The 60948-nt window shown below is 39.8% G+C and overlaps 1 protein-coding gene across 2 annotated transcripts; it reads left to right on the top strand.

Moving 5' to 3' along the window:
• The first annotated feature begins 3820 nt into the window (after positions 1-3820).
• On the top strand, positions 3821-48680 carry LVRN (laeverin). 2 transcript variants are annotated; one of them, XM_067464489.1, is made up of 20 exons: positions 3821-4580; positions 11572-11714; positions 16153-16328; positions 17752-17878; positions 19137-19291; positions 21719-21832; positions 23270-23410; positions 25299-25364; positions 25520-25546; positions 28062-28222; positions 28741-28817; positions 30620-30759; positions 31740-31795; positions 36883-37036; positions 38272-38366; positions 40057-40164; positions 41672-41842; positions 43678-43818; positions 45751-45814; positions 47091-48680. In XM_067464489.1, the coding sequence occupies exons 1-20, from the start codon at positions 3952-3954 to the stop codon at positions 47235-47237; spliced, it is 2892 nt and encodes a 963-aa protein (XP_067320590.1). In that variant the 5' UTR covers positions 3821-3951; the 3' UTR covers positions 47238-48680. The 2 variants fall into 2 exon arrangements, with proteins under 2 accessions (XP_067320590.1, XP_060615660.2); XM_060759677.2 differs by having other exon boundaries at positions 25481-25546.
• The last annotated feature ends 12268 nt before the right edge of the window (positions 48681-60948 follow it).

The raw sequence follows: 60948 nt of genomic DNA, 5'->3' as shown, positions 1-60948 counted from the left end.
AATAATGTAGGTAGGAAGAGATCCACATATATTTAGATTAAAATAGATGTAAGTAACACACACAAGCACAAACATGTAATAAATTAACAGAAGTACTGCTTACACCTCAGAAAGAAAAAGTACAACTGTTTTGCAACAGGAAAAAGGGAATGCAAGAGAATCAAATGGCCTGACAAGCAGGAATGATGTCAATGTTTGCTTGTGCTCTGCCTTTCTGCATAAACTTCTTTCCAGGTGCCAGGACAGCATGGTAAAGCACACAAGTGGAATAAGTTGCAAAGAAAGGGTTAAGTGATTCAGTGGTGGATTACACTTCAGAGCTCTCATAAAGACCAGTTCCTTGCTGTTTCATCTGGGCACCACATTGTACATACTTCTCTTGTTTATCTAATTCCTTGCTCTTCTCTCTTTCCTGACTGTTGACTTGTTGTATATTTAAGAGCTCCACACAAAAAATTGCATTCTTGGATTTATATGATAACTAAATAAATGACTATTGGACTGCTAGTCATTTTAGGGGTGTCCTATCTAACAAAGTTCAACGCTAGCTAGGGAACCCTGGGAGTGGCAGTGGGGACCACAAGAGAAGGCCGGAAACCTGGCAACAGGATTACAGAGCATGGAGCAACGGCAGCTGAAGCGGGGTCAAGTTCCAGAGAGGTGAAACCTCAGGGTGAGCTCCCGATTTGTCCAGAGAGGAAGCAATAAGGCAGTGATTCTCAGCCTGTGGGTTGGGATACCTGGGGGGGGGGGGGTCAGGAGAAGGTTTCAGAGGGGTTTTGGCAGCTCAGGTGGTGCCAAACTACATCCGAACTCAAGAACAGAAAATGGAAAGTTGGTGGGCAGGAAAAGAGATTTAAAGATGGGCTCAAAGCCAACCTTAAAAACTTTGGCACAGAAACCAAGAACTGGGAAGCCCTGGCCCTTGAGCGCTCTAGCTGGAGGTCAGCTGTAACCAGCAGTACTGTAGAACTAGAAGAGGCACGAATGGAGGGTGAAAGAGAGAAATGTGCCAAGAGGAAGGCGTGTCAAGCCAACCCTGACTGGGACCGTTTTCCACCTGGGAACTGATGCCCTCACTGCGGAAGAACATGCAGGTCAAGAATAGGGCTCCAGAGTCACCGGCGGACCCACCACCAGTACACCGACCTTGGAGGATAATCTTACTCAGACAACGAGGGATCACCTAAGTAACTAAGTAAGTAATATTACATGCAATATAAAATATATAATTATTATATTGTATTATAAGTATTATATTGTATTACATCATACTATTATTATCAATATTATTTGTGTATACAATATATTATAACATTAGCACAGCACAATATTAGTATTATATGTTACTATATTGTTGCTGGGGGGAGGGGCTCCCAACTGATGACCCAGGAGACATGGTGGAACTCTGTCTTCCTGGCTCCCCTTCTTCATTCTGAAGACTGTTCGGAAACTCCAACTACTCCCAATGGGCAGCAGCCAGATTACTAACTGGAGTGACATACAGGGAGCATACCACCCCTTTGCTCTGTCAGCTCCACTGGTTTCCGGTCCATTTCCCAACTCAATTCAAAGTGCTGGTCATAACCTATAAAGCTATATATGGTTCTGGCCCAGCTTACCTCTCCAAACGCATCTCCCTCTATGTCCCACCTCGTAGTTTAAGATCATCGGGGGAGGCCTGCTTTCGCTCCCGCCACCATCACAAATGCATCTGCCGGGGATGAGAGACAGGACCTTCTCAGCTGTGGCCCTCCCCCACCTGTGGAACTCACTTCCCAATGAGATATGATTGGCCTCATCCTTCCTGTCTTTTAGGAAGAAATTACAATTGTAGTTCTGGGTCCAGCAGGCATAATAGCACTTTGGATGCGGAATGCGACTGGAATGGTGATACAGCTGACACATAAAAACAGCTGGAATGGTGATACAGCTGATACAGCTGGAATGGTGATACAGCTGTTTTTATGGTTTTAATTAATGCTTTATTTATTGTCTTAATTGGTGTTTTATTGTATTATTATATGTAATGGCATCCGCTTGTTGCCATGTGTAAGCCGTCCTGAGTCCCCCTTCGGGGGTTGAGAAGGACGAGGTAGAAATGCTAGAAATAAATAAATAGATACAATCATAGAATCATAGAATTGGAAGAGACCTCATGGGCTATCCAGTCCAATCCCCTGCCAAGAAGCAGGAAAATTGCATTCAAAGCACCCCCGACAGATGGCCATCCAGCTTCTGTTTAAAAGCTTCCAAAGAAGGAGCCTCCACTACACTCCAGGGCAGAGAGTTCCACTGTTGAACAGCTCTCACAGTTAGGAAGTTCTTATTTATTTATTTACTTTGCTTATATACCGCTGTATCTCAAGCCCGAAGGTGACTCACGGCGGTTCACAAACAGTAAAAACAGTAGAAACAGCAGTGGTTCCATACAACATATAACAATTGACTTAACACATTATCCATAAATTACCAATAAGCAATTACAATGCACAATTATTACAAAAAACAACCGTACCCAATCTTCTCATCATCCAAGCGTAGTCCAGGTTCGTCGTCCATTGTTCCATTCCTATGTTCCATTACCAGATTGCACTAAATTACTCAAACGCCTGCACAAACATCCAGGTCTTCACCTTTTTGCGGAATACCATTAGAGATGGTGCTAGTCTAATGTCCGTAGGAAGGGCGTTCCACAGCAGAGGAGCCACCACCGAGAAGGCCCTATCTCTCGTCCCCGCCAGCCGAGCTTGAGAAGCAGGCAGGATCGAGAGCAGGGTCTCCCCGGAAGATCTCAAAGTCCTGGTGGGTTCATACGCAGAGATGCGGTCAGATAGGTAGCTTGGGCCGGAACCGTTTAGGGCTTTAAAGGCCAACCCCAGCACTTTGAATTCAGCCCGGTAGCAGATCGGTAGCCAGTGGAGTTGGCGCAACAGGGGGGTTTTATGCTCCCTGCGCTCCGCTCCTGTTAAAATCATGGCTGCCGAGCGTTGGACTAGTTGGAGCTTCCGAGCTGTCTTCAAAGGCAACCCCACGTAGAGAGCGTTGCAGTAGCCTAAACGGGAAGTAACCAGAGCGTGGACTACCGTGGCCAAGTCAGACTTCCCAAGGTACGGGCGCAGCTGGCGCACAAGCTTTAGCTGTGCAAATGCTCCCCTGGTCACCGCCGAAACCTGGGGTTCCAGGCTCAGCGATGAGTCCAGGGTCACACCCAAGCTGCGAACCTGCATATTCAGGTGGAATCTCCTTTCTTGTAGTTTGAAGCCATTGTTCCATTGTGTCCTAGTCTCCAGGGAGGCAGAAAGGAAGCCTGCTCCCTCCTACCTATGACTTCCTCTCACATATTTATACATGGCTATCATGTCTCCTCTCGCCTTCTCTTCTTCAGGCTAAACATGCCCAGCTCTTTAAGCCGCTCCTCATAGGGGTTGTTCTCCAGACCCTTGATCATTTTAGTCGCCCTCCTCTGGACACATTCCGGCTTGTCAACACCTCCCTTCAATTGTGATGCCCAGGGTTGGACACAATATTCCAGGTGTGATCTATAAATCGGTGCTGGTAATAATATAATGTTGACATTACAATTCATAATTGTTGCAAAATTACACTTACGAAGGAGCAACGAGAATAATGTTATGGTTGGGGGCGGGGGGGTCACGACAACATGAGGAACTGTATGAAGGGGTCGCAGCATGAGGGAGGTTGAGAACCACTGCGATGATAAGGCGTTGCCTTCTGAAGAGGAGGAGGAGGAGGGGGGGGCGGGAGAGGCGGGGAGGAAGGATGCCTGTGGGTGCGCCCCATCCAGTCCGGGCCAAGCCTTGCTGCGGCCAGACGGCGCTTCCCTCAGTCCTTTTTCCGACCCTTCCCGTTCCGCGCGCCTGTCCGAGGAGAGGATGAGTTGAGCGCGCGGCTGTGCGCGTGGGCCGGGCTCTGGCTGCGGGGCGCAGGATGGGCGCGCGCCTGCGCTCGGGCTGCTACCTGGGGCGCAAGTCGGGCCTCTTCCTGGCGCTGCTCCTGGCGGCGCTGCTGCTGGCCCTGCTGGTGCTGGGCATCCTCCTGGGGCGCTGCTCCCGGGCGCTGAGCCAGGCTTGGAGGGAGCCCGGCCCGGCCACGGCCACTCCGCCCGCCGCCAACGCCAGCCAGGGCCCCCCCGAGAGACCCCCGGGGCCCTGGGACCTGGCCCGCCTCCCGCCCCACCTGGCGCCGCTCCACTACCAGCTCCGGCTCTGGCCCCACCTGGCGCCCGGCCTGCCCCACCCGCCGCGCAGCCACAGCGGGCAGGTCAACATCACCGTCCGCTGCCTCCGGGACACCGGCGCCGTCCTGCTCCACGGAGAAGGGCTCGCCTACCAGGAGGTCTCCGTCTGGCAGGACTCTGGCAACGGGAGCGGGCAGCCCGTCCCGGTGGAGGAGCGCTGGGAGGCGCCGGCCAGGCAGTACCTGGTGCTCCAGCTGCGCCGCAACCTCAGCACCGGCGCCCACTACACGCTCCGCCTCGCCTTCACGGGAAAGGTCCACGCGGGGACCCATCTCCACGGGCTCTTCCTCAACACCTACCGCGACCAAGGGCAGAACAGGTAGGGCTCAGGGGACCCCGCCCGGGCCTGCCCCCGCTCCCCCCTCTCCGCTCCTTCCTCCCACCTGGCTCCCTCCCGGAACTCTGACTGCTTTGGAGGTATCTAGGGAAGGTTGGATGTGCCTCATGGGACAACCTGGAGGTGGGATTTGCAGAATCTTGGGATAGTTTGATATAGATACCAGCGCACCATGGAGATGGAGCTGAGGTATCTTGAAGATGAGCTATCTTGGGCTAGTTGGATAAGTAAATACCTTGGAGATGGGATTTGGAGTATCTTGGGATAGTTGGATATGGATAACAGGTCACCTTGGAAATGGATTTGGGGTATCTTAGAGATGAGATATCTTGTGCCAGTAGGATATACATAACGAAATAAATTGGAGATGGGATTTGGAATTTCAGGGGATAATTGGATATAGATAACAGGACACCTTGGAAATGGGATTTAAAGCTGAGGTATCTTGGAGATGATATATCTTGGGCTAGTTGGATATACATAAGGAGATACCTTGGAGATGGGATATGGAGCATCGTGCAATAGTTGAATATAGATAATAGGACACCTTGGTGATGGAGCTGAGGTATCTTGGAGATGAGATATTTTGTGCTAGTTGGATATACATAACAAGATACCTTGCAGATGGGATTTGGAGTATCTTGGGATAGTTGGATATAAGGACATGTTGGAGATGGAACTGGGGTATCTTGGAGATGAGATATCTTGTGCTAGTTGGATATACATAGATATCTTGGAGATGGGATTTGGAGTATCTTGGGATAGTTGGATATAGATAATAGGACACTTTGGAGATGGAGTTGAGGTATCTTGGAGATGAGCTATCTTGGGCTAGTTGAATAAGTAAATACCTTAGAGATGGTATTTGGAGTATCTTGGGATGGTTGGATATGGACACCTTGGAGATGGAATTGAGAAATCTTGGAGATGAGCTATCCTGTGCTAGTTGGATATACATAATGAGATACCTTGGAGATGGGATTTGGAGTATCTTGGGATAGTTGGATATAGATAATAGGACACCTTGGAGATGGAGATAAGATATCTTGGAGATGAGATATCTTGTGCTAGTTGGATATACATAATGAGATACCTTGGAGATGGAATTTGGAGTATCTTGGGATAGTTGGATATAGATAATGGGACACCTTGGATATGGAGCTGAGGTATCTTGGAGATGAGATATCTTGGGTATATAATTGGATAATTGGATATATAGCAAGGCACCTTGGAGGTGGGATTGGGAGATTAGTTATCTTAGGATAGTTGGATCTGCATCATGGGATATCTTGAAGATGGGATTTGGAGTAGAGGTATTTTGGGATAGTTGGATATACATCATAAAATAAACACAAATATTCATGTCTCTGTAGACACATAGCCTGAAGGTTATTTTGTACACAATGTTAAAGACAAAGAATAGCATTAATTGCAGTATAATGAAAAGATAAAAAAAGACAAAGGATGAAGAATAGGCAAAATATAGCAAATTATACAAGGAAGCTCTGTATTAAACGCAATGTGCCTATTGATGTGAGGAACACATCATATATTTTTCCCATTCACGAAGAACTGGCATTGTATGTGTCCATTGATCGATCTTTCTTTCTTTCTTTCTTTCTTTCTTTCTTTCTTTCTTTCTTAGCTTTTGGCTTTGAATATGTTTGTCTTCCAACCCCTACATTGATGGCATAACTTCTTTTTTTTTAATTCAGCAAAACACAATTCTCTTTTGCTAAATTTTGCAAAGAGGGTGTTTCCTCACCAAGCTGCTGTGTTGATGTTACAGCTGGCCCAAAAAAATAACCAAACATGCTTGCAGTTTACAAAATGGGGAGGGGGTTAACAGATATGTTCATACCATTCATTCCTGCCTTCCAGTCCTTCTTGCCTTTGGTTTGTACTGTTCTCCCTCCTTTTACCTATCTGTTAGGGATCAACTGTGGAACTCAGCAGGAAGATGACTTTTGGAAAAGTGGCAGGAAGCAGAGGAGATTTGTTTTTACTATGAAGTCCTTATTTTTCTTTTCTCATTTGTTACATATGTGCTTCATTCCTCTCCTCCCACCCCACCTTTTAAGGAATTCAGCCTGCTTGGACTCTGCAAATGGTCTCAGTCAAATAGCATTGATTCTTCATCAGTATATGCATAATAACATACTGACACTGGCAACTTTGAAATAGGAAATATAAAAATCCTTCCAAATTTATGTGTACAAGCAATACTAGTACAATTCTTATTTGGCTTTTCTCTTTAAAAATATTTTTAGATCATTGTTTGGTATTTCTTAGGTCATACCAGTATATACACAACCCCCAAGTTATGAACAAGGTAGATTCTGTAAGTTTATTCTTCAGTTGAGTTTATATGTAAGTCAGAACAGGTACATTTTTAAAGTGTAACTCCAGCCTCTCTCCCTCCCTCCCTTATCCTCTCTCTCTCTATATATATATCTTTGGATAGTATAGGGAAGAGTTCATACCCCTGTGATGTTTGTTTTGCTGTCTGTGTCCCTGTTCAGAAGATTTCACCTCACTTTATGTCCCTGATAGTTGGATTTCGAAAAATTTGGCTTCTTGTGAAAACAAGGATTAGTGATAAAGCTTCACCTTTCCCCCTGTTAGCTCCTTCAGGAGTGAACTTCCCTTTCAAGGGTTCATTCTCTCACTTCCTGTTGTCTCACCCCTATGCTTAACTATTAGGGCTGGGCGGTTTCGTTCGTTAATTTCGTAATTCGTTATTAATTCGTTATTTTTTTTATAACGAAGTGATATTGAACCATTCAGGAGCAACTAAAAAACGAAACGAATTTTTTAAATTTGTTTCGTATTTGTTTCGAAATCGATTCGTAATTGATTTGAAATCATTTCGTTATTATTTCCGCATGTCTGGTGCAAGTTTTATAGTCATTGTTTGTTTTCTCAGTGAAAAAAAAATAAATTATCACACCAACAGTCAACAACAGAGGGAGAGGGAAGCTTCCTGTCCCATTTAGAGGTTTTTTTAGTGTATTGCGCGATCGCGCCCGCCATTAACGAATCGATTAGCAATTGTTTCGAAATCGATTCGTAATCGATTCGTAATTTACAAAATTTCGTAAATATTGAAATTTTTTAAAGGAAAATTTCGGAATTAATTTAAAAATCGAAACGCAAAAACCCCCTAAAAACGAATCGAGTTTAGAAACAAATTTTTCCGTGGTTACCCAGCCCTATTAACTATGGGTCATTTGTAAGTCAGATGTTTGAAACTTGGGGACTGCCTGTATATATCTTTTTTAGACGCTGTCTTGGAAATTGTACCAATGAATTAGAACAGAATGTTTTATCAGAATTTCCTTTCATTTGTGCAATTATCAATTAGCCCTGAGAGCCACAAAGGCCAGTGCTGATATCAAGAGCTAACATTTCTGGGCAATTTCTAAGGTCCACAAGCAGTTGAGATGTCATTGGAGACTGTCAGAATAATCTGGCTCAAACATATCATGGCTCCATTGGGTCAAACTGGACTAATCGTTCAAAAATTGGAAAGGAAAGAGCTCAGGGGAAAGAGAACCAATGAAATTTGAAAATATAATATTAAAAGGCTAAAGAAGAGAATGAGTATCAAAAAGGAATAACAAGTAAGATATACAAAATATTAATAGAGATTAAAGGGGGAGGAAAGGGATGCATACAAGGGAACTATGGGAGGAAGAATTGGGAATGAAAATAGGAGAAATAAATTGGGAAAAATTATGGAAAGCAAGACACCTTAGGAATTTATCAGTTAGAATAAAAGAAAACTACTTCAAGATGGTATGGAAATGGTATTTGACCCTGACAAAGTTACACAATATGGATAAGAGTCATTCAGAAAAATGTTGGAGAGGTTGCCAAGAATGGGGTATGTATATCCATATGTGGTGGCAATGAAAATATTTACAGAGGTTCTGGGGGAAAGTTATACCAGAAAGAAAAAGTATTATGAAGAAAAAAATAATATAAATCGGGTGACTATACTGTTATCTATTTATAATACAGATGAATGAAAGGAAAATGAAAATAATCTGATAACAATGTTGTTAATGTCTGCAAGGCTACTAATAGCAAAATCTTGGAAAGGAGAGGTGGAAATTGGTACAAGGACATTTGGAAATTAGCAATAAATGATAAAATAACATGCAATCTAAAGGTTAAAAAGACCTAAGGAAAGATAATAATTTTGAAAATATATGGAAAATATTTATTGAAGAAACATTAAGGAAAGAAGATGGGAACCAACCCCTACCAGAAGAAATGAGGTTCTGGTGGGAGCATAAAAAAAAAAGAACTTCGGAGATGGGGAGCTCAAAGGGTAGCACAACAGGGGAAATGAGAAGAAGTAATTATATGAATTGTAGAGATTGTTTTTGTAATGAAATGAATAGAAAGGCAATAAAACTATTATTATTATTTTAAAAAGAATCATCTGGCTCTGCTGTCCTTTGTTGGTGCTGCCACTTGGAGAAGGAGCTACATTAACTTTTGCCTGCTTTTCCTTCTCTTAGTGGGACAGGTTGCACTCTCAAATCATTGCTGACAATGGCAATGAGGAGAGCTCACTCAGGGAAGGGCACTCACCAAGAGTTACATGCTCAAAGTCTTCTCAAAATCTGACATGCAGGAGGATTGGTGGGACATGCTGAAGAATGGATAGTGGAAAAGACTGGCTGTAGTGCATTTTATCTATTTTTTCTGTCTGTAAGTGAAAATGGGAGAACAGAGGTGTTAGGCAGAGTCAGGTTGTCTGTACTGGGAGAAACAACATAGGTGGGGAACCTCAGACTGTGGGACAAATCTGGCCAGTGAGACTGGCTCAACTGGCATATAGGATCTCAGATGGGGCTCTGAGTGTTGCAGACTGATGACATCTGGAATATCAAGAGTTAGTCAGGCTGTTCTCAATCAAATGTTTGAAGCATCATTTTGCTACAATTTTTCTTTCAGTCTAAATTAAGCCTTTACCCAAGTTTTATTGAGTGTTTCCAATAGGGCTGTGCATGTATTCATTTTCAAAAATGGGATTCGTTTGATTCGGTTTTTTCATTTACCGTTTCAGCTATAATGGTAAATGAAAAGGGCAGCATGAGTTTTTTCTCCCCAGCCACTACAAATAATGTGGTGCCGGAATCCGTGTGATTTCACCTGTATTTAGATTTCCAAAGGGAACCTCATGGGGTGCAGAGAAGCAGCTATTGTGCGCACGGAGTTTCCCGTTACCTCTGCTGTCTGAGCCAATCTCAAGAAGGAACTGCCTTGCGTGTCTTCTTTTCAAGCTGGGTCTATAAATACCCGGGAGTGCTCTTCCATTTTCCAATCACATCCTGGCTGTGTAAGAGAGAGGTTGGGTTGTTTTTTTTCCCAGTGCTCTGCTGCTCTCTCTGCTTTGCTTTTGTTTTTTGCTTGGCTTGCACTCATCTTCATTGCCTTAGCTGCTTTGGATTGCTTTTTGCCATCATTTCAGTCCTCCATTTCCCCTTATTTTGCTAGGAAGTTTAGGGTGGGCGCATTGTTTGGGCTGTTTTAAAAGGTTTTTTGTTATTGTTTCTTTAAGGCTTAACTATGCATTTTATATGTTTTTAACTTTGTTATTAATCAATGTATTTATTTGCTTTACTGTTTTAATCATTTAATTGATGGAATATATTTTATGGCTGCATTTTAAGTGGCATTGAATTTTTCCAGAGCTATGAGTTGCCTTGAGTTCCCCAATGGGGTGAGAAGCGAATAAATAAACAAATAACTTTGCATTGGTGGGTGGTAAAGGGAAGGGAGTCCAGCAGTAGCAGCCTTCCTCATCTCAAACACTTAAAAAAAATAAACAAGGCCCTTGGAAGTTGTTTGTAATATCCACGTCTTTGACTTACTCTTTCTCTCTACCTTGTTGCTGATCCTCTCTGTGTAGACATTCCAGGGGATAGGAAGATGAACTTTGCAGTTTTCTTCTTTTAAAGGACATTTTATTTCATGAAACTTTTAAAAAATCACTAAAAATGGTAGGGTGATCCAAACGTTCTGAAACTTGGGCAATTTGCAGTGGTAAATGTGTCCTCCTAGCACGACCACTTTCATCCCAATAGCCTTAAAATTACAGAAAGGGTAGCCAGTGCAGCCTCCCCATTACTGCCTATGGCTGGATCGCTCCCAAAATCCAGTTGCCATCCCAAAAAATGGTGTATTGTCCATTCTGAAAAATGAAAGTTCCCAGAAAATGGATGGGTATGTGTGTGTTAGAAAACAGCACAAAATTCGGGAAGTATTTTTCCTGAAATACAGACTCTTATTCTCAATATGCAGAGGCAGAAGTTTCAGTCCTAATTTCACTTACTTGAAAGCATTCTTCACTAAAATTAACTTGAGTGCATATCCCCCCATAATTTTGTTCTCCGTTGACTGTAGAAGATGCTAATTCCTGATACTGTCTCCTTAAAACAGACAGGTAAAATAATTAGATCTTCTCCCAGGATTTGCCCAGGCAGCAATCAGTCAGGTTTTGAAGCTGCAAGGCCATTAAATGCTAATCAAGGTGTCAATTTGCAACATTCACACTTGCCTCAAGCAGACAAGAGATTTTTTTCTCCCACCCTGGACATTCCACAGATATAGAAACCTCAGTTGCCTAGTTTCCAACAGACCCCTCAACCTCTGAGGATGCCTGCCATAGATGTGAGCGAAATGTCAGGAGAAAATGCTTCTGGCACATGGCCATACAGGCCAGAAAACTCACAACCACTCAATTAGATCTTAGTCTGTCTAAAGGTGCATTCTTTTCCCTGATTGAGGTTGATATCACAGTCGACTGGCACATTAATACCTTATTTTAAAGGTTTGGGAGAAAGTTGGGATGCAAATAAATAAGTTTCTGGGGAACTGCACACAAGGTACTGTCTTTGGGGTATGCAGCGATGGAAGAAGATTACTAAATTGAACCTTATTCACCTTGTTAATTTAGAACACTGATTGCATCACAACTAGAACCATTAGATGCAAGGAGAGTTTATCCATGCTTTGATGAACCTGCTCTGAAAGCTACCTTTAACATAAGCATTGTCCATCATCCAAGTTATGTAGCACTTTCCAACATGCCAGCTATAGGTAAGTCAAGAGATGTGGATCATAGATCCAGTAGGATGGTAACAGTATATTCTTATTAGTATTGTGGTTACTATTATGTTGCTAGAGTCAGGATGATAAAAATTCAAGGTGCCTGGTCACCTAGGTTCCTAAAATTTGAAGTTGGTATCTAGAAATGTGAACAATTTTGTTTATACTACTATAGATGTTGTTGTCATAGTCTTCCTCTGCTTGTCTTGCCAGGTGTTTTATCTATTTATTCTTTATTTATATGTAAATATTTATATACCTATCCTATAAAAACAGTGTGTCAAACATCACTCTTACAAGGGATGGAACAGTCATTTCACCTCCCTATTTCTCAATTCACTTGGTTTTCTACAAGTGTTAGTACAACTTTGCTGCCTATTAGTCAGACAGTCAGTGCGGAAAACTGGGAAGCCTCTTCCCTTGGCAGAACTCTCAATTTAATCAGCCAGGAATTGCTGTCTCAGATTTGATGGCTATTGAGAATGGGAATTTATGAGGAAACTCATCTTTTGTTTATTCTCACAATAGCTTGAAGTGGGAATTGAAATCTACACAAATAAAGATGCTTCAATGGGATCTTGAACATCACTTGACATTTCTGGAGTTGTTCTTATTATCCCAACAGCTTGATACTCTGAATAGCACATTTAAGTGGTCCTGAAGGAACAAGTGATTCTGAAAGTCTTTTTAAATCTGGCATCCAACTTTGGATGGAAGGGAAAGAGTCCCAGGAATTCAGTATTTGTAGATTACCAACAGGGTCTAATTAAATTCACAACTCTCTGCCAGTAATACTGTTTGAAGATGCAAATTACAGCTTCTGACATCTAGAGAGAGAGAAAGACTGAGAGTTTGAGTCATTTGTTCAGATTTTTTTGGAAGTTTAATTCAGTAAACAAGCAAATGCATTCAATTAATTTTTCTTTTTACATCCAGTCACTATGCAATATGCTGTGATTTGTACCCCTTTATAGGAGATAGATAGATACCAAAAACACTTTAGAGCAGTGGTTCCCAACTTTTTCCAAGTCGCAACCTCATTTTATAGAGGCAAAGTGACCTGCAAACCCAATACAGGCTTTTTATAGGGTAAATGAAAACATATTGAAAATAGATTTTTCGGTATAGTATAATACAAAATAGGAGCCCCCAGTGGCACAGTGGGTCAAAGCACTGAGCTGCTGATCTTGTTGACCTAAAGGTCGCAGGTTCGAATCTGGGGAGCGGCATGAGCTCCCGCTGTCAGCCCCAGCTTCTGCCAACCTAGCAGTTCGAAAACATGCAAATGTGAGTAGATCAGTAGGTACTGCTCTGGCAGGAAGGTAACGGCACTCCATGCAGTAATGCCAGCCACATGACCTTGGAGGTGTCTATGGACAATGCCGGCTATTTGGTTTAGAAATGGAGATGAGCACCATGGAGAAATGGAGATAAACCTTTACCTTTATCTTATAATACAAAAGAATGTTAATGTATGACATATTTCATATGATCATTGAAATTGTAACTCATTAAGAAGCTCGAAAATTTGCAGTTGAGTTTTTGTTAATGCCAGTGTTGCACTCCAGTCCTGGAAAGACCTATGACCACCACACCACACTGTTTCACCTCAGCAGGAGTTCACAGCACTTACCAAAAAACCAAATGTGGTAATAAACAGTTTATTGATAAAAACCCACATAAAAAGAGCCAAAGGCACCTTAAGCAAATAGAAGGGTAAAAATCCAAGAGTTAATCAAGGAAGAATGTCCCAAAGGCAATAGGTAAATCCAGGAAACAATGGTTAAAACATGAACATTAATCAAGGAAAAAAAGAGCAAAACATGGGCATGAATCCAAAGGTAAATCCATAAAACGAAGGAGCCAGACTTGATAATGAATCTTGGGTCTTGAAATAAGGCATGAACTAGGAACAAGACAGGAATTCCTCACACCAGTAGTGACGTTGCTTGACCTAAAATCCTAACAGCTGTCTCACTAATTTAAGGACTGCAAAACATGAATGCATTCCTTTGACCTTGAAAGGCCTGCTTCTGCTTCTCTTTCTCATGGATTTTCCTGCACCTGAATCTCAGCCTCCTCAGAAGCAGACTGGTATCTCTGTCTAAGCCAGTTGCTTCCTCAGATCAGCTAATGTTATTCTCCCCCTCCCTACCTGTTGAATCCCAAAGCAGTTCCACTTTCATACTTTGTCTCAGCAACAGCACCTTGCTCCAAAACCGCCTCCATTTCCTCAGCATCAGAACCATCTTGCTCTAAAACCCTCTCTATTTGCTCACCTACAGAACCATCAGGCCCTGGACCTCAAAATCCCTCATTTTCATCTGGCTGAACCACAACACACACTAGAATCCAATAATATAAGCAAACAGTTTATTTTATTTATTTATCGTGTCATCAGCAACCATACCATTGTATTACATTTCTAACAGAACAAAACAAACAAACAGATAAAAAAAAACACAGATTTTGCAAACTTGGTAGTTGATTAAATGTCCTTTGACCAGTATCTGGTCACTTGGAGTGCCTCTGGTGTTGCCGCAAGGAGGTCTTCCATTGTGCATGTGGCAGGGCTCAGGGTGCATTGCAGCAGGTGGTCTGTGGTTTGCTCTTCTCTGCACTTGCATGTTGTGGATTCAACTTTGTAGCCTCATTTCTTAAGATTGGCTCTGCATCTCGTGGTGCCAGAGCGCAGTCTGTTCAGCGCCTTCCAAGTCGCCCAGTCTTCTGTGTGCCCAGGGGGGAGTCTCTCATCTGGTATCACCCACGGATTGAGGTGCTGGGTTTGAGCCTGCCAGTTTTGGACTCTTGCTTGCTGAGGTGTTCCAGCGAATGTCTCTGTAGATCTAAGAAAACTATTTCTTGATTTAAGTTGTTGACGTGCTGGCTGATACCCAAACAGGGGATGAGCTGGAGATGTCTCTGCTTTGGTCTTTCACTATTGATTGCTACTTCCCGGTGGATATCAGGTGGTGCAATACCGGCTAAGCAGTGTAATTTCTCCAGTGGTGTAGGGCACAGACACCCTGTGATAATGCGGCATGTCTCATTAAGAGCCACATCTACTGTTTTAGTGTGGTGAGATGTGTTCCACACTGGGCATGCGTACCCAGCAGCAGAGTAGCATAGCGCAAGGGCAGATGTCTTCACTGTGTCTGGTTGTGATCCCCAGGTTGTGCCAGTCAGCTTTCGTATGATATTGTTTCTAGTGCCCACTTTTTGCTTGATGTTCAGGCAGTGCTTCTTGTAGGTCAGAGCACAGTCCAGAGTGACTCCCAGGTATTTGGGTGTGCTACAATGCTCCAGTGGGATACCTTCCCAGGTAATCCTCAGAGCTCGGGATTACAGTTTATTGTAAAACATATAAAAAGCATATAAAATGAGGAATAAGAGAGGAAGATATATAATCCAAAAAGGTTTAGCAACAGGTGATAACCAGACGATAATCCAGGAACAGCCAGAAATCACAGTTATAACGTAAGTCCACAATCCAGTATATATAACTAGTAAAAAGTGAACAGGAATACATGAACAGGAACAAGAGAACTCAGACTTAGCTTCTCACTCTAACACAGCATTGCCTGAACTGACCTGAAGGTAAAAAAAAAAGTCATTTAATAGACACCCATGAAATCATTTAATTTCTTGTGAATTTCTTTCACGAGTTTCCCACATAATCTCTCTGAACAACGTAATCTAGTATTTTCAACTCTGTTTTGTAAACAAAGACTTTTGTTGATCTCCGTAGCTCCAGATGGGTTCTCCTGGGAACCTTCCTTATCACTCAGCTCTTCACTTGGAACCCCTGTGCCGGTAGGACTGAAGACCGACAGGTCGCAGGTTCGAATCCGGGGAGAGGCGGATGAGCTCCCTCTATCAGCTTCAGCTCCTCATGCGGGGACATGAGAGAAGCCTCCCACAAGGATGATAAAAACATCAAAATCATCCAAGCGTCCCCTGGGCAATGTCCTTGCAGACGGTCAATTCTCTCACACCAGAAGCGACTTGCTTCTGACATGACAAAAAAAAGCTCTTCACTTGATTCGTTATCTGCTGTTGCTACTTCTGACTCCCCTGAATGCACTTGAGGCCCTGCATTTTCCGAGCCAGTTTTCTTACACAGAGAACCATCATTTCCCAGACTTGAGAGCCCATCACTTTGTGCCACAGGAAAGCTCACAATCTTCTCTAAATCATCAGTTAAACCACCAGTCTCTGGTTGATCTACAACAGCCAGCCTCATGTCATTCTCAACATCTAATCTGTTTCTTCTTTTGGATTTCAATTGATGAAGTGACCCATGGGTTAGGAACCACTGCTTTAGACATTTTAAATGGGGAAAGCATGATTTATACATATCGAGCCAAACCTATCATTTAGACAGAAGGCATAAACTTGATATTAATATCTCCTGTATTCTTTTTTATAGATGTGTCTGAATATAAGGATGTGAATGACAGCACACTGAGTTCATTGGTAAATGAGACTACGTCAATTAATTGGACAGTCACAACATTTGCAATGACACCAAAAATGTCCACATACATCACTGCTTTTGTGATCTGTCAGTTTGATCATGTCACCACAACTGAGAGGGGCAAGGAGGTGAATATGTCTGTTGAACTTACGATAGACGCTTTTGTGCTTGGGTTTTGTTATGTGTCGTTTATTTTTACTTATTTTGGAAGGTTTAAGGATCAATTCAGGGAGTGATGTGGTTTTTAACTTTGAATTTGTTTTAAGGATTTTTAACTGGGAATTTTTAATGATTGTTTATACTTAAACCTGTTTTAATGTTCCCATGTATGTATATTTTAAATTGTTATGCTGATATTTTTTATGTTAAGCTGTTTTGCGTCAACTTCAGGGGAAATATAGCAGGGTATAAATAATGATGATGATGATAATGATGATAGTTATTATTATTATTTGTGTTGTCGAAGGCTTTCATGGACAGAATCACTGGGTTGCTGTAAGTTTTCCGGGCTGTGTGGCCATATTGCAGAATCATTCTCTCCTGACATTTCACTCAAATCAATGGCAGGCATCCTCAGAGGTTGTGAGGTCTTTTGGAAACTAGGCAAGTGGGATTTATATATCTGTGAAATGTCCATGGTGGGAGAAAGAAGTCTTGTCTGCATGAGGCTAGTGTGAAATTTGCAATTGGCCACCTTGATTAGCATTGAATAGCCTTGCAGCTCCAAAGCCTGACTTCTTCCAACCTCTGAGGATGCCTGCCATAGTTGTGGGCAAAATGTCAGGAGAGAATGCTTCTGGAACATGGCCATAAAACCTAAAAAATTCACAAATAATAATAATTTTAGCCACTCAGAAGACTTTAAATTGATGACGCAGGATACTCATATTGTAAAGGTATGCAAGTACAAATGGTATAAAGTTATTATACTTTTAAAGGTTTTTCTTTGTGCTTTATGTGTGAGTGTATGTGTACATACATATGCAAACATACAGCCATCTATTTCCTGTCTATAATTTAAAGATTTTTTGGATGCGGTGTAAGCTATTTCTGATTTGGACTGAAATGGAGAAGAATGAGGTGGGTGGAGTTGTACCTTAATCTTCATTAATTGTGTTTATAATAATGTAATTCTTGAAAATTAATTTCCTCAGTATGTTTCCCTCCACTTGACACCAAATCAGAAATAGTTTACATAATATCTGGACTTGCTTAAGTCCAACATCAGCTGGAATATGAAGCAAGATTTTGTACACACAGAAAACAATTTTTTCTGTATCTTGGTAAACCACACATTTTTTTTAAAAAAAATAAGCCATTTAAATTATAAATTTGCAGACTATAAAGGAGGAAAATATGGTTACCCATGAAGAACAAAGCAGTTGGATCTGTTGTCTAAAGTATAACAAAGTTGAAAAAAGTCTATACACGAGAAATATTTCAAAGCAGAAAATGCATGTAAAAATCCGTAGTCTTCTGTTTAGAATAGCGTTAATATAGAATAGATTTTTGTTTGTTGCCCAAAATAACAATTTCTGTGCATTTTGGTAGATTCGCATTTGGGCTGCAAAAGATTCAATTCAGAAGGGATTAGCTGACTATGCTTTAAATATCACTGGACCAATATTTTCATTTATGGAAGATTTATTTAACATCAGTTATCCTCTTCCAAAAACAGGTATGTGTGTGCTTAGATGTATATGTATGTGTGTGCACGCACGTGTTGCGTATCGATATCTGTGGCCATCTGTCGGGGGTGCTTTGAATTAGATTTTCCTGCTTCTTGGCAGGGGTTGGACTGGATGGCCCATGAGGTCTCTTCCAAATCTATGATTCCATGGGCCCTTCCACACAGCCATATAACCCAGAATATCAAGGCAGAAAATCCCACAATATCTGCTTTGAACTGGGTTATCTGAGTCCACACTGCCATATATTCCAGTTCAAAGCAGATAATGTGGGATTTTCATTCTACTGTGTGGAAGGGGCCTTTGATTCTCTGACATATGGTGATTCCATCAATTTCACAAGATTTCTGTTGGCAACAAATACTCAGACGTGTTTTTGACGATTCCTTCCTCTGAACAATGGCCTACACAACTGATATTTGGTAATGCTCTCCCCACCAAGTACTAACCCTGCTTTGCTTCCAAGATGAGATAGGATCTAGGATATTTAGTACCACGCACACACACGCACCCCCGCACACACACGCACCCCCGCACACACACGCACCACACACACACTTCCAAAGATCTTAAAATGTTTGGAAGCTTCTAAAAATGATTGGATCTTGTAATCATGTAGTATTTATATGAAAACTAATGAGACATAGTAGAGATGTCTGGAGCCCCCAGTGGCGCAGTGGGTTAAACTGCTAAGCTGCTGAACTTGCTGACCAAAAGTCACAGGTTTGAATCCAGAGTTGGAGATGACTGGACTTAATGTCAGGAGAAGACCTTTACCTTTACATTAGAGATGTCTAAAATTATCAGTCTCAAACTTAGAAATTTGGAAAGTTTCTTAGGTTCCTTCCACACAGCCATATAACCCAGAATATCTAGGCAGATAATCCACAATATCTGCTTTGAACTGGGTTATCTTATACTTCCATATAATCCAATTCAATGTGGATTTTATATAGCTGTGTGGAAGGGGCCTAAGAAGGAAAGTAGATGTACCCCTTTAACTTGAACTAGCTGGAGTTTTTTCTGTTTTTATATGAGTTTCTGATGTCATGTGTCTGATGAGAATATAGAAGGAATTAGAAAAACACATTTATTTGCAGGAAAAAAACACAGTGAAATTTCCCAATAGTCGTCTTAATGTTGTGTTACTGCCAATCACTGAAAATCTTAGTAGATTGCATGGCAAATGGAGAAAGTGAAATATGCAATGATCAAATCCTTTTCCCCTCTCTGTTTAAACTAATTTAGATTTAATTGCACTACCTGACATGGATGCTGGTGCAATGGAAAACTGGGGACTAATGACTTTCCGGGATACATCTTTACTGTACAACCCCAAAGATAAAAACACCAGATGGAAAAGAAGGGTGACTCAGATTGTTTCCCATGAGATAGGACACCAGGCATGTGGTAAAATGTTCTGTACTTTTATTCATCTTTAAAATAAAGTGAGCATTTTCTAATTTACTGTAGCTGTTCCATTGCAATTTAACATTAATCACAACATCAATCCTATATTCCTGGATCTGATCCAGATTTTTTTGCTTTGAACTGGATTATATGAATTTACACTGCCAGATAATCTGGGATAAGCAGATAATCAGGGATCAGATCCTGGGATATAGGGAAATGTAGATCTAGCCATAGATTGGAAAACTAACAAAATCAATTTCAACAGAGAGAAATGTGAGGTATTGCAGCTAAGTAGGGAAAAAAATGAAATGCACAAATATAGAATGGGTGATAAATGGCTTAGGAGCTGGCTAAGTGAAAAGGATCTAGGGTCTTGGGCCCCTTCTACACTGCCATATAATCCAAATTATCAAAGCAGAAAATCCACATTCTCTACTTTGAACTGAATCATCTGAGTCTACACTGCCATCAGGCCCGTAGCCAGGATTTCGTTTCGGGGGGGGGGGGGGGGGGGGCTAAAAAATTTCAGGGGGGGGGGTTTCGGGGGGGGGAGTTTTTTTTTGGGGGGGGGGCTGAGTCTGAGTGAAAGAGGGTCTAGCCTAGCAAACCTTTTGTATCATTACCCGAATACCCCCAAGCATATGGGATATATTGAGTATGGTGATCAGATCATGATATGAATAAACATAACAGTTTAAATAATGCACCAGTAAGGCCTTTTCATGAACCACCATGAGAATTTCGGGGGGGGGGCTGAAGCCCCCCGAGCCCCCCCCCCTGGCTACATGACTGACTGCCATATAATCCAGTTCAAAGCAGATAATCTGGATTTTATGCAGCTCTGTAGAAGGGGCCTTAGTGGATCACAAAGTAATCATCGGTCAGTATTATGGTACAGCAGCCAAACCCCTAGTGCAATTCTGGGCTTCATCGGGATTGCACTAGGTATAGTATCAAGATTGAGGAAAGTAGTGGTGCCTCTCTATTCTGCTTGGATCTGGCTTCATCTAGAATCCTGTGTCCAGTTCTGGGTCCCACATTTCAAGAAGGATCAACAAGCTGGTTTGTGTCCCAAGAAGGATGACCAAGATGATCTTAGATCTGGAAACTTAGGGCCCTTCCATACAGCCATATAACCCAGAATATCAAGGCAGATAATCCACAATATCTGCTTTGAACTGGATTATCTGAGTCCACACTGCCATATAGCCCAGTTCAATATGGATTTTATAAAGCTGTGTGCAAGGGGCCTTAGCCTTATGAAGACTGATTTAGGGAACTGTATACAGTTTAGAGCAGTGGTTCTCAACCTGGGGTCCCCAGATGTTTTTGGCCTACAACTCCCAGAAATCCTAACAGCTGGTATACTGCCTGGGATTTCTGGGAGTTGTAGGTCAAAAACATCTGGGAACCCCAGGTTGAGAACCACTGGTTTAGAGTAATAACATGATTTCTATCTGTCATAAAAGAATATGAATTAGAGTAATAATCAATAGATTCAAATTCTAAGGAAAGAGATTCTACCTAAATATCTAGGAAAAACATGTTGTTGTTTTTTTTTTTACTGTAAACACTGTTTGCTTGGAAGGTGCTGGATTCTCCATAGCTGGATGTCTTTAAACAGAGGCTGGATGAGCATCTTTCAGAGTGCTTTGGTTGTGTATTCCTGATTGGTGGGTGTTGGACTATGTGGCCCTCATGGTTACTTCCAACACTAAGATTCTATGGTGCTATAATCTATTTAATACATAATCAAGTCTGAGAATAAGAATAAGATAAGATGGAAACCATCAAGTCTGATGGAAATCCAGACCTCGTATTTCTGTCTTGAATTGCCTGAATAATGTTTTATCGATTTTCTAAAGCTTTGATTGTGCATTTCCCGCATGATAGGGGGTTGAACTGAATGGCTTGTATGGTCTCTTCTAACTCTATGATTCTATGATTCCATGAAATTCCTGACAATCGATAGATATTACAGCAATGTATGTGTAATCACAAAGTATGTATGTGTCAGCACATTGTAGCTGCTCCCAAATGAAGACACAGGACGCTTCTGGTATCACTGGAAACTTTACTACAGGAATCATTGACATATGAAAAGCCTAGAGTGCCAGGCGGTGGTTAACAGTCTCTTATATATCCTCCCCCACATTCAAAGATACAATTCCCGCCAAGGGAAAACCCCGCCAAATCCACCCGCCAAATCCATCGGCCGTTTCCTCTCAGTCGTTGCAGGTGCCTTATCAGTGTTCAATGTCAGTGGCCCTGATTTCTGGTGCCAGAATCCAGGCCCTGAAAACTGGGTTCTGACATGTATGTATGTATGCATGTAAAGCTAATCTGCCTTACCAAAAGAATGAGAAAAATATTTTGAAATAATTTATTTAAATACTTTTTCTGTCCTTATTTTTAAGTGGTTTGGAAACCTAGTTACCATGGAATGGTGGAATGACCTGTGGCTTAATGAGGGATTTGCCACATATTTTGAGCATCTAGGAGCACATCACATTGATTCCTCAGTGTCACTGGTAGGTATGAACTAAGTCAACATTTTTTTTTACATATGTACAATACACATCTATAATAGAAATGTTTTGTTTTCAGTGTTTTGAAGTTACTGGGAACTGTTTGGCAAGGTGTTGCCAGTATGCCTTGCTTCTTGCTAACTGCTGGTACTGATTCTGCCTTCTTTCTGCTGCTGCGACTCCTTCCTCCTACTAGACCAGGCATGGGCAAACTTCACCCTCCAGGTGTTTAGGACTTCAACTCCCACAATTCCTAAAACATCTGGTAGGCTGTTAGGAATTGTCGGAGTTGTAATCTAAAACACCTGGAGGGTGAAGTTTGCCCATGCCTGGTCTAGATGCAACTTGTAGAACTTCATCTTACTGTTTCATATCATCTTTAAGGAAACAAGTCCCAAAGATCAAACATTTTCCCCAGTGGTCTTGAACTTTTGCATCATGACAATTAATGTCCAGCAAGTGCTAATTCTAGTGTATTATAGGGAGGGAGAAGAAATTTGCATTAATTAAGATTTTATCTAATTCATAGACTGTCAGACTATTAATGAAAGTGTAATATGGATCTTTCAGTTTCATATTATCAGAAGAAAACTGCAAAATTCTTTTCCTCCCCTCTTTTTATATGTGATACAATATGCATGATTTACAAACTATTTAGACAAAGATTAAAATGCATACATTAGAAAATTCTGTAAACATGTGTAAAGGTAAAGGTCAAGGTTTTCCCTTAACATTAAGTCTAGTTGGGTCCAACTCAGGGAGGTGGTGCTCACCTCTATCTCTAAGCCAAAGAGGCAGCATTGTCCATAGATGCCTCCTAGGTCATGTGGCTGGCATGATTGCATGGAGCACTGTTACCTTCCTGCCAAAGCAGTACCTATTGGTTTACCCACATTTGCATGTTTTCGAACTGCTAGGTTGGTAGAAGCTGGGATGGGAGCTCACTCCATCCCACGGATTTGAAGCTTTGGCCTTCCAGTCAGCAGGTTCTGCAGCTTAGCAGTTAAACCCGCTGCACCACAGCGACCCCATAAATATGTACATTAGGAAAAGCACATACCAAAATATTCATGAATTCCTGTACAGAAAAATAAAGGACAACTTATGTAGAATGAAATTTTGGGGGGGGGGGTGTGTGAAAAATGTAGTGAAAATGAAATGAACATGTTCACATCTTCACTCTTTGGATTTTTTCTGCTGTTCATGTGAGGTGATGCCTTGAGCAAACTTATGGTCTGTCTGTGAAAAATTGTAGTTATACGACACAGTACATATTCCCCTTAAACATAGTATTAATTCAGTGCCTTGGTGAAATTTTTGAGAAAAAATAGAAAGTGAGAATAGTTTCAGAATTATATATATAGCTTCAAAGATTGCTCAAAATGAAATCTTTGGTTTTGGAGTAAATACTGATATTCAATTTCAGGTTATTTTTTTCAGGACGAAGACTTCAGCAATTCTGTTTTGTTTCCTATGTTGGGGTTGGACACTGATTTAGAAGGCCAGTCTTTATCAGTCACACATAAAAAAGATGAAGCAGCTACAATAAACCGCCAGTTTAATTTAGTAACATATTTGAAGGTAAAATAGAAAATGAACAAAATATTATTGTACAAGAATATTATATATTTGTGAAAAAGGGTAATCTGCTGTCTCCTTGGAACTCTGAATAGGAAAGTCTTTATGAGAAAATGAAATTTATACGGTCTGGCCTCCCTACCCTTGGGGGATATGTTCCTGGGCTTTGAATTGATATAAAAAACCAGGGATAATAGTGTACCCTATTGAAAGAAGGACTTCTGGCCCAAGAGTTACATCGAAGGGGACTCAAAGTGGCTTAACATAAAATGATCATATTGTATATCAAGGTGTTGTGCACAGCAAGAAAATGAATGAATGGGACCAGTATTTATGGAAACATGTTTAATTCAAATCTTTGTAGTGGATCAAACAGTTTCTTAGGTGATCATGATGAGACAAAGTTATTGGTGTAAATAAGTTTTTTTTTTTCATGGATCCAATAGTCTGTTAACACTATTGTAACTGAACTCTATAAGCTAGGAGGAGGTGTGTGCTTTATAAGTCGTTGTGTCTCCAAGTGTGTGTGCATACATTGCATCTTGGGGCAGAGTTTAGGTCCAAAGGAGAATATTTAAATAGACGAAGTCTAAAGCAGTGGTTTTTAACCTATGGGTCTCCAGATGTTTATACTTTCAACTCCCAGAAATCCTAACAGCTGGAAACTGGCTGGGATTTCTGGGAGTTGTAGACCAAAACACCTAGGGATCCACAGGTTGAGAACCACTGGTCTAAAGCAAGGGATCTCTGGGACAGAGAAACAAGCTCCTCTCCTTTTTGTTGAGGTTTTGAGAATGGAAACAGTAGGCAACTATCTCTCCCATGTTCATTTCAACTGCGCAAAAATATTCTTGTGGGAAAAGTGGTAAGATCATAGTCTTGTTATTTGAAATGCCAAGTTGAATTAAACAGTGCTAGGTGGCTAAAAAGAATAATTTATAATTCTTTAAAATGTTGGGAAATGCAAATATTGTTTCTGGTATTAATTCTGTCATTAATTATTGGCTGAGTGTTTTCTTGTCATTATTATTATTATTATTAATAATAATAATAATAATAATAATAATAATATACTTTATTTATATTCTTCTCTAGCTCTCCAAGGGGACTCAGTGTGGATTACAGAACACATAAGCAACTGATTTTAAAGTGGATATAAGTGATTTTGATGTTTGTATATATTTATGATTTTATGTTCTGGCATTGAATGTTCCCCGTATATATGTTGTGTTCCACCCTGAGTCCTCTGCAGGGTGAGAAAGGCGGAATATAAATGTTTTTAATAAATGGCAAACATTCAGTGCCATAATACAATTAACAGGACAGACAATACATAAACAGAGGTAAAGGCTTTTCACATCTTTTTCCATTTCCAGCATCAGGAGGCGATGCCCAACTCTGGCCAAGTTGGGGGTGTGTGTGTGTGTGTGTTGTCGCCGTATCTTCCATGCTGAGGAACTTTTGTTGTCCTTAGATATCCTCCTGATGTCTTTATGGACACCTTTATTACCTCCCTGCTTAATGTGGTACCTATTTATCTACTTATATTTCTGTTTTTGATCTGCTTGGTAAGCAGAAGCTGGGGCTGATGGTTGGGTGCTCACCCCGACCTGGGCTTGAACTGCCAAGCTTTTGATCGGCAGGATTTTCTGCAACTTAGCGGTTTAACTCGCTGTGCTAAGCCCGCCCCCTTGTCCTCAAATAATAATAGACAATATTATGTTTTTATATGCCATAGATAGATGTTTTATAATGTATACAATTGCCTGTTTATGTGTTTATGAGAAAACACTGCTTTGAATATAATGCCATCAATTGTCTTGAGCTATGCAATTAACAAGCTAATCTCTCTCTCTCTCTCTCTCTCTCTTTCAAATTCTCTGTCTCTCAGGGGGCCTCCATTATCCGGATGCTTTCCAGTTTTTTGACTGAAACACTGTTTATTAAAGCACTCCATGTGAGTTTAAAAATGATTTTCTAGATTTCTGTAAAATTGACTTATGATTTCACTTATATTTTTTCAAATGTACTGTCATGTTTAGTAGAATAATTATGACACTTGTTTTATTTCAGTCATATCTGAATGTATTTTCCTTTTCAAATGCCATCCAGGATGATCTCTGGAATCATATTCAAAAGGTACTTCAAATGTATATAGTATTATTAGTACTTTTATTACAAGAATTGACATTAACCTGGGGTTTGAAGCCATAATCACGGAATGTGGGTCTAATAGATCAGCATAATTAAAGGGCTACATTGCGCTCTTTAAATATTTAACTTGCTTCCATGTCAGATATTGGTTTTCTGCTTAGCACTGTTGAGGCCTGTGCTAATGTTGTTCACAATCCCATATTTATGTTGTAAGGAAATGACAGCTGGCATCTTACTATAACCGCCAATCTCAATATAATCACACAGTATTGTGTAATTGTGGGAGTGGCAAGACCATGTTGGGAGCATGAGATCTTTGCATTTGTGTTCAAGTTCAAAATGGGATTAAAAAGCAATTGTGACACCCCCCCACACACACACACACAAAATCTGAGATTCCATGCACTTAGCTGAACTGTTAGAGGCTGAACCTAAATGATACCTGAGACCAGTTGTTCTCTTCACATTTTGCATCCCCACCCTGCCATTGTAGTCTCTTGTTAATTAGTAAGGAGAACAGTGGTTTTCTGGTATCTTTCATCCTGTATTATGATCTGTAACATGCCTGCATTGTCCAAGCAAAAGAGGTGATTGGTCGAACTAAGTTATCTGTTTTCAGTTTGTTTCCTTACCTAGAATTAGTTCTATAAGAAAGGAAGATATATAATCCAAAAAGGTTTAGCAACAGGTGATAACCCAACAGTAATCCAAATGTCTCATAAAGTTCCAGAGGTGACAGTCCAGGACCAGCCAGAAATCACAGGTGCAGGATAAATCCATAAACAAGGAGGTATAACTAGTAAAACTTAAACAGGAGTAATGAACAGGAACATAGAAAACTTCCAGGATATATTAAATCAAAAACCAAGGCTTGAGTTGAACCAAGAATGAGAGAACTCAGGCTTAGCTTCTCATTCTTACACAGCATTGCCTGAACTGCCCTTAAGTGATATAAATTATTTAATAGACACCCATGAAAGCATTACATCTCCCGTGAATTTTCTCCACAACTTTCCCATATAATCTCTCAGACCATGGTAATCTGTTTTTGGCTCTAATTTGTAAATGAAGATTTTTTGTTGAGCTCTTTAGCTACAGGTAGTTTCTCCTGGGAACTCTCCTTATCACTCAGATTACCTAATTCCTTATCTGTTATTGCTACTTCTGGCTCCTCTGACTGGCCTTGAGGCACTGCACTTTTCAAACCAGTTTCCTCACAGAGAACTATCATTTCACAGACCTGAATTTCCCAGACTTGAGGAACATTTACGGTCACCTCTCACAGAATTCATGCAAATGCTACTTTCTTTTTGTGTCTAGATAGAAACACGGGCTCATTTTTAAACCTTATTTTTTATTTTAGAAACATCCAAACTAAAACATAACCAATGATATATAAAACCACCACTCAACAGTACAATACATTTGGAAGAAACTTCCTGATCCTACCCTGGGATAAAGATTAAGCTGCCCAGATCACCTTTATAAATGCTCTTGTGTATTTCATCTTTAGGAAAATAGTTTGCATGAACAGTTTGCTGTGCTTGGGAAGCATCTAACACTTCAGAATGACTTCAGTTACACCCTTGTCCAGTTTGAAGATTAGTGGAAGACTAATGGGTATTCTGGATGCCCAAGTGTGGGTTAAGTCAAATTAGGTGTTACTGTTAATGCACTGTCAGGAAATATGTCATGATAATTAATTGACAATTTACCAGATGAATGAAAGAGTTATTTTTCCAGATCACAGCAATGATTTCAGTTTTCAGCAAATATGGAAGAGACACATGCCCAGCTGTGATGTTAAGAGGCAAAAGTTCCCTTGGATTAGGGTTTTGCTGACATTCTACAATTTCAGGGGAGAACATCTACCACAACGACTTTTTGATATTAAGATGTATATAATTTCTAAATATATTCAAACTGAACCAGAGAAGGGGCTGAATCAAGTAGGTATTTCAGGACCTTGGACAGCTCTAGTCAGATAGCTTGCTTTAACAAAGCCTGGGGCAAGTTACTCTTCCAGAGTCCAGTCCCCTTCCCATAAAGAAGCACTTTTCAGAATTACTTTCTGGTCTGCAAATTAACACTCTTTAGCTCCCAAAACTCTTTACTATTCCATAAGGGGTGTGCATACTTTTGTGAATTTCTGGTGTGCAGGGAAAGTTTCACATGAGTAGCTCAGGAATTGTGGGCAATGGAGGTCTCTGTTTGGAGGTATCACAATCAAAGAGCATCCAAATGACAGGGGTTTTTAAATTCTTATGCATGCACTGTTGGTCTTTTTGATTTTGTTATTGTTCTTCCTCTTATATACTCAGGCCTGTGGTTATTATGGAAACTTCATTTCTGATACTAGAATGCACTGCATTTTTGTCATTGTGTGAGCTATTATATAATTAAGAATGATGGGAATGTTCATGCATTAAACATAATATGATATGTTAAATACATACACAAGCAAACTAAGATGTATTATAATCCTGAGCTTTTCTTGAAGGTAATAGATGAACAAAATGACACTTCTTTGCCAGCTAAAGTAAAGGTTATAATGGACACTTGGACCTGCCAAGTTGGCTACCCAGTCCTAACAGTAAATTTCTCCACTGGGAATATCAGTCAAGATCAATATTATTCAGAAAAAGATAAAAACAGCACAAAGTAAGTTGGATTTTGGTAAATCATAGATTTGGTTTGGGTAGACTGATATATCTATTGGAATCTTATGCAGAAATCTCCTTGGCTAACATATTTGCCCAGTTGATATAATTCCTCCTTTTAGCACAAACCATTGTTTACCATAGTTTCCAAATCTGAAAACTGCATTTTGAATTATCCTTAATGATCAACAACAAGCATTAGTACTCATTCTTGGTACAAAACTGAAAGTGAAATTATGTTTGGAAGAGTGACATGGCTATTTCTCATTTCCCAAACTATGAATTGGATTTATAAAATTATATTTCAGTGAATGTGTGAGTTGGGATGTGTAGCAAAATACTATTTTCTTTATTAAAGTGCTTTTCCTTTCCTCCATATAAATCTGTAAGGAAAAGGAAGGAAAAACAGAAATATATCAAAAATTGCAATACAGTTCTCTGAAATGCTAGTTATGTGATGCTTCTTTAATTATTTAGGTTTTTAAAAATGTAATTATCCTTTTTTTGTTTTTCCTTAAGTAACACATGGATGATTCCAATTTCTTGGATAAGAAATGGAACTGTACAGCCTTTATTGTGGCTTGATAAAAGTAGCAGTAAGTATTTTTCCCCCCACCAGGAACTTAAAAGTTTATATTGTTTATGACATGTAGTCGGTTATATTGATGAGAAATCAATTGCAGGCCTCAGCATCCGTATTTATATATTTATAATTCTTATTTCTAATGGAGGTGCTTACTTTTATGTAGCTAAAACAAGAACACACATGTACTACAGTCTCGGGAGAAGCCCAAATGTTTGAACATGTTTCGTACAAGAAAATTAAGGAAGTAACCTCTCCAAGCATGACTGACTGGCATAGTTAAATAGGCAACATGCACAGAGAGAAAACAGGGACAAGGGAGGAGAAAAGAATTAAACATTTTAGAACTGTACACAGTTGACTGGAACTTGAAACAGGAATACTCCACACTTCATCATTAAAAAAAGTTTTGGCATTTTTTTCTTTGTCAGTAATGTTTATTTGCTTGTAAAATTTGGTCCCAGGAAAATCTTTGGGAAATTTTAGTCCAGGGATGGTTCAAAGCAAAGTATTCATTGGAAATAGGCATGGCTTCTCTCCTATGTGTTAATCTGATAGTTTGTGGCAAAGACTGTGATTAACATAAATATCAACATTAATTTTATAACTCTGTCTCCTGAACAACACTCTAACTCGGGGATGGGCAAACTAAGGCCAAGATTGCTAACAGGAGTGGTGCTCAGGGAGCACACAACTCCTCTGTTGTGTCAGCTCCACTGGCTGCCAGTCTGCTACTGGGCACAATTCAAAGTGCTGGCTTTAGCCTATAAAGCCCTAAATGGTTCTGGCCCAACTTACTTGTCCAAATGCATCTCCCCTTATGAACCCTCCAGAACTTTAAGATTGTCTGGGGAGGCCCTGCTGTCGGTCCTGCCTTCATCACAGGTATGGCTGGTGGGAACAAAAGACAGGGCCTTCTCAGTGGTAGCCCCTTGGCTATGGAACGCCCTCCCTAAGGATATCATATCAGCCCCCTCCCTTCTAATATTTCGAAAGAGAGTCAAGACTTTCCTTTCTTTTTCTACATCAGGAATGGGGATGGAAATTGTTTAATAAATACCAGGGAAATCAATGCTTGTGTTCATCTTGAATATAAAATTACCAGAAGGTTTGAAGTCAGAGGTGTTAATGTAGGATTGTGTTTTATTTGAGGGGGTGAATTGAAATTAACCAAACTTATTGTATTGTTTTAGCAATGACCCTTTCACAACTAAGTTAGCATACAAAATTATATTATTGGCATAGCTAACATTTTTAAAAGTATATGCCTTAGCTGTGTACATGCAAAATTGTAAATGCACACTATATATTAGAGAAGATGCATTTAAAGGAATATATCTTTTTTTTCAATTGGAGAATTAGAGGGGGATTGAAAAAGGAAGTTCAGATTTCCTAGTAAGCAAGATGCTTAGAAAAAAGAGTTTTGAAGGGGCAGCAAGGAAGCACTTTTCCTGTTTTAACAGCTAGATCACTTATTTAAGGCCAAAGAATAGATAAAGAGCCAGATGCCTACATTGCCTTTGGCATCTATGAGCTATTGCAAGGGACTACAAACTGCATTGCTGTCATGTTTTGAGTATCAGCTTAAGATTCACTCATGTTCCATTTCAGCATGTGCAGCATGCCATGTCAAACTGCCATTAAAATATAATTCTTGTGACTGTTGGTGTTTCATTGCTTAAAAATAAACCAATTTTTATCATTTCATTATAATTTTGTATTGGAAGTCGGTTTTCAGTCTTCATGGACCTATATAATTTTGCAGAACAGCACCAAAATTTTTATGCCAACTTCATTTTTTCCATGTGCCTTCAGAAATATTTCCTGAGATGAAAATTTCAGATGCAGAACGCGACTGGATTATTTTAAATGTAAATATGACTGGTTACTATAGGATTAACTATGGCCAAACACACTTCAGAAAACTGGCCAAAGTTCTTGAAAATGATCCAAAGGTAAGGCAGTGTCTGTGGTTGCTACATGGTTTTGTGGTCCTACACAATAGATGTTCTGAGCCATTTTCTTGACTCTCACGGGGTATAGTTTCCAGACCCAGACTAGGGAGTCACTGAAATGCTCAGAAACCCCAAGTAATGTACAGTTAGCCCTTTATATTCATTAGGGTTAAGGGTGCAGGACCCTTGCACGTAAAAATGCACATTAAAACCCCTCTATTTCTATTACCTGAGAGAACACATCTCTAGGAATATTGTCAACACTGGAAGTTGACAATAGACTTGTGTTGAAGAACTTAGACATTCATAGAGGGGTTTCTTCTCGAAATCTCTTAAGCCCTCCAGCAAAACTGTATGGTCAGCCTGTGGCAGATGTTGACTGTAGAGTTGTACTGAAAGACCTGGAGATTCTCAGAGATCATATTGCTCAAATCTGCAAAAGTTAGATCCTCGAATGATAGATCTGGTTACAATTGGAAGTTGTTTATCAACAGAAGAACATGGTTCAGTACGTAAAGTTTCTCATAAAACCCTTAATATAGGTCTGTCTGAGATAAAGAAAAGTCTGAAGGCAATGAACACACATAAAACTGGGTGCTAGAGGTAGCCCATGTCTATTCCTAACCCACGACTATGTCTAGCATCTGGCATGGCAATACAATTGCTTTTGGCTTGCTCTTTTATAAGGGAAGGGAAAAAGAAGGAACTACGTGTAATTGATGTCTCTTTCCTACATTTCTATGCTTGTACACACTTTAGGGATTGCATGCAGAACTAGAGACTCAAGGTGTTTGTTCACAAGTGATAATATCCTAGTTGTTTTCATTTTTGAATAATTGGGGGCCATTAGAGTATTAGTGGCATTATATTTAATGTGTGCATGAGTTTGACTTCCAAGTGTTGCAGCTATCTGAGAATACTTTGAAACATAGGATATGTGAGTTGTCTACATCTTTTAAACTTATGGTTCTTCTTTTCAGGTGATTCCTGTGGTCAACAAGTTACAATTGATGTCAGATGCTTTTAGCATGCAGTGGTAAGCATATCTGTTATAGACATTTGACCCATATTTATGATGGAGTTTTACTTTTTTTTGTCTGTCTCCTTTAAAAATATTGATCACCATTCCTCTGCCATCTCTCTTATCAACTTTGTGGGAAGGGACACTTTATCATGTGGTTTGGATCCTTTGATCAGTTTGATTAGCCTAAGAGACATAATGTAGAAGTGGATTTAACCACGGTGTAGACCTACGTACTACTATTCTTCCAAATATTTGAGATAATCTCACTATTGGCCATGATAGCTAGAGTACCTCACCAATGAGAAATCCAATTTCCTGTTTTAGTTTGCTTTTTGAATAAATGTGAATTCAAAAATATGTGGAGTCCTGGTATAAGACACAAGAATGTGAATGCCCATTGTTGTGGCTTTGAAGAAAAATGTTTGGAATTTTTGATTGAAACATTTTTTTCTCCTGAAAATGGAAATTGGTCTGAAGCTTAAAGATATGACAAGACTTTATTTATATCATAGCATCTGAGTAGATAGGTCTCAATTCTAGATTTGCTAGGGATCCAGCTTATGTCACCCACTTGGTTTTCTTAGCCTGTGTGCCTTTCTTCCTTTTTTCATATTTGGGAGCTGTATCAGTTTTCACTTACCTCAATGCACAGTTCTGTTGATTCTCTCCCTGAGAAGGCTACAGGACAAAATTCAGAATCACACTTCAGAATGTGTAACCAGGAGTGATGCATCCATATACTAATCAGCATTTGTAATTTGTATGTAGTCACAGTTATGGCACTATTGCCATGATCTTAACTGCCACCTACCAACTTGCTTTATTGGATATTAGCCTCACTGAGAGAAGGAGGTTCATTTTGTTGGGGGATGACATTTTTTCCACTCTCCTACCTGCAAGTGGGACTGCAACAATCAAAGCACCACTTTAGTCACATTTCCATATTGCAGCTGTTTTTTTCAGTAGGCAAGGTCCTGGTGGAGACATCATTCACCAATTATTCCTACTGTCTGTGTGAGTGATACCTCATAAAGTTGGTCTGGAAGATGTTGCTTAGTTATGCCAATGTAACCAAGAAGCCCATGTAGAATCCTGACCAATAGTACCCTGAGTCAGTCATGAACAGAACAGGAGCCTTGAAATGGATGGACAAATGAATAATAATTAGTTCAATTTCCTTTGATTTCAGTGAGTATGCTCTTAGCATGACTTGAAGTCCGGAACCAATCCATATTCAAGAGTACAATCTGTTTCCTCACAAGTACCATATACACTTGCATTTAAGTTGGGCAGATGTATAAGTTGAAGGCAGGCTTTGAGGTCAAAATTATAAATGTTGATATGACCCATTGATAAGTTAAGGGTCATTTTGCAGAAAGGGGAAAGTGCAAGTTTTTCCTCAGCACTTCAGCTGTCATGGCTGCTGCTGCCATTTCCCCATTAAGGCACATAAAGGCTTTTTGACATGTCGTTCAGAAAGGAGGATGGTTGCTTTTCGGATAAAAGTTAAGGTACAGTTAACACTTATCAAAAAAGTAACATTCCCTTCTCTGATAAAAGTGGCAAAAGGCAAGAATGTGGTCCATCCTGGGAGAACCTAAATATATATCTATACCAATGTAAGTCCAGGCGGTTAGATAGGAGATTTACATTCTGTCAACATAGGGCTTCTCAGGAGAGTGTACAAAGGTCAAGATGATTGTTATCAAGGAAGTCCTTATTAGTTTCCCAGGGGAGAAGGCATGGTTTTCTCTCTATATTAGCTAGCCCAACAGATCGGTCCATTAGTCCAGGCAATGTTGGTGACTGAGTATAGATCTATTGTCACGTCAAGGGATTTTTAGTTCTATGTTCCATGCTTTCTTTTGTTCATCCCTCATGATTTCAAGTTTTGAAGACTGTTTCTGCATTTCATATTTTGGATTTATTCTGCTTTTGTATTCCTGGTTTTTGATGTTATTCCTGTACTTTGATTTCTGTAGATTATTCCTGATATTTGGACTTTAGTTTTTGATACTATCTTCCTGAAGTGCTTTTCATATATATTCTTCAATAACCTGCTTAGTTATTTTACTGTGGACTGGAGTGTGTGTTAAGTACAGAGGTGGTTCCCAGCCTTGGAGTGCAACACCCAGATGTTTTGGCCTTCATTTCCCAGAAATCCTAACAGATGGTAAAGTGGCTGGGAGTTGTAGGCCAAAACACCTGGGGAACCACAGGTTGAGAACCACTGGACTAAGACCTTTCTTTTTTCCATCTACTCAGAGAAGGGGGTGGTTCCCTTTTGGGTAAGAGTCACGATACAGCACTTATTTGGGCCATGGATACACCAACTTTCATTTTTGGGTCTATTCTTTGACCACAGTTTCTAGATCATACATAAGTGTGTGTGTGTGTCTAGAAATGTCTAGGGACTTACTCTTTAACTGTGCCTTTTGAAACTGGAGTGTAGTAAAATCCTAAGTGTGATGCTGGAGAATCACTTAGCTGGATGGAACTGATTTTCAACATGTGCTTAGAAATGCAGCTTTGGTTATACTCTGCATGGCTATATCTCAAAAACCCTTCGGCTCTGCATTCTAAATAGGGGCTTCCTTCTTTGCCTCCAGCCTGTTCTTGCTCCTGACTTCTTTCTGCTGCAGTTCTGAGCTCAGCCACTTGGTCCATTTTTCCAGCCTCAACCTGCTTCCTTTCCTGATGCTGCTTCTACTTCAGCTTCCTCTTTTTATGAATTGTCTGCCTGGAACATCACCGCTCAATAGGCTTTGAATGGTGAGTATATCTTGCTGATTCTGCTTGGACATTCCTCCTTCTGTAATACCATTTAGTGGCATTGCCAGCACTTCAAGTTAAATTGTGTTGAATGCAGCATTTTGTTCCAAGCCATTTGTATGGTTTCCTTTGGTATTGTGTATCTTTAGTTAAGCCAGTACACATCCCTCATTTGGGAAGTTGCTTCTTGTTTTCCATGGTGTGTAGCTCTTACATGTGTCTACAGGTGTTATACCATGCAGCTGAACATAACATACCATACTTAATCTCCTGATTTCTTTCTCGTACTCTCACTGAATTATATCTAGTTTTTGTTTTTCGAAGATTCATATTTAAGCTTTTAAAATTGTGCCTGCATTCTGAAAGTATTCTAATATCCCCCAATAAAATAAAATTTGGAATGGAAAAAACAAGATCTCATTACATCTGTTTTCATTCACATGTAGCAATTTTTAGACTAATTGATCTTTGAAGGAAATAATGTATTTCAAAGCTGCCTCTCAGGACTCCACACAGCCATATAATCCAGAATATCAAGGCAGAAAATCCCACAATATCTACTTTGAAATGGGCTATCTGAGTCCACACTGCCATATATTTCAGTTCAAAGCAGAAAATGTGGGATTTTATTCAGTTGTGTGGAAGGGGCCTCCATTACACCAGAATGGCTAAAGGGAATTTTCCTTTTGACTTCTTCCAGAGAGTATAGTGTGGAAGACAGCTGTATTGTAAAATAAATCAAAAACTTCTTCATGATGAACTGTTGATAACAGTAACCTCAATAGTTTGAAATCTCTTTTTTAACTTTTCTCCCACTTAATGATTTTAAGCCCCTCCACCCTTTCTATGCAGGACTGCCTAGGAAATCAATGACCAAACTTTCAGAATTGGCAGCTGGAAAAATTCAGTGTCATGCAACTCATCATAGCAAATAACTTTTTAAAAAATCAATGACATATGCCATCTTGGATATTTGTTGTTGTTATTGACAGTGATTGACGGTGGCCTTGTGAATAAGAGACCTCCAAAACCCACAGTAATCAATTGTCTTGTTGGATTCTGCAAACTCGCTGTGGCTTCTTTCATTGAATATATCCACCTGCGATGCAGTTTCCTCCTTTCCTATAGTTTTGATCTTTTCACTGTGTTATCAAACTCCAGATATTATTCATGCACAATTATACAATATTTATAACTGTGCTATTCCTCTATTCAGACCACACCTGGAATACAGTTTCCAATTCTGGGCACCACAATTGAAGGGAGATGTTGACAAGCTGGAATGTGTTCAGAGAAGGGCAACTAAAATGATCAAGGGTCTGAAGAACCAGCCCTATAAGGAGTAGCTTAAAGAGCTGGGCGTGTTTAGCCTGCAGAAGAGAAGGCTGAGAAGAGATATGATGGCCATGTATAAATATGTGAGGGGAAGTCATAGGCTTGTTTTCTGCTGCCCTGGAGACCTGGACGCAAAACAATGGCTTCAAACTACAGGAAAGGAGATTCCACCTGAACATTAGGAAGAACTGTGGGAGCTGTTCAGCAGTGCAACTCTCTGCCTCAAACTGTGGTGGAGGCGTCTTCTTTAGAGGCTTTTAAACAGAGGCTGGGTGGCCATCTGTCAAGGGTGCTTTGTATGCGATTTTCCTGTTCCTTGGCAGGGAGTTGGACTGGATGGCCCACTGGGTCTCTTTGAACTCTATGATTCTATGATTTTACAGGGCATAGATTGTGGCCCAGGGGCCAAACATGATGTAAAAGGACTACACTAGCTACCTCAGGCATGGGCAAACTTAGGACTTCCAGGTAATTTGGGTTTCAGTTCCCACAATTCCCAACAGCCTCCTGGTTGTTTGTCTATGCCTGAACTAACCTGTCAGATGCCACAGTAGGACTCAGCTGCTTCTGTTGGAATAGGGAAGTTTGGGGACAGAAGAACAGAGATGGGCAGAGGGATAATTTTGGAAGCTGTGCTGGAAGCACCAGGAGAGCCAGGGTTGTCAGTGCTGGCAGACAAATGGCTGGGATGGGGTACACGGTGACAGGCAGCCTCCATTGGCTCATAGCTCCCAGGGCACTGCTTGCCCAGTTCAGCAAAGCTATCCTACTACCTCTTTGCCCCTTATAAGTGAAGGACAAGAGCCTGTAAATGTCAGTCTGCTGACAGTGAGTAGAATATTATTTTATGAACTTGGTTTCAGTTACATATTCACATTTTCCCCCAGTAACTGCTACACTTTTCTTTGCTTGATTTCTTCAGCTGGTATGTGCAGATAGATAGACAAACATAGAGCATATATCAATTTCCTAATTTGATCTCTTTTCAATAGGTCTGGTTACCTTGAATATGGTACTGCATTATATTTCACTAAATATCTTGAAAAAGAAGATGAAATCATAGTGTGGAATACAGTGCTTCCTTATCTAGACACATACAGCTGGCATTATATTCGGGATGACTATGAATTATATCCCATTTTAAAGGTATCTATGTTCTGAATTTTAGACCATTGATTAATTTTAGCAACCTATTGCTGTGTTTTCCTTGCTTTGCTTTGTTTTAAGCATCTTGCATATCCCCTATTTTGTCTCTAACGGGTTAATTAGTAGTGTGTCTTGAAAATAATGGAATTAATCTGCAATATTAGATTAATCTAGCTACCAGTATTAAAAAACTCTAAAATCAGGACCGCAAATAAAGAACAACACTCAAAACAGGTGCATTCCAGATAAGAAATAATCAGGGCCAGCTAATGCCTCCCAACAAAGGATCCCCTCAGGCAGTAACCAACCAAGCTTTGAAGCTGCAAGGCCATTAAATGCTAATCAATGTGACCAATTGCAACAGCCACACTTGCCTAAAGCAGACAAGAGTTCTTTCTCCCACCATGGACATTTTGCAGATATATCAGCCACACTTGCCTAGTTTCCAACAGACCTCACAATCTTTGAGAATGCCTGCCATTGATATGGGTGAAATGTCAGGAGGGAATGCTTCTGGAACATTGCCACACAACCCAGAAAACTCACAGCAACCCAATCCAGTATATTGGTGCTATTGACTACTTCATCATTTGAAAAAGTTATGGTGAAACATATCATACAACTTTCTTATAACATATTTCTGATACTTTCAAACTCAAATAAAAATAGTTTGGCATTGTGGTGAGCAGTTTCTAATGATTTAGAGAGCATAGGATCAAACATGTCCCCATTAGGTTTGGGAATTTAATTATTTTGAAATGGTTGGAGGCCCTCTGAGCCATTTTAACATATAGTCACTATTCATGGAGCGGCAAATTCAATGAAGAAGGGATTCTTAACACTCTGGAGGATTCACAGGTTGCAAAAATAGCCCTAGGTACTTTCTGAAATCTCTGAGCTACACATTTCTCAGCATTGTTCTACTTGGAGTAGTCATATCACAGAACTACATTTCCTTTGGCAGGGCCCTTTGTTTTTAAGCAACATTGTATGCATGCACATAATTATAATCAGGTTTGGAAACATTTTTACAAATAGAGCCCAATTTGAATAATGAACTATAGAAATCATGTGGAAAAAGGGAGAGAAGAGAGGCGTGTAGAGTATTTTCTAAGATTTCCCTTATCAGCCCTGTATATCTCAAAGGTCAAATCCTCATTCTCCCTCCATATTAAAGGAATAAAAGAAGAGTGTGTTGAAACTTTTAAAATAACCTGCCTTTCTTTTCCTCAAAGAAATACTTGTTACCACGAATATTACCAGTATTTCATCATTATGCATCTCTCCTTCATGAGGATGTTAAAATGGAGCCAGCTATCTATATTGCTACGTGAGTATATTTAAAAGAAGAGATTGTCACTCTTTTTAGTGATTCCCAAGCTCTAGACTCCCAGGTGCTTTGAATACCAACTTCCAGAAGCCTCAGATGCTTTGGCCAATGACCTGGAATTCTGGGAGCTGAAGTCCAAAACAGCTGTAAGATCAGAGTTTGACAAAGATTGCCCTACTCCATCTTATGTAAGTCCATCCTGTATAAGATACTCTCTTCCCTATCCATGTGCTAACAAGAACAGAAGTGAAAATGAGGGGCTGATAAATTCCAGGGGGTAAACTGGAGTTTTAACAAAACACAATTTGTTTTATAAAATTTGATTTTGGGGGAATGGTTGCTGGTTAGAGGTATGCAGAAAGAGAGTGAGTATGGATAAGCAAACAGGAAGTTTACAAACAAGTTGTTAGTAGTAGTAGTAGTAGCAATAATAATAATAATATTAAATTGATTTCATGGCTCAAGGCAGGGTACAACACAGTCACAGCACATCAATATAAAATACATACGATAAAATATATTAAAATGCAGTACTATAAAATGCATATACCAAAACACATGATACAAAGATCAAAATACAGCAGAAATAGAATGCAAATATAAAACTCATGGTTCAAAGTTGAACGGGTAGGCTTGCCGGAAGAGATGGGTCTTTGGTTGTGTCTTTTAAAAACATTTTTACATTTGGATCATACAAGTAGAATATATAACATAGGCACATTTCCTAACAAGAATGTTTAGAAAAAAACCCAAAAGTGACATATCTATATATAACTTTTCCAATTTAGGGGTAAAAACTGTTTTTTGTTCAGCTCCATGTTTTGCCCTAATATTACGGCCATTTCACTCTTTATTTTCCTGTAGAATTCTTGTACTTTGGCACAATCCCACCACATATGGATGTCTTCGGTTATGTTTTGAATTTTGACAGCTCATTTAGCTGTTGAATCTCTTCCAGCAGGTCATTCCACAGTTGTGACCTAAAAATAAGCATCTTAGGGTGAAAAAATAAGCATCTTAGGATGCAACTGCCTCAGTTCATTCACAGAGCCCCATGTTGCCCATCAGATAACATAGGCAGACTTCCAGTGGAGCTTCATGGGTAAACTGGGGTGGCAGTGTGGTAGGGCACTGCACCACCAAGTGATAGCCTCCTCGTGTTCCATTAGGAACAACAAAACTACTACAGGATTAAGCTTTGTGGTGACGCTTTCCCATGTGTTATCTGCTGGTCAGGGGTGCTGGGAACTGTTATCTGCTGGTCGGGGTGCTGGGACTGCCTGTTGCCACCCTGATTTGCCATAGAGGTATGCTAATCGCAATACTGGACCTCATCCATGTGATGAGGTCTTTAGCAATGAAAAAGCTGCTAATTCTAGCAAATGTTTATTTGTTTGAATGACTGGAGTACTGAAGCAAATTGTTCAAATCTATAAAAAGTATAGAAAGGAATACTGGATTTAAAAGTAACCCAGGAGACTGTTAGGACTTTCCTCAGACTCAAAAACAATATCATGTCACTTCTGCAAATTTTACTCAATCAAGATGTGTGGAGGTAGAAGGCAAACACATGAATGCAAATGAAATAGCGATAGTGGAAGCCTGCAAAGATATAATAGTTAGCACTAATTTTGATGTTACGCAGCATGTTTAATTTGTTTCTTTCTATGCATTTTATCTCTCTTCTTAGAAACGATTTAGAAAAAATATTTGAAACAGTATGTCGGTTTGGGCACCGTGACTGTTTAAACCTTATTTCTGAAATCTTCACCAGAAGAATGAACCGTCCTGATAATGAGTAAATATGATCTTTGTACATAAATATACAAATAGACAATCAGTTAGAAAACACTTTTCTTAAGGGCCAGGAAGTCACAATGGGGTGCAGCCCATGTAGATCCAGGGGAGGACAAAAATGACCCCGGACCCTGAGAAAATCTGTAATCCTGATACAAGGGAGTTATGGAATCAACAATTTTATTTTCCAACAGCTTGCTGACTCATTTTGTTAATTTTTATCTCAAAAAGGCATGTTATATTCCCTCTTTACTCTGTTGCACACCAATAGAAATGTAACAGTGAAAACTACAGATGGACATGTATTATGTTTTAGTTTTCATTTAACAATCTGTCACAAAAATTGGCATTTTTACCTCATTGATGCTGGAAACTCAGCTAGAACTGATAAGTCTGTGATATAAAATGTGGAGTATCATAAATTTAGATACATTTCTTACAGAATTCAGGGGAAATTACTCTTTGATAGTGACTCAAACTCTTTGGAAAGTTTTGTGAGGGAGAACTAAAGCTTGTTACAGGAAGGAACAAGCAGGATTCTAAGCTGTACTTGTTGATATTCCTCTTGTTTTACCCAATCCTTTTGTACCAGGTTACTAACTGGAGATAATTATAGGGAGCACACCACTCAGTGGTGAAGCAGCTCCACTGGCTGCTGATAAGTTTCTGGTCCCAATTCAAAGTGTAGAACGCCCTACATAGTTCGGGACCAGCATATCTTCATGACTGCATCTCCCCCTATGCACCCTAAGATCTGCTGGGGAGGCCCTCCTCTTGGTCCTGCCTCCGTCTTTAGTGCGGTTGGTAGGAACAAGGGAGAGGGCCTTCTCGGTGGTGGCCCCTCAGCTCTGGAACGCCCTACCCAGTGAACTTAGACAAACCTCTACACTACAACACTTTGGGAAAGAGTAAAAGACTTGTTTTTTCCAGCAGGCATTTGTTTAGACAGTAACCAGAACAGATTGCCAATCACTTAGCACTTTATATCAATATTCTGTGTGTTCAGCTGGGCTGCTATATTGATTGCATATATCTATTATCTGATTTTAATTGAGTTTAATATTTTAATAGAGGTTGTTTTATCCAGTTTATATACATGGTTTATGTACTATATTGATTGCATATATCTATTATCTGATTTTAATTGAGTTTAATATTTTAATAGAGGTTGTTTTATCCAGTTTATATACATGGTTTATGTAATGTATTTTTTATGTTGATGTATTTGATATTATGTACCATGTATATTATGTATGGAATCTTTGTGTGCTATTTTGTAAGCTGCCCCGAGTCCCTAAGGAGATGGTGGTGGGGTATAAATAAAGTTATTATTATTATTATTATTATTATTATTATTATTATTACTACCTCCTCAGTGGGAAATGGAGCCTGGTTTACTTAGAATTTTATAACTCATAGTAATATATTTTAATACATTTTTATCATTTTTTTCATTGTGAAGCAGGGTGTTGTGTCATGCTAATTCTAAGTCATATCCTCTGTTTCAGGGGTCATGTCTGTTACAGCACGTTTGTGTGTTGCTATGGTGTTCAGATGGGCAGTGACAAAGAGTGGGAATTTTTATGGGAACAGCAAAAGCAGAATGGTACAGAATTGCATGAAGAATATTCAATATTATCTGCTCTGGCCTGCACCAAAGAGCCATGGCTACTTCAAAGGTGACCTTAATTAACTTGCATTTTTAATTAACTTGCATTTTAAGACTAGCTGTACCCAGCCACACATTGCTGTGGCCCATTGTGGAGAAATGGGAAAGAAAGAAAAGAGAAAGAGCTGGTTTCTATGCTATCAATACACAACTGAAGTGGCAAAGTGTCAACCGGTGATTGCCCCCTGGCTATGAAACTCCCTTCCTGGCGAGATCAGATCGGCCCCCTCCCTCCTGTCCTTCAGAAGGATGGTAAAAACTTGGCCGTGGTATCAAGCTTTCGGGACAGGGCAATATAACAGCAATAGGAAAGATTACCAGGCAAATTAGATTAGATGCAGATGACCAAGACGGTTTTAAATGGTGTATTTTAATATTGAGATAAATGTTTTTAATGTTTTATGTATGCATATATGAATTCTTATCCTGGTATTGAATGTTTGCCGTATATATGCTGTGCTCCGCCCTGAGTCCCCTTCGGGGTGAGAAGAGCAGAATATAAATGTTTTAAATAAATAAATAAATAAAACAGGATGGACTGATCTCAGCACTATGGAGAGATGCAACAAACATAGCAGTGGTTGCAGCAGCCACAGCAAAAACAACAGCCAACTGCCAGCTGCCACTTAGGGCAGAAAAGTGGCAGTAGTATCAAGTAGGGATGTGCAATCTACTAAAAATGTTTCAAAAGTCATTACAAAAATGGGGGTGGGGGTTTGCTGGTGTTCTGTTTCTAAAGTATTTCTAAAGTATAGTTAGTGAAAAAATTGTTACTATAATGAGAGTAATGAAATTTTGTTACTATTTCATTATAGTAATTGCACATAATTACTATAATTGGGGAAAACTTCAGGAGCTCTTTTCTCCCTCATTTTTATAGCTATTAGGATGTCTTCCCTAAACATTCATTTGCCTGGGTCTGGAGGAAACACTCTCCATCTCACCTCTTCTCAGCCAGTTCACATAAGAACCAAGGGTCAACTATTCTACCATGAGGGGAACACTAAAGATCCTCCACCATTACCCTGCTGAGGCAGTGGTTCTCAACCTGTAGGTCCCCAGACGTTTTGGCCTTCAACTCCAAGAAATCCTAACAGCTGTTAAACTGGCTGGGATTTCTGGAAGTTGTAGGCCAAAATACCTGGAGACCCACAGGTTGAGAAGCACTGTGCTAAGGCATCTCAAAAGGCTGCTGGAGAGAATAGAAGTGGTTGGTGTTTTGTTTAGGTCTCCCCTGGGCAGATGAATTTCTGAGAGAAACTAAAAGAAGTACTGATCCCCTTTGCTCTGCCTGCCATAGTGGAGAAGTGACAAAGAGCTGCCACTGCCACCATTTCACTCCTTAGGCATTCAAAGGGCCAGAAGTGTCACTTCAACTTGGCAGTCCTACCAATGGGAGAAAGTTATACTTGACTGTTTTACCTTAGGCAGATATATGAGTGAAGGTTTAGAACTTGCCTTTTGATAGCAAACTTCCACATCGATTTCACCAGTACCTATGTTCTAGAAGAAACTGACTGAAATCACAAGTTTTTTGAAACTTGGAGAAGAAGGTTAGTGAGTTAGTTTTGAAAGAACAATGAGTTAAACTTCTGTAAATGTTCTAGGCTTCAGCAGTGCCTTGATCTTAGTAGATCTTAACATATACCCTGTTTTTCAAGATAACCCAAATTTGACTTTAGGAAGTAAGACTTTGCGATTCACAGTACAATTTCAGCCATGCAGATGTTTCTTGCATTTCTTTCCTATTAAATATAGAACAGCGTACACTCACCTTAAATGCATAAGAGAAATATTTACAATGTATCCTTTATTTTATATCACTAATCTCATATTTATTTACAGATTATTGCAGTCTATCATCAATGAGTCTTCAATTGAATTTTTCTATATAAGACATGCAATTGAAAAAGTGGCAAAAAATGAAGTTGGTCATCGGATAGCATGGAAATTTATAACAGACAATTGGGCAGATCTGTACAATAGGTATGGACAATTACTGAGATTTTGATATAATTGTATTTTAGTATGTGTTTCTTATCTTAATTTATTAAGTCAGAGAGCTATTTCTTTCCAATAACCTTGTTCACTGTAGACTATGCAGGGGCAAGACTTGCACTATCTGCAGTCCACCTGCACCACCCAAGGCCATTTTTGTGACTGCCAGAGTCCCCTAAAAATTGTTCTTATTTTTATACTGTTATTATTAATAGAGTAATCGGGGCTGGAATCCTATGGGGCAGTTATTAATGAATATTCTAGAGTTATGTACTTGTGATTAGTTCAAAGACTATGTAGGGATCATGAAAGTCCCCCATTTCCACTGACCAGGAAGAAGTCACTGCAATTGAAAGGGATCTGTTCCTCTGTCAATTGGGACCCGTCTTGCTGAGACTCAGCCCCAACCAAATGAGCAATCCCTGGCACAAGGGAGAATTATGACAGGGATCCTGCTTTTGCCTGTCACACCAGACATTGGTCACAGGATGGAATGGGGCTGTCAATCAGCTCCTTCCCAACAACAGGGGAATGAAGTCCTATTGGTCGCAGTGGCTGCTTCTCAGTCAATGTAATATATGTACCCTTGTCTTCTCTCAAGCTCAGAACATAATAGGGTTTTCTTAGGCCTGTTCCAGACAGGTCTTTAAACTGCACCCAATCGGGTTTAAGAAACTCAATTGAGTGTGGGTTAAAGTCCATCCCCGCCCCCAAACCCACACTTTTTAGGGGGGTGTCCAGATTTCCTGCTGGATGTAGGCATGGCACCCAGAAAACAAAGAAATCTCCCAAGAAAAGCTTTAAAAATTAAAAATAACTTACCCGGCCACCACTACCCTGGTGCTAGAGCTTCCTGGTGCGTAGAAATGGCACACCAGAAGAAGGGGGGCAGGAACAATTTTGCTCCTGGCCCCCCTTCTCCTGGCACATCATTTCTATGTGCTAGGAGAGCTCCGGCACCAGGGTAATGGCAGCCGGGTAAGTTATTTTTAATTTTAAGGGGTTTTTAAGCGGTTTGGAGGAGGGGGTTACAGTCTTCTGGGCTTTTCAGGCTGATTCAGCCCGGAAAACCCAAGAGGACTGTGCTGACTGCCCTCTCGGTAGTCCTAGGAAGACCTGGGTCTCATCCAGTAACTAATTACTTTGGGATAAAGCAGGTTTTATCTGCTTTGTCCTGAATTAATTCACCTTTACCTGAGGCATCATTTGGACTCCTCAGATAAAACCCAAGAGGGCTTGCGATTTTGTCCCTGTGTGGATTGGCCCTTAGGTACGGATTGCTCATAGGTGATTTGCTATTGCCATCCTGTAGCCCAGCACTCCTCAATGCTGATTATGCTAATGGAGAATTATTGGGGCTTACCGTACAGTAATGTAACGTACATGATGCCTACCTCTGAAGTGGCCGATTACAGAAGGGGGAAAGTTATCCCATTATTGGGATAGGGTGCTTTGTCAACCTTGTTTTACCCTCTCCATCATTTTGATGCAGCCAGGAATGTTGGCTTCCTGACCACTAAGGTAAATAATGGTCTTCACCAGGTTAACGTGGACGTTGTCTCCCCCATGCAATTCTGAGGCAGCCAAGATCACTGTTTTCACACTGTAAGAGGATCGCTGAGAGAAGGAGTGGTCTTGATGAGAGAAAAATCAAATATCTTTTTAAAATCTATTTTAGCCCTTGAGCTTGTCTGTTGTCAGCAGTTTGTGATCTTTGGCCTCTTTTCCTTATGAAAATGCATCCCTTGATCATCAAAAGGTTGTTTGCTATAACTTTGGATAATCCATATTAGCAATTCCATCAGATTCCTACAAAATCATCATGAATAAGAACAGAGGGTGGAGAAAAAGTTGCATGCTATCACCGTTATATCAAAATATCTACTTCCTTAGGAATGTTCATAACACTTTCTATTATAGGAGTAGATCTGGAATACTACGTGATTTCATGGGGTCCGTCAGAACTGATGTAGAGGTGCAAATGGTAAGCAGAATAATTGAAACATAATAAATGGATATAACACAAAATGCTCTCTCTAAAGCAATGGTTCCCAATTTTTGGTCTTCCAGTGGTTTTGGACTTCAACTCCCAGAAATCCCAGCCAGCTCACCAGCTGTTAGGAATTGTGGGAGCTGATGTCCAAAACAACTGGAAGACCGAAGGTTGGGAACCACTGCTTTAAAGTGTGAAGAAAATAGAAATGTATTTTATATTTAAAATTGTATTGAATGGAAAATTACAAATGGGCCTGTAATGTGATTACATTATTTTAAACACGACTGCATCTCTGGTGCTTTTAATGGAAATCAGAATCAATGTTTTCCCAGATGGATGACTGAAATAGAAGGCAGGCTCCTGGGAGGAGTGGGACTTTAGGAGGGGAGATTTTCTTCCTAATTGGCTCTATTAGATCATGGTCAATTCTATGATTGGATGGTATTGCTTTTCTGCAGTGGCCCCTTTCACCTGTTCTTGTGTGATTCCTCAAAGATATTTTCACATAAAAAGTACCGCATATACTCGAGTATAAGCCAACCCGAATATAAGCCAAGACACCTAATTTTACCACCAATTTGACTTGAGCATAAGCCAAGGGTGGGAAATATAACAGCTACTGATAAATTCCAAAATAAAAATAGACACTAATAAAATTACATTAATTGAGGCATCAGTAGGTTAAATGTTTTTTTGAATATTTACATAAAACTGTAATTTAAGATAAAACTCTCCAACTCTGATTAAATCATTATTCTAACCTTTAGTGTAAATGTGCTTATGTATCATTCCAATAATCCCCATAGTTTATTTTAAATATACATTTTGGGAGAAATGCTGTATGTATATGAATAAGGAAAAGTAGGAATAAGGAAAAGTAGGTGCCAAGAGAGGAGGAGGGAAAGACATACATTGTGCCAATAAAGGAAGAGAGGAAGGTGTGTGCTGCACAAGAGAGGAAGAGAGGAAGGAGAGCTGAGTTCTGTGCAGAGAGGTGAGGGTCCTGGCAGGAAGGCACAGGGCTGAAAGTAACCCTCATTTTAGCCCCACGCCTTCCTGCCAGGACCCTCACCTGAGTATAAGCCAAGGGGAGCTTTTTTAGCCTAAAAAGCGCTGAAAAACTAGGCTTATAATCAAACATATACAGTAAGTGATATGGGCTTTGTAGGTTCCCAGGTTCTATGCTGTATCTTAACAGTTCTAAAAATGCATACAGAGAGTTGCATAATAATTGAAAACTAATTATAGGTATTTATTATTTAAGATCCAAGGTTTTCTTAACAATACACTTGAGCCAGAACAAAGGATACAAGCAACTGAAATTGTGCTGCAAGCAAAATCTGCTATGGATAAAGCAAATGAATCATTGACTAAAATGATCAAGTGGCTAAAGGAGAATATGAATGGATGACATTTGAGAACATTTCCAAATATCTGTTTTGGCTTGGTTGTATCTTAATATTTTTAGAAGACTGACTTTTATTGTATTTGTAAAAAATTGAGAGAGAAAAATGGAGAGAAGTTGTCTCGTAATATGATGTCCAGAGAAAAGGAGCTTGCTCTGGTGACAAAAAGATTACATTTCAACCCACCCAGGACATTTTTGCATATCTTAGGGGATACTTCCTCTCTATGGAAATGCACTTTCAAAATCTGAGTGTAAACAAGGTCTAAGAATAACTGAGTCTAAGAATATCTTGAGCCATAAACAAAAGGAACAAAGAACATTACAGTTATCAGAAATGAAGAAGCAGATGCTAGAGCAAACCATCACTCTGCTTTGTGACTGGTGTGCTGTGCGATGTCACATACAGCACAAAGGTTTTCCACATTCATTTTTCAGTGGAGATAATGATAGTCGAGCCATGTGTTCAGTTACAGTATTAATATATTGTAATCATTGCAGGCAGTGATCTGTTGATGCACAATGCTCATTATTTTTACTCTAGAGATTTTTCTACACCAACTCAACTGCATGTACATTTCTTTCATAAATATTCTCCAGATTTTTACTCTGCTGACTTTTTTCAAATCTAATAAACAATGAAGTATAGCACTTGAATCATTAATGTTCAAGCAGTGTAGTGTTACTTATGTAATATGAATGTATTTATTTGTATAAACATGACCAAAAACCCAACAACAAAGAATACCTTACAGAATGACTTTCAGTGCCTTTAACATCTCTTCCACATGGCTGGATTTAGGGTGCATCTACACAGTAGAATTAATGCACTATTGAAATCCACTGTATCACAGAAGGCAAAACTTTGTCATGTCTCATTGTGTTTATTGCTGCTTTGATATGATGGGCATCTGTAGATCAGGGCATCTAATATAACTACAACAAACTTACTGTCTGAGCACATATCCTTATGTAGCCAGAATGTAACTATCTATGCATACAAAACCACTAAGATTTCAACATATTGTTTGTGTCAGATTTGAATGAAGTATCCTTGGTTGAAACCCCAAATAAAGCATTTCACATTTCCAACATTTTGTTGTAGGTCCTGCTTGTTGAACAAAAATGTATTAATTATGATGATTGTTAGCTGCACACTGCCCAGTTCCCTCTTTCAGAGTGGAGTTCAAAGAAAACATAATAGATCCTCTGTTTATCCTAAATTCAGAATAGTTTCTATGTTTGAAGAGCTTGTTTTACAGAAACCTCTCAAAGTATCCTCAAGATTACACTCAGTATGTATAATGTTGGGAAGCAAACTATGCACCTCATCAAATCATTGTTAACATGTTGTACATTGGAATATATCCTATTGACATGGAACAACACTGTACCTGACATTGAATTCTCAGACTGGAAAATGCCATTAAAAATTCCATATGAAATCACCCTTCCTTTTCCCAGTTTATTTATTTTGGTTCTCAATGAATATTTTAATGAACTTGAAATGGGTAATTGGTAAAGGTTTACAAAAGCAATTTTTAGAAATAAAATTCAAATGCTTGCATTAGTTATTTGGGTAATGGTTTTGGTGCAGATAGATAAATGGTGTTTTGCAGTTTCATCCGCATAGTAGTTTGAATTTCAGGGCATTCTACAGCATTATTTTTCTTTGCAAAGCAACACTGAATAAAGCCTTTGTAATAAATCATAGAATCATAGAGTTGGAAGACACCTCACGGGCCATCCAATCCAACCCCTTGCCAAGAAGCAGGAAAATCGCATCCAAAGCATCCCATCCAGCATCTGTTTAAAAGCCCCCAAAGAAGGAGCCTCCATCACATTCCAGGGCAGAGAGTTCCACTGCTGAACAGCTCTCAAAGTCAGGAAGTTTTTCCTAATGTTCAGATGGCATCTCCTTTCCTGTAGCAAATACTTGGCTTATAATTATTTGTTTTGAGTTTGTATGATTACAGGAGCAAGCATGCATGCAGTGTAAATTTCTGACTAAATGAATACTTTCTGCCCCTTCCCTCCTCATTTTCATACATTTGTTGGAATATTAAAAGAACAAGTATACAAATTTCAAATTATTATCTGGTACATCTTCTAGATTTAGATTCTATTCTGGCCATTAGAATGGAATTGCAAAATGTGGAAATGTGTGTTTTGGTACATGTATACAGAAGTAAAAAACTAACTATCTTTGGATTGAGCACTGATGGATAGTTTTGGCTCACAAACCTCAAGAAATACAACAGCTTTGATTTCTACAATGTGTTCCAATTTACATTATAGTGCAAAACTATGTTTACACTGATTCTAAAAGTTTTGTTGACTATAAGGTACCAAAGGAATAATAAACTTTTATTTCAAAACTGTTGTTCATGGTATTAAAATGTGCATTTTTCTAGGAGCACAGAATATTATTTTCACATTGTCTCCAGAATCCTTGATTAAAGGGTGTCTCAGGTGTGTTAATAATAGTAATTGGCACAATCCAGGGTCCACTGTGTCCAATTATGCTTGCAAGTAACAAACAAGCATCATTACTACTAAGAGACTGTTTGCAGGTATACAGACTGTTAGGTAATTTTGAGATCAGTTGAATTTATACAGCATGAAACTTCAAAAGGAACTCAGCTTCAGGTGGCTTCTTGCAGTTTGGCTCTTTCAGTAGTTAAGTTTTGTTAAAGAACCCATGGAAAGGAAGCTAACTTTCTTGAAAACTGTGATTTAGGTAAGTAATGTTTGGGTTATCCTTTGATTGTTGTGATGATTACTTAAAATTCTGAAACCTTACATCTTTCCAAGCTATCAGACATTACAAAAAAAAAAAACAACTCCAAGATTTTTATCTCTGTCTGAAACTGTCATTATGTATTCTTGCAATCATGGTACTTAACACATTATTAATCCTTATTCATATGAACTACAACATGTTGCTTCTATGTATTCCTATAATAGGGAATGAAAAAAATAAATCAAGTGCTCAAGTAATAGGCTTCTTCCAACACAATGATTTTATTGATGTTTTAAAAAGTCATTGTGAAATTTATAAGAAACTAGAAACTGATTCAGAATACAGTAAGTTTTCCTGTTATTGTAGATGAGATTGGAATGAGCTTATGAAAATTATGGTCTAGGTCTAAACTTTTAAAGATGCATACAAGGAGACACATAGTGCCATCTTCTGAATAATATGCTTAAATCTAGCTTGGTAAACTCATGAAAATACTAAAAGGTAGCATTGGTTTGTGCTTTTGTGTGTGAGCAGGACATTGTTTTTATGCTTGGTCTTTGGTTTCACTCTTTTGGGAATAGGATAGGGAGTGGTGTCAACTCACTCCAGTTGCAGTAATAATGAAGCAGTATGCTTCGTATATCCATGATATATCACTTTGAAGTCAAGTTTAAAAGGGGAAAGGAGGGTTTGATATCTCCTCCACCATTAAATGGCCTTTTATCGAGCAACTGGAGGATAGAAGAGCATTTTTAACTGTGGGAGAAACTAAGGGTGAGCATATCGTAACTAGCATGTCATTGAGAAATTTCAGCTGTTAAAGATATCTATGAAGTATGGTTGATTCTTATTTCAAATACGAGCAGGCTTAATATAAAGTCCCAACTAGTATATTTATTCATCGTGTCAGAAGTGAATTGAGAATACCGTTATAATGTATAGAAAAACTACAAAGTTAAAAACTTGGCATTATGCTAGATGTCCTTTGACCAGAACCTGGCCATTTGGAGTGCCTCTGGTGTTGCTGTGAAAGGTCCTCCATTGTGCATGTGACAGGGCTCAGACTGCATTGTATTAAGTGGTCTGTGGTTTGGTCTTCTCCACACTCGCATGTCATGGACTCCACTTTGTTGCGCCACTTCTTAAGATTGGCTCTGCATCTCATGGTGCCAGAGCACAGCCTGTTCAGTGGCTTCCAGTTTGCCTAGTCTTCTGTGTGCTCAGGAGGGAGTTTCTCAACTGAATTCAGCCACTGGTTGAGGTTCTGGGTTTTAACCTGCCACTTTTGGACTCTTGGTTGCTGAGGTGTACCTGTGAGTGTCTCTGTAGATCGTATGAAGCTATTTCTTAATTGAAAGCACTGGCTTGCTGGTTCGCTGATATCCAAACAGAGGATGAACTGGAAATGTCAATGCCTTGGTCCTTTTATTATAGGCTGCTACTTCCCAACGGATGTCAGGTGGTGCTATTCCGGCCAAACAGTATAATTTCTCCAGTGGTGTGGGGCGTAGGCATCCTGTGATAATACAGCATGTCTCATTAAGAGCCACATCCTCTGTTTTAATGTGTTGAGATGTATTCCACACTGGGCATGCATACTTAGTGGCAGAGTAACAATGTGCAAGGACAAATGTCTTCATTGTGTCTGATTGTGATCCCCAGGTTGTGCCTGTCGGATTTTGTATGATATTTTTTCTAGCACCCACTTTTGCTTGATATTCAAGCAGTGCTTCTTTTAAGTCAAAGTATGGTCCAGGGTAACTCCGAGGTATTTGGGTGTGGTGCAATGCTCCAGTGGGATTCCTTCCCAGGTGATCCTCAGAGCTCAAGATGCTTGTCTTGTTCTTAAGATGAAAAGCACACATCTGTGTTTTCGATGGATTAGGAATCAGATGGTTTCCCCTGTAATAGGCAGTAAGAGCATCTGAACATGCAGGAATGATGATGATGATGTTTTTATTTATTACCTGCTGCTTCTTGCGGCTTCAGCTACTATCATCATAAAATTCCATAAAAAGTACACATTAAAACATATTTCTATAAAATACACATGTTAAAATAATGGAACAAAAATAAAATAAAAATAATAATAAATAAAATAAAAAATAAAAAATAAAGAATGTGAGTTTATGTGAATAAGTTGAACTGATGTGGTGAACAAGCATCTCAAGAATTATAAGATATAGGAAATGAAATAATACTGAAACCAGATCAATCCTTTTTACAATGAAGCGATAAATATTTCAAATGCTTCCTTCCGCTCTGCATGTGCTACATTGTTAATTCGCTGAAGAAAGAGAACAGCAGGGTTTCATTTAATTACCACCTGATGAAACATTGTGCTTCCCATACACACCATGAAGCCACGAAAATGCCAGAAATGCCTTTGAACATACAGTGGAGTTGAGCTGTTATGTGCTAATTTTAGTTTATGTGTTTCCATTTAAAAGTATGCTGCGAGTGGATAGGAAGATAACTGAAGACTGCTAGGTGTCTTGAGTTTTCCAGAACAATTTGTATGTTTCATCTTCAGTCGCGATCATGCCAGGACTATGATGAAGACAGCAGAAATAGTTGTGATGTCCACTTTTCTCACTGGCTTTATCTTAACTTATTCTTCAGAAAGATATTTGAGTTCACCAGTAACATATTACTTGTCCTTTGTTCTTGTACTCCAGAGGAGTAAAACATGAAAAATATGTCTACAATATATTCAATGTTTGTGGGTGAAGTTGGCATATTCAGAGACAGAAGGTTGCTTTAGGTAATTTAGAAGTATTTATATTTCTATGTCATCTGAATCAAAGGCTCTATTAAATAGGAGTGGCAAATTGTGTCCCTCCAGAAAGTCCCCACCATCCTGAATCACTGGTTGTCCTTGTAGTTAACCTTGCAGAAAAGTAGCTTATATAACAGGCATGGGCCAACTTCACCCCTCCAGGTGTTTTGGACTTCAACTCCCACAATTCCTAACACCCGGTAGACTGTTAGGAATTGTGGGAGTTGGAGTCCAAAACACCTGGAGAACCAAAGTTTGCCGAGGCTTGTTATGTAGCAATATTCATTATGAATGATAGGAAGCCATAGCATGGGGCTGATGAGGAAGACCATGACTTCACAAACTCCATGCCATGAAGCTGATGGATAAATCACATCTATGTGTTCCCAGCACACTTAGGGGTGCAGCTACACTGTAGAAGGAATGCACTTTAACACCACTTTAACTGCCCTGGCTCGATGCTATGGAAATGAGAGATGTAGTTTTAAAAGTCCATTAGCCTTCTCTGTCAAATTGTGGTCACCAGATTACAACTCATATTTACATAGCATTGAGCAATGCTAATTAAAGTGGTGTTAGTTCAACAGTGTAGATGTGCCCTTCGCCTATATTGAGGATCCACCTAGGGAGAAAGTTTGGCCTCTATAAGATCTGAATGAGTGAAGTCAGAGCAAGACAAATCCCTCACTCCAGCTACCCGAAATGCTCTGGAAAATTGTGTGGGTGGGGGGATTCTTGAGAGGACGAGTGTGGTGTAGGGTTGCTATGGGGACAGTAAGGAACCATCCCATTGTCCCCAAAGGGGCTGCGGAGGTGGAATGGGTAAATCTTTGTGCTGCTGAACTGCTAACCTGAAGGTTAAAAGTTCAAATCCATGGGATGGGGGTGAGCTCCCTCTGTTAGCCCCAGCTCCTGCCAACCTAGCAGTTCAAAAATATGCAAATGTGAGTAGATCAATAGGTACCACTTTGGCAGGAAGGTAATGCTGTTCCATGCAGTTATGCCAGCCACGTGACTCTGGAGGTGTCTATAGAGAATGCTGGCTTTTTGGCTTAGATATGAAGGTGAGCATCAACCCCTAGAGTTGGACATGACTAGACTTAATGTTAAGGGGAAAACTTTACCTTTATTTAAATTTGCAGCTGAGACCAGCATCAGTAATACAAATAAATTCTGACATGCGGGTTCCTTTTGCCAATATTTTTCAAAGGTCCACATACCATTCAAACCTCCCTGCAATCCCTTTGGTTCTCTCTGATACTGTTAGGAATTTCTCCCAATTAAGGAGGGTGGTTTTTATAAAGTTCCTATTCACATTAACTACAGAACATCAACAGAGTTTGAGATTTTAGGGAGAGAATGGGCAAGCCTCCTCCCTAAACAGATTTGGTAACAAGGAGGCTTTGTCAGAGGAACTGAGCTATGCCTATGTTTTATTTATGGGGATAGAAAAGGAGCCGGCTGCTTTGTGGAGACAGTTTGGAAATGCCCCATAGCTCTTCCTGTTCCTCTTTATTTACGGTTAATAAATGCAGTCCTTTATATGAGATTCCTTTTTGATAGTGCTCCAGAAATCTGATTGTAAGCCACTCTCTTGCAATCCTCTTGGATCAGTAGAGAGGGCATCTACACTGTAGAATCAATGTGATTTGATATCACTTTAACTCCCATGGCTCAATGCTATAAAATCCTAGGTGAGACACCAGCACTCTTGTGCAGAGAAGGCAAAACAACCTTGCAAAACTGTAACTCCCACGACTCCATAGTTGCTTGCATCCCCCAAATGCAAGGGAATGGTCTTCACTGCAGTTTCTGGACCCAACCTGAAGGGGGCGCTTTGTGAACAGCAGATCAAACGGAGCAAAGAGAAACTAAGGATAAAAGGGAGAATCCCACAAGTTGATGTCACTTCGAAGTTGTTGCTTTTGTTCCAACGTGGAGGGAATCTCCAGCCAAAAAGGGAGCCCTATATTGGGTAAGAACCTCACTTGAAAGAGGTATAAAAGCCCTTCTAAACATGGGTTACATCTACACAGTAGAATCAATGCAGTTTGGCACCACTTTCATTGGCAATGCTATGAACTCAGGGGAGGTATAGTTTTAGAAGGTCTTTGACCTTCTCTCCCAAATACTGCTAATGCCTCACCATGATTCCATTGCACTAATGCAAGATGTGCCAAATTGCATTAATTCTGCAGTGTAGATGCACCCATGAACAATAGAAATCTGGATGGAAACATTGAATCACCATAGACATTTGAACCTTCATCTCCAGAGTCCTAAAGTTGAGCTACACTGCAGGATTAATGCAATCTGACACAATTTTAACTGCCATGGCATCATGCCATGGAATAATAATAATAATAATAATAATAATAATAGGGTTGTTGTGAGTTTTCCAGGCTGTATAGCCATGTTCCAGAAGCATTCTCTCCTGACATTTCACCTGCATCTATGGCAGGCATCCTCAGAGGTTGTGAGGTCTCTGAGGATGCCTGCCATAGATGCAGGTGAAATGTCAGGAGAGAATGCTTCTGGAACTTGGTTGTACAGCCCGGAAAACTCACAACCCAGTGATTCCGGCCCTGAAAGCCTTCAAAAATAATAACAACACTTTATTTATAACCCGCCCTCCTTCCCCAAAGGAACTCAGGGCGGTTTCCAAAGTATAACAAAAATATCAAACATTCAATCCCAAAAGCAAACAAACAGCAGTCACAACGAAACATGAAATACAATAAACTAAAACTTATAAAACAACTGAGGAAAACTAAGGTAAAGGTTTTCCCCTGACACTAAGTTTAGTTGTGTCCATCTCTGGGGGATGGTGCTCATCTCAATTTCTAAGCTGAAGAGCCAGTGTTATCCATAGACACCTCCAAGGTCATATGGCCAGCATGACTGTATGGAGTGCCATTACCTCCTCACAGAAGCAGTACCTATTGATCTACTCACATTTGCATGTTTTCTAACTACTAGGCTGGCAGAAGCTGGGGCTAATACTGGAAACTCACCCTGTTTCCCAGATTCGAACCGCTGACCTTTCAGTCAGCAAGTTCAGCAGCTCAGCGGTTTAATCCACTGTGTCACCAGGGGGCCTGGATAAACTAAATAAATGTAATATAACACATGGAGTCAAACCAATCAAAACACAAATCCTGGGAGTTACAATATCATAAGATTTTTAGCGCTCTCTGACAAATAATACTGGGACCTCACTAAATTAGAACTCCGAGGATTCCATAGCATGGAGCCCCGGCAGTTAAAGCAGTGCCAAATTGCATTAATTCTACAGCGTAGGTGCACCGCTAGTGCTGGATTCCTGGGAATGCTACAAAGTGCCTATTGCACTGGTTGTCTTCAAACACCTGGCGTCTGTGGTGTCGGCAATGGTTCAAGTAGGTCCAGTGATGGGATTATAAGAATAAAAATCTCATGTAGGAACAACAAGGACCTCTAGAATTATTAGGACCTTCAGGGGTTGTGGCATGACAACTGTAAGACACATACTCTTCCACTTCTCAGTGGTGGTTATCCTGGTGATACAAGTTTGTTACATTATTTCAAAGCCCCCATCCTTGCTCCAAGGTCCCTGATCCCTTGTTTTAGAAGACATTCTGAACAAGGACAATAGAAACTCTGATGAAAACATTGAAGATTCTGAACAATGGACCAAAGATAGTGCTCTTTCCTCAGAAATCTGCAAGCATTTCAAGGTGGATAAGAGAGTCACCATGCCCTATCACTTCTGTGACTCCAAAGTGGGTGGGACATGTTAGTCTCCAACATTTCTTTCTCCAAGATGATGTATGCTCTTTGCAAAGATTGAGAAATGTTTGAGTACTGACTGAATAGGAACAATCTCTTGGGTGTGTTTGTGAGTTGACACAGACAGACACATGCAAAAAGTTATTTACACCCAGTTCAGACGAGAAGTGTCCGTCCTTTAAAGCAGTGGTTCCCAACTTTTGGTTTTCCAGGTGTTTTGGACTGGAATTGTTGGATGTGAAGTCCAAAACATCTGGAAGACCAAAGGTTGGGAACCCCTGCTTTAAAGAAAGAAGAGGACTCGTGCTTTGCAAAGAGCATGCATCATCTGGGAGAAAGAAATATTGGAGACTTTTTCAGCATGACTATATGGTCAACCTCTGCTGGAAGGTGACCATATTATTGCCTTGGAGGCTCTAGAGATTTCTAGAAATGTGCTTTTCTTAGAAATATCTGGGTCCTCCAGCATGACTGGAAGAGGTTGACCGGTCACATTGAAGGACGTCGAGATTCCTAACAAACATTTTAAATCAAATCAGTAAATAATCAAATCCACAAAAATCACAACCACAAATGTGAAGGGACAACTGTAATCTTTCCTTTTATCGTAATACTTTGAGAAATGTTGTTCAGGGCAGAACACTGTAGTATCTTTGTAGAACAGCTCATTGGAAACTAGAGACCTGAGAATTACTTATGATGGATTCATGAGAATTTAAAAAATGGTGTCAAACAGATAAAACTGAGTCATCCAGATACATCTACCAGTCCTAGGACCTTATCACAGAGTCATATATCCTGCCCCTGGCATCCTTTGCATACTGTTTCCTACTAATCCTATCACATGATGTTTCATCAGTAACCCACAGGAACCCGTATGCAAATAATCTGCAGTGAGTACCTTTTGTAAGATGGGATTCCAATCGTCTTCGCTCAGCTTTAACTTTTCCATGAGCGTCAGAGGCACAGCTTTGGCTATGTGATTGTACACCTATTTGCAGATTGTCTGCTGTGCTGGTGATGTGTTCTTCAGGGTGTGTTTTGGGACAGTCTTTTCCCATTGTTTGGTTCTCTTTTGTTGAATCAGTAGGCAATACCCAAAGTAAAGCCACTTTCCTATTTGTCTGGAAGACAGGCACACGCTTGGGAGAGAAAGCACGTGGAACAGCTACAGCTACCCTATTTGAACTCCCAACCTAGAAGTTGTGACATAGGGCAACACTGAACGTATTGGGATGAGTCATACCTCAGCTGTGTGATAAGTCAAAGTGCATTATTTTATTAGGTATGAGAGATATGGGAAGCAAAGACCACAAATGCGATGGGGTTTGTATGTATCCAATATGTGTTCAGTCATCATCGAGCCTTCAAAAGTTATGTTATGTCAACTCCACTGGCTGCCGGTCGAGTTCTGAGCATAATTCAAAGTGCTAGTCTTGGCCTATAAAGCCCTATATAGCTCTGGCCAAGCTTACTTGTCCGAACGTATCTCCTGCTACGTTCTGCCTCGTAGTTTAAGATCCACCGGAGAGGCCCTGCTCTCGGTTCCACCAGCCTCGCAAACGTGTCTGGTGGGGACGAGGGACAGGGCCTTTTCGGTGGTGACCCCCCTGCTTGTAGAATTCGCTCCCCAGCGAGATTAGATCGGTGTCCTCCCTCCTTTTCTTCAAGAAAAAACTGAAATCATGGTTTTGGGACCAGGTTTTTGGCTAGCAGGCACAACAGCACTTTGGACATTGAACTGGACCATATGATTGTTATGATAATGGAAATGGCCATATGACTGTGTAAGTAATGCTATTGTTTTGAATCTATTGTGTATTTATGGTTGTTTATATTGTGAAATTGCGGCATCGAATTGTTGCCAGTGTTAGCTGCTCTGAGTCCCCCCTCGGGGTTGAGAAGGGTGGGGTAGAAATGCTGTAAGTAAATAAATAAAATAAATAAAAGTGATGGGTTGTATACACACTTAAAAGGCATTTTCTGCAGTGTGTGATAAGGTCGCTAGTCCAATCTTCTAACAACTGTACTTTTACACAGTGGGTTGATTGATTTTAGTTCCTTTTTTCTGGGCATCTGCCTGATTTTGTTTTATTTAATTTATTTATTTTGAGCATTTGTATTCTATCCTTCTCAACCCCAGAAGGGGACTCAGGACGGCTTACAATTGGCAGTCATTAGATGCCGACAAAGAAACAGTTAGAACACAACAATTCACATAAACAAGTCAACAGCAATAAAATACATTAAAAAGCAATAAAAATACATTAAAATATTAGCCCTTAAAATACTAACATGACCAGGTCTGAGTCCGCAAATCCAAATCATAGTCCAGAGTCCGATATGACATGTATGTATATTTATTTCCCTCTCACACACACCCGTGTGTTTTAGGCACTATCCTGTATCGGTTCTGCATGTACAATTATAGGTCAGAGCTGACTGAATTGTTCATAAATGTTCTGGAGCTTGAAAATGGTATTGGCACAAATTGTATTTTGCAGTTTTTATAGCAGTAATTAAACACAAACTGAAAATGTAATACATCAATTCTATTATGACATTTGCAGTTATTCACTGTTAACAGATTATTTTTAGTTCTGTTTGTTCTCAACGATCTTCCGTTTCGCTTTATGTCCTTAAAACGTATTATGATTGATACATAATAACAGAATCCTTGTACACCTTAAATGTGCTTCTTGGAGAAAAGTTGACTTTTTTCTGGAGTAGTGAGACCCATATGCTTTGACAGAGAGTGTAATTGGACTTAAAATACAAAAGGTGGAGAACAATAGCTTTTGGTGCCCAATCTTGCATTTTCGTGGGACAATAGTGACACCCAGTGGCTTATTGATTTAGTTGCAGTCTAGATTTTGCAGGATTATGTTGCAACTGTTTTGTATTCGAAATGGATACAAAACATTTCTCCAAACTCTTCTATCAAACAAAGACAAAGTATTGTAGCTGTAATAGTTCTCCCATTAGGCTAACATACTTTTCAATAAAGCCAAGAGAGAGCAAATATGGTGTAGTGGTTGGAGCACTGTACTCTGCGGCATTAGGGTTAAAATTCCTATTCAGCCATGGAAACTCACTGGGTGACCTTGGGCTAGCCATACTTTCTCAGCCTCAGAGGAAGACAAAGGTCTCTCTGAACAGACCTTGCCAAAAAAACCTATTTGCCTTAGGGTCATCATAAACTGGTAACAACTTGTAGGCACTATGAAGCCAAGAAGATAGCCTTTGCACTCAGAAGTACAAAGTTAAAAGAAAAAAGGGTTTTAAACAAAGGAAAACAGAAAGCAAAAAGAAAATGAAGTGAACTGACCTACATCAGATGCCAAATTTTGAAGTACTGTTAAAAGACAATGGCCATTTATTTATTTACTTAAAATCACAGAACTCTAAACTAGTACACAATTAAAAGATAAAAGAGCAAGATCTAGTTTACAATAATTTTTCCACCCAGCACTGTATTTACATATTTAGCTTATTATTTTATTTTATAATAGCACTTACTGAAATACCCGGGTATAAGCCCCCTGGTGGCACAGTGGGTTAAACTGCTGAGCTGCTGAACGTGCTGACTGAAAGGTTGGCGGTTTGAATCTGGGGAGTGGGGTGAACTCCTGTTGTTAGGCCCAGCTTCTGCCAACCTAGCAGTTCGAAAACATGCAAATGTGAGATCAATAGGCACCACCTTGGTGGGAAGGTAATGGCACTCCATGCAGTCATACTGGCCACATGATCTTGCAGGTGTCTACAGACAACACTGGCTCTTTGGCTTAGGCATGGAGATAAGCACCACCCCCCAGAGTTGGACACAACTAGAGTTAATTGTTACAGGTAATGTGAAAACAAACAAAATGTGTGCAGTCCTGTCTAGACTTCCACAGCCCTTTTGTGCATCCTCAATGACCAAATAGGAGCCAAGAAAATGGGAAAATCAAAATTTACTCTTAAGCAGCAGAGTCAAGGAAAAAATTAAACAAGCAGCTTCAAAAACACAAAATCTCCAGCTTCAAAATAGCTCAGTCCATCTGGAGCAACAAACTTACATAAAGTTATTTGCATTAAATTCATGCATCTTCTTTGGAGATTTCTTCTTCCTTCAATGGTGTGAGGAGACAAGCATAGTAGGCTCTCAGCCAGGAACTTACTCCGAGTAAGTTCTGAAGCAAGTGATTCAGTAAGTCCCAAAATACATTATAAACATTCCCCAAGTTATACCCCAATTCAGGGAGTGGTTCAAGCTTGTTATCCTTGATTGTTCCAATTACCCAACAATGACTTGTAATTGACCGGGTGTTTTCCCCTTAACACACACACACACACACAAGAGGTGATCCCACAGAAACTTAGTCAAATACATGCATATGCTGTAATATTAATGTCAAGGGAAACCTTTACTTATACATTTTCTAATA

Source organism: Anolis sagrei, chromosome 2, assembly GCF_037176765.1.
Source record: "Anolis sagrei isolate rAnoSag1 chromosome 2, rAnoSag1.mat, whole genome shotgun sequence".
In the NCBI taxonomy this organism is placed as follows: domain Eukaryota; kingdom Metazoa; phylum Chordata; class Lepidosauria; order Squamata; family Dactyloidae; genus Anolis; species Anolis sagrei.
Note: the sequence above shows the minus strand (reverse complement) of the source record. Positions and strands in the feature narration are given on the sequence as shown.

Excerpts from the sequence above, each read along its gene's own strand:
- LVRN (XM_060759677.2), top strand. The coding sequence starts at position 3,952 with ATGGGCGCGCGCCTGCGCTCGGGCTGCTACCTGGGGCGCAAGTCGGGC. Across the intron at positions 19,292-21,718 it reads CCCATGAGATAGGACACCAG|TGGTTTGGAAACCTAGTTAC; the intron begins GCATGTGGTAAA and ends CTTATTTTTAAG. Across the intron at positions 28,818-30,619 it reads GTGGCTTGATAAAAGTAGCA|AAATATTTCCTGAGATGAAA; the intron begins GTAAGTATTTTT and ends ATGTGCCTTCAG.